Source organism: Cebidichthys violaceus, unplaced genomic scaffold, assembly GCF_023349555.1.
Source record: "Cebidichthys violaceus isolate CVI_PGR_0920_01 unplaced genomic scaffold, fCebVio1.0.p SCAF_24, whole genome shotgun sequence".
NCBI lineage: Eukaryota > Metazoa > Chordata > Actinopteri > Perciformes > Stichaeidae > Cebidichthys > Cebidichthys violaceus.
The window spans coordinates 2,708,573-2,779,178 of record NW_027176417.1 but is presented as its reverse complement, the minus strand read 5'-3'; the positions used below and the strand labels follow the sequence as shown (position 1 = coordinate 2,779,178).

Genomic DNA, 70,606 nt, shown 5'->3' with positions numbered 1-70,606 from the left:
GTGAGTTGAACCCAAACCCGCAACATTTTAAATAAATTCTTCTTCTCTTGTCTTAGTCCACTTCAGGATCCTCCGGGGTCTTTACCCCACGCGGAGGAATGAGCCCCGATCGCCGCCAAAATCTGCTCGGCTTCCTCGGCCTCCTGAATGTCCCAGCATGCCTTTCCAGCGCTGTTTTTTTTTTTTTTTTACTGAATAAGATCTGTTGTGTGCTCGCTCTGTCCCAAAAAAGGGAAGTCTGGCTGCACTCTACTTCCTCTCACACTGTATCAGTTATTACTGTGCTTGCTGCTTTTGGTAGCAAAGTGTCAAAATTAGTTTGTGTGACTACAGAAGAGTTCCTCCTGCATTTTAAATGTCACAGGATGTATAATCTTCAAGTAGAGCGCATCCTGCTCAAGAATGATTTCTCAGGGCTGATAAGCAGGAAGTTGCATGTGCCAAAAAGTTTATATATAACACACTTCTTTGGTGCAACTTGTGCTGTCCGTTGTAAAATATGCAGAAAATATGTTTTCTAATTCTGTTCATCAACGAATGACATTTTCAACACATTCAGAAGATGCCGTGTTAATACGTGGTCTATAAGATGTCTCCATGGCAACAGACATGCATCCTCACCATGGATACGTGGCTAAAAAAAATCGATGAATGCATCTCACGTAATGCGTCCCTCCGGAGAGGGTTGATGCTCCCTCAGTGGGGGCCGTGTGTCAAAAGGGAAACTAATGTGGAAACTTGACCCGCAGCAGCAACGAGATGCTGAGCAAGAGATGACTAACTGATATCGGCAACAATCACCAATGATTGAAAGGAAAACAAACTTCCCAGACTGTGACTCACTGATAGTGTGTCAGCTATTTAGGTCAACACCCAATCAATAAAGATAACGAGAGCTGATTAACAGTACACACAGTAATCTCAATTATAAAAGTAGCCAGAGACCATTATCACGGCTGTTAATCTGCGGAGATTAAAAAGGCTTTTGTGCGTATGTGAGCCAGCAGATTATTGTGGATATGCTTTAATATTTGCAGCACTAGAATAAATCATAACAGCCGTTTCTAATTTTGGAAGTGTTTTGTGTTAAGAAACCAGCTCTCAAGGCCTCTGCAGGTTCTCTCCTCCAAAATAAGACTCGCTGATGGACTCATTTTTTCTGTTTTGGCCGCACGAGGAAGTCAAGGAGCTGATTGCTCTTCCTGTTTTTGGGTGCAAGTCTTTGGCTCTGCTGCGCTCCATTCTGCCAAATTTTCTCCATCGGAGTATCAAAGGTCAAGCCGCGTTGTTCTGAGGTCTGGATGAATGAGTGATGGAGGTTTTTGCGGGGCAGGCCGTTTGTTTATAGCGGTAGATAATTCCCATGAAAACAAGCCAAAGGGACAAAATGTGACGAGGCTACACACGACGGAAGGAGAAGGACCAATGAGAGAGGAGTAATGAGGATCCACATGTTTGCACACTGAGAACAACAACACATGCTAATGCTGCTTGTACTGTTAATCAGCTAAACGGACTTCCAGCAAGCTGCTGTAATTCCCCCAAAATGCTCGGTTTAAAGATTTGAGCCGTTGCTGGGTGAATAGAATCCCAGATGCCTGAGTGCCTCGCCGTCTTTGCAGGGGGAGACAGCCGGTCCCTGTGTCTTTTTGTCCGTTGAGGCCCCCTCCTGAAATAAAGGCTTTAGTCAGACGTGTGCCTACATTCCCTCGTCCCCGTCCCCCCCCCCCCTCCCACCTCCACCACCGTCCCAATCCAAGTTCGACTGGACTCCTGCCCAGATGAGCACCGACTCACCCTCTTTGTCTGCAGATCTGGCACATGACTTGCTCTGGCAACTGGCGCCTTGGGCCGAGCTCCAAAACGCCACCCACGCCCCTATTGTTCCCCGTGCCCCGTTCTTGGCCCCTGAAAAACTGCCAGCGCCCCAGCGTAGGCACGGCGCCAAGACGGGCACATCAACAATAATGCCGTCAGTGCTCATGTGTTGATTTGAATAGTCACCACGTCTTTATTAGCTTTGATTTTTTTTTGGTGCTAAAACAAGGTATATGGCGTGTTTTTAAAAGCTTTAAGATCTACAGTTAGGTGAATAACCAGGTGTGCAGGATTTTGAAATCTCTGTGAATTGTCTGAAATGGTGCAATGCCATGGCGACTGCGGCTCTTCTCGCCTCTCCAGAAACAGCTGATTTGTGTCAATAGAGGCAGTGTGCAGTTCAAAAAAAAATCAGAGAAGATGTGAAAAACCCAGGTACAAACCTCATCTTCTGACGCGGCTCTCGTGAGAATGCATATGTTTAGATTGGCACGGGGGAAACTGAGGTTTCATCCCATCTGGTACACAATAGATTAGCATTCCCATGTAGTTCGGACCTCGCTGGATGTAGGCGGGAATAACTGATGTGGGAGAGGAGGGAATGTGAGCAGTGGTTGGATGATATTTCCCCTCATGGCTGTTTAATACCTTCAAAAACAGAAATTCTCCAGTTTTAAATCATTCCTTTAATAAAGATTTTGCTCTAACAGAAGCAGCTGAATTAAGCCTGTGAGCATGTGTAATATGAAACTCCTGCAGCCAAAATATTCAGCAGCGAGAGCCAGCTGAGTGAATCCCTCCTCAATCTGCCCTGTTGTTTTCATTTGATTAAAAGGGAGCGTTTCTCCAGGCCCAGGCCCTCAGCTAAGCTGAGAAATTTGAGACGAAACAGCAGAGGATTAACAGGAGAAACAGAGAGGGAAAGGTTGGGAGGAGGCGTAGAGAAAGAGGGCCGCCACAATCCCAAAGAATCCTCTTCTCCTCCTCCATCCACCCCCCCTCCATCCCCCAGCTTCTCCTCCTCAGAAGGTCAGAGTGGGGTAACTTCCCAGAAACAGGCCCACCCTCGATCTCTCTCTCTCTTTCCATAACAAATCTTCCCAAACACAAGAGTAGCCCGAGGAGCGGGGAAACTCATGGCAGCTCCAGTGTTTTGCCGCCGTATTTGGGGAGTGATATGTGTCGTCTAACGGCTGCGGTGCTGCGTAGTCTGCGTGAGGTCCCGTCGTCCTTCAGTCATCATAACAACACTGAAAAGAACTCACCGAAAAAAAAAAAAAAAAAAGCACAGAAAGCATCTCGTGTGGCGCCAACGAGCTTTTGTGATTTACCGCGACTCCCTGCAGAGGTAGTGAGCTCCTTAGAGAGCTAAAGCTGCAATATTGCATTTTCACATACAGCTCCTACGGGTAATGTCTTGATGAGTTCAGGGTTCCTGTGTGAAAGAGACATGTGCATCTTTGGGAAGGAACTCCTAACTTGCTCTACCTGACCGGTTGCAGCCTGCAGGCCTGCACTGGTTGTTACACAAAGTGTTTTTTATCAGTTAGTTAATGACACGGAAAACACAGACTTGGTGAATCCAGAGTGTACACGGCTTTTATAGTCATGTGCTTCTTGTTAAAGGAGCAGTGATAAACAGTCCGGTGAGTGTGTTGACATTGTGATATGGAAACATTAGGCTAATGTTAGCGACCGGCAGCCTCTCTCACATTCCTGCCTCCAGCAGACGGATCGGCCCGCCGACGACCTGAAGCCACTAGAAGCCACTCAATTCGCACAGTGACGGGAACGGCGCCACAAGATGGATTCTGTCTTTTGCACATCTATGTCACATCAGGGCTCGGCAGCGGGAGCGCCCGGTTGCCAGAGGGGTGAAATGCTTTAGTCGGATTGCAAGGCCGAAATAGGACAAATGGTGCTTCTAGCTACAGAAAGGCTGCATGTCGGGACACTCGGCTTACTTTTTTTTTTTACTATTACTCTCAATAGAAAGGACAGACTGATGCATGTTCCTGACAGCAGCGAAGGCTTAGGATGCTTTTACGGTTAAGAAGATTTATTAATGGCAGCTTAGGAGCATAATGTTTGAAGTTTTCATGCAAATTGACTCATTGGCAGCTAAACCTGGCCTCAAAGCTAAAGATTAAGTCTCATTGCGATGCAGAATTTGTTGTATTTTAATAATAAACTGGTTTTGCGTTGGCTGAGCTGAGTTTTGTCAGGAGGCACCTGGCGCTGGTGCTACTGAACCTCATCAAGAACAGGCATGTGTCTTCATTGGCAGTGGTTTCCCCGGCACCCACCAGACTGTCGCAGAGAAAACACACTGATCCACCCGGACAAGATGCTGCGCAGATAGACGAGAGTGTTGCCAGACACTTCGGATAGACGTGCAGGTCCTGTCAAACTCAAGCAGCGCGTTTGAGTGTGTGAGTCCTCAGGCTGGATGTTATATAACTGGTGACAGACAGACTGAGAGATAGACGGGCACAAAGACGGCGTTTCAGGTTCCTCGGGGCGACGCGACGAAGCCGAGGTTGACATAATTTACCTACATTTTAAGCATTTATCTGACATTGTCACCCGCTGAGATGTATGCCGAGTTAGCAGGCAGGGGTCCCTGCAAGGACACAAAGAAAAAATGTCCAACTCTACTGCAATTTTACTGAAGTAGAAGTACATTTACCAGAGTTGTATACCTCTCTCACCTACGATAACGGTCTCCTGCCTGAAGCTCCATAATAAGTAAATTAGAATGAAATAAGTAAAACCAAAAACGATTTGAAGTACACAGACAAAACATATATGAGCTGGTTTAAAGAAATTAAACCTGGCTGTAGCTTCATATTTATGACACAGCTAATTAAATATAATGAAATATAAAATGCCTAATGTTATAATATATAACCCCTCAAAACTACAAGTAGACACACATATTATCTAAAGTTTTACACCATTTAAAACCCTGCCACAAAGCTTATTTTCCATCTCAACACAAAGCACACGGTACGGTACGCTCTGCATTGTGATGGATAGTTAACACCTCTCATCACATCTCATTGAGCAGGTTGCAGGCCCGTCGGGTTTGACTGGAAACAGAGCAGCTTATACGTGAGTGGGAGTGGACGAAGGGCCCGAGGAATTGAGAACTCGTGGTTAAAATGCAAGAAATAAAAAGGTCACAAGAAAGAGGATCTCCTCGCAGACAAAAGGCGAGCAACTTGTTCTCATGGGAACCGGAGCAGCTGTGTTTAGTTTGCTGCAAAAACCCCACTGAGTAAACTTCTTCTTAATCTTAAATGATTCTGGGATCTGGTTTAAACAGAAACACACTAAGTTGTTTTTTTTAAATCATATTTTGGTGAGTTTCATGCCTCCTTTAAAACCTAATAAAAAAAAAGCTTTTGTTTTGATTCTTAAAAGAATAACAGCGAGGTCCCCTCTGTTATGAAAACGTTGATCCAGGATTACAGCTCATATCAGCGGCCACTCATTTTAATAGACGTACACAGGAGGCAGCGGAGAATACACCTCATAACACGAACAGATTGCACACTTAAATAAAACTCTCCTCCATTTATCAACACTGCGTTGTCATGGAAACGCTGGCCGGGGCCAAATGGGAGCAGATGGCTCGAGAAATCGATGGCGGCGACTCAAACTAGCTGATCCGCTGATTTGCTTCGTATTTCAGCTTGTGTGTGTGTGTGTGTGTGTGTGTGTGTGTGTGTGTGTGTTTGAGATGTGGTTTCAGTCGTGGTAGAAATCAGTGTGTGCAGAACCAGGAAGGCAACTTCACGACACAAAGGGCCTCACCTGTGGAGCCAGGCTGCTGATGTTACAGGACCGCTGCTGTCGAGTCTTCACAGTAGCTGCACCCCCTCCGCAAAGAGATTGATACCATTTTGTTATATATATATATATATATATATATATATATATATATATATATATAGCTGGCAGAGTATGTGTCACAGTCCTCCTTTCATCCAGCAGCCTTATGCAATCGTATGTAATCTGCTCTCAGCTCCGTCAATCGCTCATATTTCCCCTGAAACGCTGTGGGACTGCTGCACAAACACAGATTAATCTCATTGTTTTTCTCTTTGTTTATTGTATTAATATAAAAAAAAGTGCTGACAGACAGACAGACGGACGGACGGACAGACAGTCTGCCCTTAATGCAACGTCCCCGATTTTACCCATAATCCACCGGATGCATCTGTGCGGACCAGTCCCTCTGTCATGCTTAGAAGCAGCCACTCAGACGTGGTTTCATGTAATCCCTGCATCCATCTAGCAGCACATTGAAGGCCGACAAATTGTGGAGGAATGGTTTGCGTGTGGGAGCACACACACACAAACACACACACACACACACACACACACACACACAGTCCACCCAGACCAGCCATAATTGCCAACATTCCTCCTCCCCGAGCCAACGTGTCCTGTTGTGCATTCCTCAGACATTAGGCCGAGCCGCTGCAGCAGATGGGAATTACTGTACCCGCTTCTGTTCCATTTATGTTATTAAATGAAGAGGGACGTCTGAATCTCTGGATGTTTGGGATGCTACGAATGACGACTGTGTTTTGTGGACCCTGTGAGGCACTTCGCGCAGTTGCCCAGAATTTATATATATGTGGAAAGTAACACCTTTGTTTATTACACAGCCGAGGCATTACGGCAGTAAATTGTTTAATGGATTCTTCTGGTCATTTTGAATGTGAAGCCCATTTTCCAGCATGCAGCTCTAAATCTCTGAATGCTTTTAGCAGAGTGACTGGGATGATAACGTGGCTTATTTTCCAACCTTTGAATGCCATTTGCCTACATTAAAATACAGTTTTGTGAAGCGGTATTTTTAGGTTGGTCCTCGAGAGAAAGTTTCATCTTGTGGCAGCTGAAGTGACTCACCCCTCCAAACCCGCTGTTCTTTTTCCTCTCACTGTACGGTATTAACACACCCGTGGCGGGGAAGAGCCAGGCCTGCCATTGTCTGATTACGGGGGCGCCGTTAGTTGCGAACAACAGCCGACCAATAAGAGGGAGCTCCCCCCCCCCCCCCCCCCCCCCCCCCCGCAGCGGCTGCTGTCGTGCTGTTTCACTGATCTGTGGGCATTCCTGCTCATTAGCAGCCTTTGTTGTGTGTGCACATGCACGGCTGATGAATCGACTGTGGCAGGTAAAGTAAGAGGGAGAAAATGAATATCCATGAGGCTTCCTGGACTGACAGGAAAATATGCGTGAAAGCATCTTTGTGACTGGAATAAAAAGATGCCTTTTTGTGCTCAGCAGGTGCACCGAGCGTAGACTGTGCAAAGTTTGAACTGTCACTGCTTTGGGACTCCACCTGGGCTCAGGGGTCCGTTCGCTTGTTTTCACAGCGTGGGCGTCCAAAAACAAGCTTTTTTCTCCTCCTGGGACGTCGGCATGGAACACACACACAGCCTCAAATCTGTCGCTCTTACCTCATTTTCAGCTTCTTGCCAAGTGCCAGCATGCAACCATATTTGGACACAAATGAGCATACTCCCATTTTATGTGCAGGCATTTCCCAATCTGGCCCCTTATCTCTGCTAATCGAAGCTGTGATAACAGTAATGGCGTCTTTCAGGGGAAGAGAAAGAGGACGAAAGTGAGAAATTTCTTCTTCACTCCAAGCAATGTTAAATATGTGTTTATCTTACTCCCTGTTTGCAGAAAAGTGGAACTGCTCATGCATTTTTTTTCTTCACACACATTCAAAATATGAAATTGTGGGTGAGGAAAGAAAATGTGGAGCAATAATTCGAGAAAGTATGTGTTGCAACACATAATCCATCTGAGTCTCAGCTGGTTTTTGGATTCACATCCCCTCTTTTTGTTTTTTGGGGCAGGTATAATGGTTTCCAAGCATGAGGTCAACGCTAAAGAATGTGGGCCGGCCCTTCCTCTGTTTCACTGAAACCAGTCAGATAACCTTCCCATTACACGGACAATATGTGACCACATCAAGTGGTGTTTTTTTGTTTTTTTTTGATCCATCACACGTCCCTGAGCTGAAGAGCCACTGTTTTTGGTACAGAGAGCAGCCATTGTTGCAGGAATGTGGGAGGAATGGTGTGTTTATTAAGGCGACGACAGCGGTCACCCAGCAGTATCCAACCTCTTTTCTCCATTTATATTTTATCAGCATTTAACCGTATTTCTTCCAAGTGATCACTGGATACATTACTATTTGTTATAGATCATAAAACAGAAATAAAAGGGAAAGGTGTCATTTCAATGCTTCTGTGTTTTGAAGACATAAAGAGGGTTTGATAAATGACAAAAAGAGACACTGAGAAGGTAAAATCCTGTGCACCACTTTGGGTACTTTGCGTCTGTGTTATTGTTTTATTCTGTGGAGTTCAGTGCATCATGGGAGTTAGTACATGTGTTGTAGTTTTTCAGTGCGCCGAGTTTCTTCAACCAGGCTCATCTTCTCTTCTCTTCTGCTGCACTTCGTTTTGACTTCCTGTTTCACAGCACTCAAAAGACAGCAGTCTGCACTGCATTGCAAGTATTGTACCGTTGCTCTGCAGATGTTTTGTTAGTTTATGATTTGACAACTCTGTGTGTGACCCACGATACAAAATGTGTGTGACTTTTTTTAAACTCTTCACAAAAGAAGAACAAACTAGATTATTTGATCTATCTGTGTGTGTGTTTGTGAACACTGATAACAGGGACGAAGAGGTTCAGATAGAGAACTGAGAGCGACCGTCCTCCGAACCAAACCATCTCCACTTCTGCATTTGCTCTCGCCAAGGAGGAAGTGGGAGCGCTGACTTCCTGCTGCCAGCAAAGGTGGGCGGAGAAAGCAGAGGGGCGGGTTGAGGCCTCCTGTACCTCCAGTCCTTTCCCAGAATCCCTTGCGCAAATTCGAGCACCAGAAAGACAGGAAGTGTGACCCAGGCTTGATAACGGAGGGGGCGACTATTTCTGAAAACGGCGAGTAGAGAACAGACAAGGAGGTGTCTGTTCTGTTTCCTGTTGGTTGTTTTGTCAGATGTGAGCGGCTGAATGTGTCTTTATGTGTCAAAATGAACTGTTTGTGCTCTGAGGTCGCCACACCGAACCTTTGTTTGTATGTTTTTTTGCTCCGAATCGTTCCTTGCATCGAGCTATCAGAGGTTCAGAAGCGTGTCTTTGTTTACCTAAAGTAGAGACTTCAGGCCTCAAAATGGCTGACCTGATAGCCTCCAGATATTGTTAAAAGCGCTTTCGTAGCAGACAAGCGGCAGCTGACTCCACATCAGTCTTGGTTTGATAAAAACCTCATGTGGAATTTTGGCTTCCTCGCCTCCTTCCTTCCTTTTTTTCTTTCCTAGGATGCCAAATAAGGCCAGATTGCTGGAGATCTGCTGAAATTGAAGGTGCGCGTCGCAGCTGTCGCTCATTGTTTCGGCATCTGACCGAAAAGAATGAGAGAAAGGGAAAAGAAAAAAAGTGTGACGTAAGTGTGCTCTATGAAATGCATGACATCATCTATGTCCCTCCTCCCCTTCTCTCTCTCTCTCTCTCTCTCTCTCTCTCCCTCTCTCTCTCCCCTCTATCTTTCCCCTCTTTATTTTCTGCCTCCTGCCCTTTTTTTCACTTTCGCTGTCATGTGGCCACGTTGAGGTAGCCAGGGCGAGATTGTGAACCGCTACCCCAGCGTGGAGTAAAACATTTCCCCTCTTCCACCCCTGGCCACAGCTGCTGCGTTTCACCGACTGTCAGCATCAGAGCACACACAATTAACCCAAGATTCTTCTTTTGGTGTGTTTAGACCAAGAAACAAAAAAGGCCTAAAATGGTCATCTACTACTTCTCAACTGCTGATGTAACTGCTGGCAAATACAGTCAATCCGTCTGTGCTTTGACTGTTAGAAAGAAGTTGGGTGCATGAGAAATAACTGATGCAAATCACAATTTTCTGCACATTTGATGAAATTATATCACTTGTTGTCAACGCAAATCAATTTCATTTCAAGATAAAGTCAAGATAAAAAGTCCCAAAACAAACATTTGTTCGTAGCAACTGTTTCCACCTGAGTGTAAGTTAAACAAGCTACCGAGCATCGATGCTAGACAACACGACGGCTCACCAGCTTCCTGTTAAGTGTTGACTTCCTCTAAGCTGTGTACCAGCACATTGTCTGTGTGTGTTTTTCTTACTTTAAAGTTCCCCTTTTGGACTGAGACAAAGTCCTACATGCTGGCCGAAAGCGAGGAAGTGAGATGCAGCGTTGTGGTTTACCTCAGATCAACCGAGTAACAAAGGACTATAGTTCAAAGCCAAGGGGAATGAAAAGAGCATGACCTGCACTGAGTCTTCAGATGTGTTTCATCCCTCCAAACCTAATAGTGAGAGCAGCTTTCATCCTCTCAGTGGAGTTTGAGCTGCAGAAAGGGATGAAGTTCAGTGGCCGCCACCTCTGTCTGTCTCAGATTCCACACGATGAGCAGTTCAGAGGTTAACTATTTGCAGCAGCTCTCAGACAGCCCGTCATCAAATGTGTGTGATGTCCAGTTGTGTGTGTTCATACCGAGCGTGTTTGGAGAGGTTTGCTTGACCTCTGCACTGCAGCCTTTACTCCTTTAATTAAAGGGAAAGACGCAGTTATTCCGTCTCTCAACGTGACATAGTCTCGCTTTAAACCCTGCTTTGCTTATATGTCGCCATTTAAAAAGCTGATGGAATTATTCAGTGTTTTTATTTTAAGAAGTGTAGGTGTAATCGCACCTTTTTTTGACACCCCAGTCTGTTCGCAGCTTTCTCATCTCGGTGCTCAAACCAAACAGTGTGTGTTTTGTGTACAGCGTTTGTCTCTATTGATTACTTTAGAGTGAAAAAGAGAGAGCGAGGGGGTGACTCCTGCTCTCAGCTGGCTGCTAACGTCTCCGCCACATGACCAGGCAGGAATTTGTGTGAGCGAGCGCACAAACACATGCATGCAGCAAATGCGCGTGTGTGCATTTCCACCGCTCGTGTCTGAAAACACGCTTCATCCCACGCTCTTTCTCACTTTTCATACACTATTTTCGGTCCTCCCGAGGCATCCATCAGACGGCTGAAAGCAGAGGACAGGCGCCGGGAGGAGAAATGGAGGATGACGGAGGAATGTAAATCTGCAGGGCGGTAAGAGGAGCAGAGGAGAGAGCGAGAGAGAGAGGAGAGGAAAGTGAAGAGCAGGAAATGAAGGAGAGAGAGAGAGATGATAGAAAAGAAAGCATGAAGGTAAAGAAGTGTCCCGTCCACACACACTGCAGGCCCATGAATCTTAACTGTGGGATATCTGGAATTTAGACTCAATCATCCGACGGAAATGACCAGAGAAGCGAGGGGGAGAGGAGGGAGAGAGGAGGGGGAGATTGCAGGCTATAAATGTAAAAAGGACAGTACGTGCCGTCTCTGTCCTTTCTGTTTTAGAAAAAAAGGCATTATCGACGTGGAAGTTTGATCGTTGTATTGCCCAGAGATGTTCTCAATCCCTCCAAAACTCTTTCTCATGTTTAGCAGCAACAGAATCATCTCAGAGAAATGTAGACAATGATATGATATCTGTCTTCTGCTTCATATCTGACAGAAGATATGGTCACAATAGACAAAAGCCTTCTGTTGCAGTGGTCGTTCACACACAAGGCGCCGCGCCCCGTGAGACAAAAGCACTTTGAGCTCTTATCTATGAGGTACTTGAACACACCTTCATCATACGGATAGATGTTTAACTGTGCAGTTACAGCTCTTTATGATGAGGCGTGAACTTCTGTTTCAATCTATTTCAGCCCCACGTTTAGTGGATACGAATGCAGTGATAATTAACAATAATAAGAATAAATGGTAAACAAATGAAAACCTTAATTCATAAGCATCAAAACTCAACTGAATAGCTGCAGGGTTTTTATTTTTTCACAGCCTTGCTTGGTCTGGTATGACCAGTAGTTTATGGATGATGCGTGGCTATTTTTACCCATAAATCCTTGCGTTACGGGGATCACATTGAACTAACTTTCACCTTGGAAGGACTCTTGTTTGGAGTTCTGGTGCCGCTCCATCGCCGTCGCCCTCACAGCTGAACCAAGCTCACACCTGTGCACAGTTTACTTGTGGAGCCTCGCCCCTCCACCGTGATCACGTTACGAATGTTAGAAGCTGCACAACTGTGAGCGGCGTGGGAGGATTTGGTCATTTGTAACCCGGGGTGGCGGATTTCCCATAAGGCCGAGCATGCGTGTGTGTGTGTGTGTGTGTGTGTGTGTGTGTGTGTGTGTGTGTGTGAAGGAGAGGGGGTTTCACGGGAAAACAAATCAATGTGGATAACAGTTTACTCATCGGAGGGAACATAAGGCTGTAACCACTGAGGATTGGTACGCCACCGTCCTTCAGAGCAAAATCACGAGAGCATTAAAATCAATACTCATATTTTCTTTTTAGAATCCAGGTCACTGCTTTCGGTGTAATGCGTTCACAGAGCTGGTCACAAGAACATGCCAGGAGCAGCATCAACGTTTGTGTGACTGTACTTTGTGATTCTGCATTTGAGGCCACTGCAGCGAAAACCACAAACTCGCTGATATCACTTCCTTATTGTTTCTGGCTTTGACGAGAGTTTCACCAGAAAGAAAGGACGATATTATGATGAACTTAGAAGAGACATAACAGTCGCTAGTGTTTGTGGTTGCATGTTTGGGGAGTGTCATTTCCTGCCTGAGGCGGCGCGAGACCGTTAATAAGCACAAGATAGAGACCGTGATAGTTTATAACCCCGAAAATAGAAACGCAGAAAGCTTTCAGAGCGTCAGGCAAAGCAGAGTGAACCCCGTGGCGAAACAAAGAGAAAGGAAACACAAAGAGAGAAAAAAAAAAGGTTCACTTCAGTCATCTGTCATCACCCTCAAGGTCGTGATGGGTGTGTGTGATGGGTGAGGAGTAGTCCCCCCCCCCATCCTGTCACACACACACTCTCGCGCACACACCACCTGTCAAGAACATTAAGCTCAGATGCAAAATAGAAGTTGATTTTCATCTCACAGCATGAAAACCGCAACCTTTAACTGTCTCTCTATCTAGAGTAGAAACACACCGACTAGCTGCTACAAAGCTCACTAGGTGCCATGTTATGTTTAGGGTTTCTTCACCTGTGTGATTACAACACAATACATTTTATTACTAAAACTCTTTCCACCATTAATACTTAAAAAAAGGCAAAATAAGATGATGGCGTGAGCTGATTCAAACAGAAGTAGAATACGAGTGTCGACTATTAGCAGACAGAACAAAGGACAACTTTAGCTTGAACTGTTTGTTCTGATGCCGAAGTGAAAGAGGAAATGAAGACATAACGGTCAGTGTGATGGGAAAGTTTTCTTCTCTCCCAAAAAAGACTACCCTCCCCTCAGCAAAACGAGAGAAAAAAATACACAACCCTCCCCCTTTTCTACCCCCCCCTGATAGTCTGTGTACAGCTCTTCAATATTGATATTAAATATGATTGAGAATGAGAGACACAAACGCTTCACATGGGGGCAGCTAGTGATTTCACCATCTTTGTGACCACCTTTTATTCTCTTGTTTTGCTTGATGCGCACACACACACACACACACACACACACACACACACACACACACACACACACACACACACACACACACACACTTGTGCTGTATAATTGTGTGCGTTGGGGGTGTTTTCATGTTGTAGGGGGGTCTCTGGGACTTACCATGTTGTCATGAATGTCTGCCCATGAAGAAACTGATCACTTTAACAAGAGAGGCCGCTCTCCTCCTCAGGGTTTCTCAAGGGGTAGTGTGTGTGTATGTGTGTGTGTGTATGTGTGTGTGCGCTCATGCGAACACGCCATCAAGTGTGGCGTGGTCTGCACAAGAGGCGGAGACAACAAAAGCAGGATGTGATACAGCAGGACTCCACTTCTCCAGTGAAATCAGCACAGCGCAGAGAGCGCCACCCGTTGACGAGTGGACGCCACAGCCGGGGCCTGCTGGTAAAATTCCACTCCCACAGACCAGGAAGGAGCGTGCAAAAGTACACAACAAATGGCTTGATAAGATCCAAGGAGCCTTGTGTGTGTCCTTTTGGGTATTCCAGTCGTGTGTGCTTGGAGAAACAAAAGGCAAGTGGGCCTGCAGTGTGTCGACTGCCGAAAGAGGTTTCTGTTTTTGTCTCTTCACTGGAGACCCAGCTGGACCCCACCCATCTCTACACACACACACACACACACACACACACACACACACACACACACACACACACACATAGAAGCAACACACACTTTGAGCTAGGGGACCCTCAGTCCACCAAAAAAGACGACAACATAAGACAAAAAATGTCACATCCAACATTACACATTACCGGATACACCGGCAGAAAACCCCTAAAGTCAGCACACTTGCGTTCAGAACCAAAAATTAAACATTAATGCAGCTAAAAGCCTACTGGAAGCTCCCACTTCCCATTTGTTTTTTTTTTTAAAAGCTGCAGTTTGAAGACTTGAGAGCCTGAAGCTGTCACGGGGAGAGACGCCGCATCAACCTTCCTTCGGGGGCCTCCACCGCTATCGGCCCCTGCTGCATCAATCTTGAGAGCACATTTTAAATATGAGATTGAGGTGAGGGTGATGTCATGGAGCTATTTTTGTCTGAATAATAAAATATAATGTGACGGGGGTGCACTTTGATTTATGGTGCTGCTATTAAATGTGAATTAATGATATAAAAACGCAGATTCATGGACACAGAGGCAGCCAGTGGAGCCATGCCATAGGACTGAAATCCATCAAATACGTCACAACAGATGTGAAGAGTTTTTCTATATTTTCACTCACACACGTCACTCTCGACTGTGTGATTATATCGAACTGGCTCCGAGGACATTTTAACAACTACCCACTAACTAGTCTCTCCTCTGTAGTGTTTTTGACGCACTGAAACGTTTCTTGTCTAAGCTCCACAACCATGAATTATCCTACACACTCATTCATCTTCTCTCTTCATAACATATAATTGCACAACAGCTGAGGAGGCTTGCCTCATCTTGTTATGCGACACGTCCGCTCTTTTTCAGAATTCTCGTCTGCAGACTGGCCGTTGGTATGTGAGGACTGCAGGTTTCTACACGCAGCACAACATGCAATTATGTAGCTCCTGCAAATCCTCTAACAGCATCACAACCATCCAGAAAAACCAATAGTCATAATCATACAGATTAATAGGAATACTTACCCTCGCTTCTCCCAATGCTTTGACACAGATGTTAATCCAGCTTTGTTGTTATTGTCAGTGTATTGAAAAGGGTTGTGAAAATCTAGCCTGGTTTCTGAAAAGGCAATAACCTGAAAAGCCAAATGCACACAAATACATCCTCACATAAAGAGCTAATCCTACTGCACATTTTAGACTAACCACAGCACAACTGCTAGGCCCCATTATTGTGACACAATAATAGATTTAACACGCCACAAAGTACTACAAGGATTACAGGATTCACTCCCCTCACTCAGGCTCACAATTGACAAAACTCTGCATCCTTTAGAAAAATGATGTCTTGTTCAAAATTATTTAAATAAACATAATAAAAATAGGTGTCATAAAAGCTCAGATCGTTTATTTTCTTCATTAGAAACTTATAGCAAACTAGCCCAACTCCTCATGAGTGTGTACGTCTGTGAGGTTACAGCACCATCTAGAGGTGAGTTCAGACAACTTCCTGTTTTCAAGACTGATCCAACATGGCTGCTCCCTTGTAGAGACGTTTTCAGACTTCCTGGTTGTGTGGCGTGGCTGCAAACCTTGAGGGATTGCAGGTAAACTAACACAGAAAGCAATATTTCTAAATGTTGAATGGTGCAAACTGTAAAGGCTTGTGTTTATTGTAAGAGATCTTTATTGTTTAGGTCTCATTTTTACTGTTTTTTAGGTGTCTTATCTCCACCATGGATGCAAAAGAAATAGTCCAGTGTGCTGTGCAGATGGAGAGATCCAACGCAGACAGAAGCTATGGGGACATCTTGACCCTCCTCGGTGACCTCGACAAGTCTTGCATCACGGCCGAGCAGCTGGAAGCGACAGGCGTTGTTAAACGTCTCCACGGGCTCCTGAAAAGCTGCTCCGATGATGGCGTGAAGAGGAAAGCCAAGAGCTTGTTGTCCAAGTGGAAGAGACAGTACAGCAAGGACACCCGAGGTGCGAAAAGCACAGAGGATCCTGAGCTCTCTCCGAGGGTGTCTCTGCCAGACGAGGCCGAGGATGGAGGAGTCTCCGAGCAGGGGGACTCCCGCGCTGAGTCAGCACGGACATGTGACAGCAAAGTGAAGTGTGCACAACAAGAAGCGTCATCCCTAGTGGAAAAAGATGTCTCCGCAGAGAGCCCCTCTGCATCCTGTAGTTTCTCATCTGTAAGATCCAAATGTGTTCAGCTCCTTCTTGCCGCCCTCTGCCCCGACCTTCCCGAAGGGGACAAGGCCGCAGAGCTGGCCGCAGACATCGAGCGGCACATCCACGAGCTCCACGAATCCATCAAATACAAAGCCTGCGTGAGGAGCAAGGTGGCCAACTTGAGGAATCCCAAAAACCGGCATCTACGTCGGGGCCTCCTGAGCGGCTCACTGTCGCCCGAGGCCTTCGCCCGGATGTCTGCAGAGGAGATGGCCAGCGCAGAGCTCCGGCGGCTCAGGGAGGAGTACTCGTCCCGGGGCGTGAGCGAGAGGCAGCTTCCTCAGGGGACGGAAGGGACGCGGACGCAGAAGATCCGCTGCAAAAGATGCGGGGGGTCAGACTGTAGGGTGACGCAGGTGTCCAGGGGTGCCCTGTTCTTGCCCGCGTGGGTGAGGCAGAGCGGCCCTGACGAGGACGCTATGACGTTCGTGACCTGCAGCGGGTGTGGGCAGCAGTGGTACCACAGCGGCTGGGTCTGCCTCTAGATACGAGTATCAGATCCATCATTCAGGAGAAAAATAGGTCTTTTAATCAATTAGTCGATCACAGTGAAGTTATCAGCAACAACTTTGATAATGAATGAATTATTTTTCAAGCAGGAATAACAAAACTTAGGTCGGTTGAATGAAACAAGATATTTGAAGACACCAAATAGTCTTCTGGAAATTTCAATACTTTCTGAGATTTGAATAAATAATGCTAATTATCAACATATTAATCAATCATTCAAATACTTAGGCCCTAGAGGACACTCCGTCTTCTTTTGGGAGAGCAGAGGAGGGTCTTTTATATTTGTTTGCGCAAGAGTTATTGTAAAAAGAAGAGACAAATTAAATTCATTAATCAAATGACTTGTTTTGTTAGACCAACACTATCAGACGTTTACTTTTTAGGAGATGAAACCAAAAGGTTTTTAGTTTTTTTTGTACTTATTAACATGACAACTGCTGTTGTTGTCGATTTCATCATATCAGTTCTGCTGTTGTGTGTCATTGCGAATGTGTTTTTCACCTCAGTTGAAAAGTGTCAGTTTCCTGTATGGATTGAGAAACTTCTACAACTTTTCAAAACAAGTTGGAGTTAAAAACATTGTTCTCGAGGCTTTGTGGTTCCTATTCTTGTCTCTTGAATACGTGGAAGATTTGGAGCCAAAAGTGCTGATATGTGTTTTTAATACCAAATGCGTAGACAATTTTCTGCAGCATCTTAAATGCGTCAAGTATTTTCTGTAACACTGAAACAGGAGGAATGAGGAGGGGAAACAAGGGATGGAGGATTCTTGCGGGATGGAGCGAGGAGAAGAAAACATGTGCCTAGCTTCCCTACAATATCCCATTCATGTGGAGAACATGTGACCTGAGAAAACGGTGGGCATGTGAGTCAGTAATCTGCCTCTGGGGTGGATATCCCATGGTGCTTCACTCAGTCGACGTGGCACGATGACGGGCCTTTATTGTACAGGCTGAGAGTTTCACTATCTTTCCATTTTTGAGCTGATAGTGAGTGAGACTTTTCTGTTCTTTGCAGCAGACTCAGTCAGTTTTAAAAGGATAATTCAGGGATGTCCAAAGATTTCAAAAATCCCCCATCTTGTGGTTGTGAGGTCTGGAGCTGCAATATCTTATCAGGCAGATACAGTAGGAGTGTTGCTGTTTGGTATCTCAGCACTGTGGCTCTTCTCTGTGTCTCCCTGTCTTTAGAGTGTCGTGTTGGGTGACAGATCCCACCCTTTCAGTCTGGTTTGACCTGTCAAATCAGCGCTCTGTCGCCATTTATCTCTTCTCCCCCTCGCACAAGAAATCTGCAGACAGAGATGCAATGTTTCGGGCTGGTTTACCAACATTAAGGGGCTTTAAACCTGCAGAAAGGCATTGCTTTTGATCATATTTGCTCGTTTATGCAGTGCAATAGCATTGGCAATGCACAATTTCAGTCGGTTCATGTTGCTATAAAACTATAGCAGGAGGTTTGAGGTTTTTTTTTTTTGAGGTTTGAGGTTTTCCTGGAGTTTGCAGGAGGCTGCCGGGTCCTTTAACCAAGTGGTTCACATCATTTTTGTCCTGCTTGTGACCCCTAAAAACAAAGTGAAGTGGTGGAAGTATCCTGTTAATTTAGTGTCACAATAGTATGTTTTTCTTTCTTATAGCTTTAGTCATCTGATCTTGTGCCCCCTGATATTAAGGAACTCTTTTGGGGGTCTTAACCCCCATGTTAGGAACCACTTCTTTGGTTAAAATATTTTCCATGTATAAAAATGAACATGTTTCAGAAATTTAGTCTCACACATGTAAAAACTAAGAACAGACAAGGCCAATAAAACGTGGATGTGGTGACATCCAGCAGAGCGCATGATGAGGCGGAGGCGTGACACTCCACGGGTCATGTGAGCCTCATCAGCGGCTCTAAAGGCCAGAGAGCAGCGGGAGCACCGGAGCGCCATGTCACCGGCCCACAGCAGCACCATGCCGCAATGAAGGTGGAGGATTTAAACGCACACCGCCACACCGACAGGTACAGTTACAGAAATGGAAAAAAACATTTTAATTTCAGTGGCTAAAATGGTCACTTTCTAATGTCTTAATGGGTCAGTAAAGTCGCGAGCGTCGCAGCGGTTAGCGCTTCCATTATCGGACAGCTAAGCTAACGGGAGCGGTGTATAGTGGTGCGTCCATTATCGGACACACCTTATTTTGCTTCGCTTTTCTCCATCATTCTCTCTAAATATTGATGGTGACTAAACATAAGTAAGCGGTTTTCAATATTCAACCATGTTAAATAAACGTGTATGCTAGTTTCTGAGCGATAACCCCCTCTTGTTTAAGTTAGTTTCATGCTAGCAAACTGCTGTTATAACAGCTGTTGTTCCCATGTTGTAAGCGTCATACATCGTGTTTATTGATAGTAATTAAGTACATTTTACACGCTGTAGGTTTGAATTAAATCATGTGATTGGTTTGTTTGGAGGAAATAGTCATGGGAGCAGCCTTCTATAGCAGTCTGCTGAATGAAGCACATGACTTGTGTGTGTGTGTGTGTGTGTGTGTGTGTGTGTGTGTGTGTGTGTGTGTGTGTGTGTGTGAGAGAGAGTGAGAGACTGTGTCCATTCATTCCTGCTTCTCTTGCATTGTCACGTTTTTAGTATTTCTCCAGAAGAGAATGACAGTGAGCAGCGGTGCAGACTGAGTTTTAAAGGTCTCATTTACCCAATTGTGTTCCTTGGGCTGAACATGCTGCCAGTTCATGTCTTCACTCATGTAGCTAAACTCTGCAAAGAAGTCCTCACTTCTCCTAACAAGCAGTGGATTCTTTCCAATGTTGTCCTAATTGGCCGCAGACTGAACCTACACTCCTGTTGGATGTTGGGACAGTAGTAGTAGATATTGTTTTTGTATTATACACGTTATACGACAGTTATATTAGGAGATGAAATGACTTTCATCTGACAGATTTCCTCTGCTATGTGGGTGGAATGATTGCCGTTTAGCTTAAACTGGTATGTTAAGCGTGCAAACGTGTGGCGGCTGATTAAATGTGTGCTTAAACCCCCGTAAGTCACTTCTCTTTGCAGCTCAGCCTGTGAGTGGGTGAACTTGATCAGTAAAGTTAAATCCTCTCTCTTTCTTTTTTTTTTGACAGATTGCTGACAAAATGATACGTGTGCTGATATAACAGTGAGTTACTCATTTTTCTTTCTGTTGTTGATTCACTTGTGGACGACTCACTGGTCCTGTGATCGGTGTCCATGTGATGTATCATTTCATATACAACACTGTAGGAAGTTGATTCACGGCGTAGTGTCGTGAGTTGGTTGTTTTAATAGGATTAGCTTTAATCCTAGATTTAATCGGTGTAAGGGAATATGTGAGCAGCAGTCCAAAGAGGCGGTGTGTTATCAGGTGAGCAGATTGTTCTTATCTCAAGCACAACTTCATCTGTGTGGCCAAAGGTAGAAAAACCTTTCCTGAAGTTATACCTACACACTGAACGTTGTTTTGCTCTTTGCTTTCTGAGTAATGGGGACGTCTCTGTGCTCCTCAGGTGGAACTACTTTCTCTATTTGTGGTGTCTATTGTCCTCCTGACCCGACCCGCTGGCGCCATGACGTCAAAGTCGACCCTCCTGAAGGTGATCCTCCTGGGTGACGGCGGCGTCGGCAAATCCTCGCTCATGAACCGCTACGTCACCAACAAGTTTGACTCGCACCTCTTCCACACCATCGGCGTGGAGTTCCTCAACAAGGAGCTGGAGGTGGACGGCCACCACGTCACCCTGCAGATCTGGGACACGGCGGGCCAGGAGCGCTTCCGCAGCCTCCGCACGCCTTTCTACCGCGGCTCCGACTGCTGCCTGCTCACCTTCAGCGTGGACGACGGACAGAGCTTCAGCAACCTGTCCAACTGGAAGAAGGAGTTCACTTATTACGCCGACGTGAAGGACCCGGACAGCTTCCCCTTCGTGGTGCTGGGCAACAAACTGGATGTGCCGGAGCGGCAGGTGTCCGGGGAGGACGCTCGGCAGTGGTGCCGCGAGAACGGCGGCCACCCGTACTTTGAGACGAGCGCCAAGGATGCTACGAATGTGGCGTCGGCCTTCGAGGAGGCGGTACGTCGCATTCTGGCGCTGGACGACAGAGCCGATCACCTCATTCACACCAACACAGTGGACCTGCAGAGGAAGAGTCACCCCGACTCCACCTGCTGCTGAGCGGAGAGCTCGGCGCGACGCTTCTGCAACTGTGGTCTGTGTCTCTGCAGAAAGAGGAACTGGTGAAGAGAAACGTGTGGACAGGATCGGAATATCTTTTTTAAGACCAAAACTGACACTATTTTTGTGCCGATATTCAGCATTTCCACCACACAAGGGCACACAGAACTCTCCACCTATCATTTCCCAACTCTGACGGTCCTTTTTAGGAATATTAATTTATACCTAACATTAATGGACAGCTCATAGAATGATATTTCTGTCACGGTTTATAGATTGTTGTGTCAGAAGTGGACATAACTGGATACCTAAGGGTTAAAGGCCTGTCGTGAGTGATTGTGCCGGGTGTCTGTGATAAGTACTTTAAGAGGCAACCTGCCAAAGGCCAAAAAAAGTGTTTTGACGTCACTAGTTACAAGTTTCAGCCCACAAAAGGAGAAGTAAGAGGAGCAGAAACAACCACGGCTCCAGCTAGAATATTGTGATTTGGTTCTGATTGTAACCCTCAAAATGATTTCCAAGTCTTAAACAAACTACCGTGAGAATGTTCTCAATGTTTGAATTGCTGTTGATGTTTTTTTCTGCATCATCATGAAGGTACCTAAAATGTATGCGTTTAATCAATTTACAGATAACAAAGTAGATTAATGAGATTCACTACTTTAGGTTTAGAGAGACTAAACAGTCACATGATCAACTAGATTTATAGTTTTTGAATCTTTGTATGTGTTTTGTTTTTTTTACACTGGAAATTAAACGGCATCCAACAATGAAACTGGAGAAAAAAATCAGTCTTTTGTGTTATTCTTTTTTTATTTATTTATTTGACATACAGTGCCCTCTTTGTCCACTAGGTGGCGGCCTCGTACCAGAAGTGTGTGGCTTCACAGTCACATTGGCGAGCCGTTCATCTCAAAGGTAACAGACACAGTGATAGTGACGTCAGTGACACACAGGTGTTTTCACTTATTGGTCGGCTCTTAATGAGATGTCAATCAAATGCAGCTGGTTTGCTCACAGGCTTCTGAGCAGACCGCTAATCAGGCAACAAGTGAAATCACCTGTGTGGATGAACTGCGCGCGTTGCTCCATTGTGTTGACGCAGGAGGCAATTAAGTCAATCAGCTCCACCTGTTGCACGAGTTGCTTCTTGATTACGTCACACAAACCAACCTTAGAAATGTTGGATTTTTAATGTACAATTAATTTGTCAACTGCTTTATGTTGAAATAAAATGAGTAGCATAAACAAATTATTTATGAGAATTGATTAGTAGATTATGTAAACTTTCCTCTTGCATGTGAGGAATTCTTGTCCTTCCCTGTCTGATATGATAGGCCACTGAATATCTTTGAGTTTTTTTCCATTGCAATTGTCAGTAGTTCCAGCTCTACAGCAATGCCTTAAATATGTGTTGGTTACCATAAACAGGAAGTACAAAAAAACTCAAATTAATTCCACTTCAGAGACCCAAACACAAGAACGAGACAGGAGACAACGGTGTCACGATAATAAAAAATATCGGTTTTACTAGAGAAGGTTACAAAAATCATCACTATATAGGAGTCATAGAACTATTTCCAACTTAAAAAATAAAACCATAATGAAACACCTACAGGGACTACAATGCCATCAAAGTACAATGAAGTTTTCTTTAGAAAAGGGCGGGTGGAAAGGGAGAGGGGGGGGGCAAACACCGCCTACCATAGTTGTCAGTACGATTGACTACACATCACCTGAAAAACTGCAAAGACACAGTCATGTCTCCTTCATGCAAATAACGAGGAAACAACAACACCCTGACACGCATCGTCTTATAGGAAATTGAAGTTTTGCCTTTACATCAACCTGGTGGCAAAGCACGTATATTTATCAAACATAACACACATGGCAATATAGTCCTTTTTTATACAGAATAGACAGCTGCACACATGGACAATACTGACATGCTTCATCTCATCAAAGTTCAAATATTTGTCTTCAGTGTTTTTTTTTTGTTTTTTTTTATTGATTTATTTTTTTTAGGGTAAACTAACCAGTGATGATCAATACAGAATATAGTTCATGATTATTAAACAATATCTGATTATAAAATCAATGTATGAAAATTCCTGACTTGTTTTATTCAGAGTGTAAACATCCAAAACAGTCTCTGTGGCTCATATGAGAGGCATGACGTCAAAAAAAATAAATAAAAGAAAAAAGTGACTTTTTCTCTCAACTCACATGTTGATGAGTCAGTCATTTGGCCGGCCACCGAAAAAAATAAGCACAAACGAGTTCCATAAAATCATAATTACTGAATCACAAGAAGAACTCAGCTGCCTAAAACTGATAAAACATTAAAAATCCATTTTTTTTAAATCACATTTTTAAATGTATACGTCACAAGCACCTCAACCCATCGTATCATATCATAACTGCACTGTATCCCTCTCACGACATATCATTTAAGATGTTACATTACAATTATTATATCAAATGCAGAACTAGTATTTGAGTGCTAAACACATATCTCAAAAGGGTACATTTACATATATCTGTGGAAAAAAAGAAAGAAAGAACAGAAGAGCGCGTGGCGGAGCACTGATCGTGCTCTCCACCTGTTTTTGAGAGGAGGTGTGAATCGAGATCTTTTAAGGGTGGTTCAGATATTTACAGGTGAACTTCATTCACAAAAAGGAGGAAGTTTAGAAAACGATAGAACCGGCTTTTTACTGTAGAATTCACGCGGGACAGCGTATCAAATCCGGTGAGGGTTCGTGTTTTTAGACGGTTGAAGCTTTGGAAAAGAACACAACTGGCTAAAATCAGATTTGGTTTGATACCTGAGGTGTGTGTTAAAAGACCCGGATAGATTTATCTTTAGTTTTCTGCTGCCGCTGGTGATGAGTGTAGCAAAACCCATAAAGGTCTGAACACACTTAGTCACTTTCTTGCCAAGAGTTACATCATACAGCTTTCTGTTGGGAGATTGGTTTCAATCGCCTCCTCTGACCCTTGACAAGAAAGCATAAAAGCATATTTCCCAAAAACATCCCTTTAATAAAAGTTTGCTACACCTCTGGTCTCAAATAAACGGTTCATAGCTTGGCAGGTAAACTCTGATCATGTAAATGCACATACTCCTTGAGATACCACATGATTTGAGTCTTTTATATGTTTCTATGAGAAGGGGGGCTTTGTGTGTTTGAGGGATTCTCCCTTATTCTTTTGTTTGGTAATAGTGCAATAACGTATCGAGTGTTAGCAATAAAAAGTCCAAAATGGAGAATTAAGTAAAGGAGGAAAATAAAAACCAATGAGCGCAAAAACATAAAGAAGATCGTAATAGTACCTGGCATACTTTTCAGAGAGTATTAAAAAAACAACAACATTCGTACACATTCGCACAATATATTCATATTCATATATATATGCATATAAAACACCAAAAAAAAAAAAAACGGAGGAAGTTGGTCGCTGCCTGGTTTCCCCTGTGGCTGAAGCAGACAGTGAACAATGTTTTTTTTCTTTTTCTTTTTTTTGTTAGGAGCTGTTGTGTTGTGAGGCTGTGCTGGCTCAGGGCGCGAGGCCATCACAGCCGGGCCACGTTCACTAGCCGCCCCGCCCCAAAATAAAGCACGCGGGAGGAGACGCTTCTGAACCGGTGCACCGCAAACCCGAGCTCCAACCCGGCGGGGCGAGCTCTCCCGCTCTGAAGCATCTGCCTCCGTCCGGGCCTGCCGCGTCTCCCGATCCTCTATTCTCTTCCCTTCTGGCGTGAGCCCACGACTCCTCATGGAAGGGAAGAGGATGGAGGATCAGGAGGTTGGGGGGGGGACTATCAAACATGACCGAGGTGGTTTGTTTTTCAACGGAGGGAAAGGGGGAGGTGGGGCGCTGGGTGTTGCAGGGTGAAGGGGGAAGGTGGGGGGTTGAGGTGTGGCGGCGGGAGAGGAGCGCTTGTCCTTATGAGTAGGAGGACGAGTTCTGGCCCTCCTTGGAGCGCGCCTCGGCCTCCAGATCCTGGTCGTCCTTGGTCTTGATGTCCTGGTACTCGTGCGTGGAGACGGCGCTCTTCAGGTAGGCCCAGTTGGCCCCCAAAATCATCAGGTAGTGGATCTGAAGAGAAACCGACATTTACAGGAAATAATGTGCAGAGGAGGACGGGTGCCGAGACCCAACTCCATGAGGCACAAAACAGTAGGAATACTGACTTTTTCTGTTTGTGCCATTGATGGACACTGCTTACCCACAATGCAATGCACACAAGAAATGGTGGAGCAGCTGGAATTAATTGGATGATTGTGAAACAGCTCCAGAAATACTTCACAAACAAAACTATATCGTTTTTTGAAAATGTTTCAAAGCTGTTTCACCGCTATCCACAACTTATTTTAAAGTTTTGCAGCTGCGAGCTCCATTTCCTTTGTGCAATGCATTGTGGGACAATCGTGTCTACAAATCAAGAGGGTAAGTATCCCTGATTCAGCCACTTGTGAACAGACTGAGGTGTTGAGAGCTAAAGAGTGAGGAGGTTTTCCCTCACTGATTCCAGGAAAAACCGCGTAGAAAATTGTCTCACTGAGCGTTCAGGTTTTAATTAGTTAATAAAATCAATCACAAACTAAATATTTAAATACACATTTAAAGGTATTTTTTTAAATACTATTCTGTATCTCCTCCCACCTGCTAGATAGGTTAGCTGTGAAGCATCATAGTACAGAGAGGGCTTTCAGATCATCCAACGCAACATCTGCTTATTGCTTTTTTTAGCATCTCCTGTTTCGCTGGACATAAAACAGAGCAGTCCGCCTCCACAGCGGAGTAAAACGCTGACCCCGTCTACTCAGCAGAGGCAGGCCGCGGGGCTGGATTTCAACCCGTAGGACGGCACACTGACGAGCGTGTGAGAGGCGGGGTTGCCACAGCAACGGAACAAAGCAGCGCCATGGCAACGTGCATATTTTTCCGAGAGGGTGCAAGATATATCGGCGGGATCACGAGAGGCTTACCAGTGCGATGACGGTGGCGCCGGCGCCGGCGAACGCGACGATGTAGAGGTGGTAGGACAGGTAGAACTGAGGAGGCAAGGAGACAATCAGAGAGGGAAGGGAAGGACGGATAGAGTAGAAAAAAGGAAAGGTCACGTCAGCGGCCTCTCACCTCGCTGGTGTTGCAGATGTCTCCCAGTGTGGCTCCACAAGCTTTTCCCGGAGTGGCGTTCCAGGGAATAATACCTGCAGGATCAGAGGGATGAAAAGTCAGAGGAGTGCCGCGAGACAAAAAGGTTTTTTCCTCCCCCGAGACCGTGTGATTGAAGGCATTATGAATCAGCCTCGGATAAAGATTAAAGGAAGCGGGGCTGCTGAGCCTCTCCTACAGGAAAAATATGGGTCATTATTTCCATTTTTCGTCTTCACTACTGGCTCGTTATAATCCTTCACTTTTCCTTCTCTGCATTACTATTATCACTATAAATAACATAAAACCAGGAAGTTATCACTCCGATAACAATTTGATGAGTGCCAGTAATTGGGGTGAATATTTCATGCAGTGTCGTACAGTCCGACTGCCAGGGAAGCATATGTGATCCTCGTCCTACTTTGTGAGCCAGCTGTCCTTCAAATGTGGGTCACATACTGTACATTAGGCCATCAAACTGATATGCAATCATAGCAGAAACACTGGTTTCATCAATCCGGCTCTCAATAATCTCAGTGTTTTTTACGACCTCTTCCTATATGGAAAATTACCATTAAAGCAGACCGGGCCTGCAGATGAACGTGCGATGTTTATGGTGTATGGAGGAGAGCAGAGTGCAGCTTTTTGGAATTTGTTTGGAAAATGTTTTCAATATTTTGAATATTTTTTCCATAAACCTTGTTACAGGCATACAGTTGGTATCTCCTAATTTATGAGAACAAGTAGGAACAGGTGATTTGTTTTCCAGTAAATCTGTGGTTTTATAAGCCCGGTTTTCAAGTTTACAAGTTCTGTACACCTGATCCAATTCAGCTGCAATGAAATTGTGTCACCCTTAATTAGATCAGGTGTGCAGAATCAGAGGCGGAGCAGAAGTATAAAGGACAGGCTCGACTCAGGGACTCGAGGAAGAGCTGAGAAACAGCCAGTCTTCATAACTGTTGTTTGTGGTTCTTTATTAGATTTAAATAATAAACACTTAAAGGTACTGAGGGGGAAAAAAATCCACCCTTTAATACGGCATCATTGTTTCAGACACATGCTCAAACTGCTTGAGATACTCCCGATTCAATGGAAGGTGGCAGCAGGAGACATTTATGAACCTTAATGATCGTCGTCAGCTTTTTAAATCAGAAAAAAACAACACTTAGAAGCAGACAGATGAAATCACATCAGCCACAACTGATGTGTCAATGCTTCTCGTCATGTTTTTGTCAAAAGCTTCCCTTGGAAATCACTAACTCAGGTAGATGAGACAGGTTCAATATGGTGAAACTGCTGAAAACTGACTAAATGGGAGTTTCTATGATCGGGATGAATATATTTATTTATCCTCACACGAGTGACTTCAAAAAGCCGCCTCTCTCGATGTCATGTAGAGAAGCAAGACAGGAAATATGTACACACAATGTTCTTTTAGGGGGTGACATTATGATTTATGATTAATTAAGATTGTTCTAAAAAAGGATGCTCACAAAAGAAAAAAACGTGTCCAATCTGTGATGCAATGAAAATATTAGCTTGTTAACTAAATGTAAGAGAAAGTCCTTCCCAGCCCAGTGGGCGGGAGAAAATGTTTGCATCGTACGTTTCTACGAACGGACGGACACGTCGAATGTCGACGTTTTTGCATCAGATCAGAGCATCGTTATTGCATTTCGTTATTACGTTCTTATTTGAACCCAAATCATGATTTTTTTTTCTCTAACCATAACCAAGTAGTTTTGTTGTCTAAACACAACCAATCGTTTCACGTTAACTACGTGGCATTGTGAACGTATTTCGCGTATTTCTGAAACACAATCGTGCTTAGATGGCGGAACGACCCACCGTACTGCCTGACGTCCACACAGATGGAGTCCGGCGAGGTGATGTTGGCGTCAGGAGACTTCATGGCAGCGCAGGTATTCCACATGTTGAAGAAGAGGAAAACGGGTATCGCCGTGAAGCCGAAGATGGCGAGGAAGGCCAGAGCGAGGATGTAGGTCAGGATCATGAACTGAAGGGGGAAGAAAGGACAGATTTATATTTTGCCAGTGTAAAGGCCAACCTGGCTTGTCCAGCATTAAGATTGACTGTTTTTTGTTCATTTTTTTTTAAAAGCCTATAAACATTATTTCAAGCAAGAGCATTATAAAATACACAGCAAAGTAATTCAATCTCATTTAGAGGGCTTTCATTTGGAGTGTATCTGGGTCAGTGGCTGTGGTGATCTGCAGCAGCTGTTTGTGTGTGTGTGTGTGTGTGTGTGTGTGTGTGTGTGTGTTGACGTACGAAGGCGGTGATGCAGCGTCCACAGACGGTGGTCTTGAAGTCGCTCTGCAGCTCCTTCTTGATGGCGCTGGTGGTGTAAAAGCCCTCAGCCAGCAGGATGATGGCGTAGACGAAGAAGAAGGAGGCGATGCCGTAGATGATGTACTGAAAGATCTGGATCCTGAAACACACGCAGACAGAAGAGAAAGCATTATGATAAGAATCAATAACATAGAGCAAACTATTTAAAAAAATGTGTAGGGAGGGTGCTTTTATTCTTTATTCAAATTACATTCTGTCATGTAATCCGCATTCTCCGTTTGGTTATTTAGAATTAGGCCTTATTCCAGATGTAGCTTTTCTTAAAACTCGTGAGATATGCAAATTTTATTCAGATTTCATGAGCATTTTTTGGACATTGTTATACAATTAAAACGGGATTGTTTGATCATTGACTTTTATGAAAAAGGACAAAAAAACGACATTGTGCATGTAAATCTAGGCAATATATACTTTTTGGAATCTTTTTGACATTTTCTTTTTTCAGAATATCTGTTCTGTAACTCACATGAGTTCAGAGACATTTACTAGTTGTATTGTGTTGTGAGTCAGGGCAGATAATGTGGGTGGCTCTCCTCGACAGATTTAATAACTGCAGTAGTACCGGTGTGTTCACTGCTGTTTCAAGGCTTTCTCCTGAAACTATTAATGGTGCTCATAAAATGATTCATTGTGCTCCTCAAGTCTTTAAGAAAACTTAGTGTGAAGCATGATTTCAGCCGCGCTGAGGACTTACACCATGGCGAGGGTGGCGTGGTCCGTGGTGACCCTGGAGAAGTGGTTCTCCAGCATGGTCAGGGTGCCGGTCAGCGCCACGTGGCCGCAGCCGCAGAACAGAGCCACGCCTGAGAAGCAGAGGATGGTGGCCACCAGCGAGGCGTAGGGCACCCCGCCCAGACACTTGATGCAGCACTCGAAGCATCCTGCAGAGGGAGACAGAGAGAGCAGGGGGTTAATTCACTAGCGAAGATTTCCTGTTGACGTCAGCTGTAGAAAAACTGCTTTTATGAGGAGAAAAAAAAAATGCTTTAATCTGTCAGTTTTAAAAGCAGGAGCAAACAGCGTCTCCACGGCCTTTTGCCAACTGCCGTTAAGACAGTAAAACCGGCGTGGATGTTCACACTGTTGGGACTGAATCAAGCGTGCGTGTGCTGCGAGAGCGCCGCAAGAGAAGAACAACACTTCTCCCTGTCAGGCACTCAGAGCGGCTAATCATGGCATCTTTCACAGTTGGTGTGAGCTCACTTTGAGCTCAGCTGGGAGCGCTGAATATTGCATGCATGCTGCGCTACATGCTCACATCCCGCACTGCTCAAGAAACTGCAAAGTCTCCCTTTTGTCTTTAAAGAAACATCTCAAATGTTTTTTTTTCTTCTCTTTCTCAGGCATGAATAAGTCATGACCTCAATAAATTATTTCAAAATAAAAGCCATTTCCCAGGGCATCTGAGAGGTGATATTTAAGTAAAGCACTTGTTTTGAGTCGTGGCTCTAAAACACTGAAGGTGTCTTCGCTGTTAGATGGTGTTACTCTTGCAGATGAAAGTGAGAATAAGACAGATGTTTTCATTGACTTTTGGTTTCAGTGCATTTAAAAAAAGAAATGCAAACGACGGAGATGCCGTGAGAAGCTGAAAGAGGCTCCGATTGGAGCAAAATGATGACGATGCGCAATCACCCCTATGCGCTCGAGCTGTTTCGACAGAACGATGGTGGTGATAAATTAGTAAATTAGTTTTCCATTAGCGGTGGCGGCGCGTTGGAGCTCGTGGCTCACTGGGGGGTTCAGGTACGGGTGCTTTCTGCTCCCACCACAGTCGAGAGGATGAAGGAGAGATAACACGTTGTATTGAGCGCAAGATCTTATATAATACCCGTTAAAAATAGCTCCTCCAGCAAAGCAGGAAGTTACTCTGGGAAAAAGAGAAAAAGACAAAATGAACTGTCTTGTGTGTGCCACTTTGCTGTTTCCATGACAACCTGCTCCAATTGGCAGCTCTGAAGCGTCATTAACTCATGTTCAGAAATGTGTTGAATCTGAGTATTTCTGTTTGTAAAGCCTAGAATACACGATTGACCATGTTACATTTCTGTCAGACCTTGTACTAAACCTGCTGCACTTCCTTCAGGCGACGTAGTGCGACACGTTGTTATCGGGGAGTTTAAAGAGTGAATATTGGTCAAACATTCATGGTTTCCAGCGGATGAGTCCTACTGACTTTGCTGATCCCCCGACTTTTCATCTAGCCATCATCAGGTCAAAAGTTCACCAAACCCCGCTGCAGTAAAATGAGAGGTTTTGATTGATTTTGGTAAAAGATTGAGAAGAAGTATTTGTAGAACCAGTCACCGGATTTTACGATTCACCGTCTTATGACTGTGAATTTACATACACTTTCACATGAATTTATAAAGCTTATCTATGGTATCTTTTTATCAGTCATAACCCAGTTATAGCTGTTTTGTTCTGTTCTCCTCTCTGTTGAGGTTTCTGACCTCAGAGTGAGGACATGTGCTGGCACATAAAAAACCCTCCACTTCATGTCTGAGTGAATGAAAACCCAAGACATAAATCAGAGATGCAACTGCCCTCCTGCTGCTGCCGGTGCTGAAGACCGCGCGTTGCGTAACGAAGCGGAGGCTCGTTGCATAATAGATCCAAATCCTATTAATGTTAATGAAGGAAGCGGGCTGATGGAGAGGTGGAGCTGATAAGGCTGGATGGCTCTAAAATCTGAGCCGAGAAACAGGCCAGGCCTCCGGGGGGGAGGGGGGGGCAATGGGCTCGCTGGTCGATACCATGAGGACCGGGAGGCTGTTTAAAAGCCGCTCTGCACTGACACTCCATCCTGCTATAGAAGGTCAATATCCCCAGGTAATTTAGGATGTTAGTCTTCCTGTCGCTCTTATTTAGAGGAGAGAATAAAACCTGCCAGAGTGATGTGGTAATCCTGCTTTTTCAAATGCAAATCAAGAATTTCCAGGTGATGTAATCTTGATATTCATGAGCTTTGACTATAGCTCCTTTCAAGGTGCCGAAAGTAGCCCATTCGCTCATTTGTTTTACAAAAAAAAACAACTTTTGAGTTTGAGAGTACTGGTATTTTAAAGCTCGTATGATTCCTGCTGTTAACTCTCTCTTCTCCCCGGGCCCCATGCAGCTTCATGGATGAATTCACAGGTTTCATTTAAACACAGAGCGGGGCTCCTCATCCGGTCCGCCTGTGGCTACGACTGTTTGTCAGCCTCAGTTTTAAAGTGCACTAATGGGGAACAGACAGGCCGGAGTGGTCAGCTCCAGCCGGCCCTAATGGAAATCAATGGACTATTCATTAGACTAGAATTTAGGTGACACACCGAGGCCGGCCCATCGCTCTCGTTTTATACCTCGCTACCTCTCGTCCCTGCCTTCGCCCCGCTTGTCTTCTCTGCTCTCTCGATGAAATATGGCTGCATGCCCACGCTGTACTTACAGTGAACCAGCTGGAGTTAATCGCTGAGACATTATGTTACGCTCCTGTTACGATGCTGTACCATACATCATCTCAACCGCCTCACACCAAGGACGATGCATCGCTTCGTGGGAACACTTCACGGGCTGCCCGTGAAGGCGCCCGAACGGCAGATTTGGGAATTTCTGAACGACATTTTAGGATTAACATCCCCTGCTGTTAAAGCTCATGTTCTTCCACTGCTGTGGCCTGCAGGACAAAACACGAAAACGTCCCCCGGCTTAAGCTCGGATTTCAATTTGTAGCTGAGAGTGACAGTTGGGTAGATAGACGCTTGCTCTTTGTTTGTATTTTACAAAGACAAAAGGAAGGGATGTGAGAAGGAGATTAAGAAGAAGGGAGAAGGAATGAGGATGAGAGGAAAGCAGAGGTGAATGGAGAGGAAGACCGAAGAGGAAGAGATCGATAGAGAGCGAGCAACAAAGGGAAGAGGTAAAAAGAGAGAAGGAGCTGAGGAAAGACGCAGAGCGAGCCAGGAAGAACAGAGAAAAGAACGGAGAGAGAGAGAGAGAGAGAGAGAGAGAGAGAGAGAGAGAGAGAAAGTATAAAGCGAAAAAGCAGCTCTTGGCCCCGGGGCCGGCAAATAGCAGTTGCCATAGCAACGTGTTACCCACGACCCAGTTCAGCGGTAGCGTAGTCCTTCACACACACACACACACACACACACATGCACCGACGTAGAGTGATGTAACCTCAATAAACAACTAAAGATCGGCGTTAAGTGCCGACAAAGGTGTGGCGTTTGAACCAAAAGCAACAAACAGGATGTGAAAGGTGACGACGAGAAATATGGAAAGAGGGAGATGCAAAGTTATCCTTAATCTGCTTTTCAGGTTTTAAGAAGTGGGTCAGACAGATATTATATTGTTTGAAATGAAAGAGAGATAGACGGAGGAGAGAAAAAGATTATTTCATTTGATCAGCTCCTCGGGGACTTAAAGAATTCATATTACGATGCAGTGATTTGCTGTGGTAAACCACGGACTGTATGTAAAAAGTGGGCGAATCGTCACTGGGAGCGATGGTTTGTGGTTTACCATTTTAAAGCCTTGAGTTCTGCATTTTGGCCGTCGCCATCTTGTTTTGTGACAAACAAAGAGGGTGGAGCTAAGTACAAACTGAACGCTGAATGACACATTTTTCGGCGACCAAAATGTCACAATAACTTTCATAAACTGAAAACACAGTGTGAAATAGTTCTCACAACTTTCAGATGAAAACACGGACAACACCGTGGTGGAGACCTGTCAGTCACCGTGTAGCCCCGCCCTAAAGCATACTCCGCTTTATGGTCTGTTTGACTCTAAATGGACCATAGTTTACTAAATGAACATCATGCTGTATTGAAGAAGACTTGAAACTAGAGATTGAGACCATAAACTCATGTTTACAATGTTTACTGAGGGAATAAATCAAGAGAGAAGTAGAGTCATTTTAGACTAGACTTCTATTCAATCGCACTTCTTTTTGCACCCAGAGGAGTCGCGGGGTTGGAGTTGTGTTTCTGTGCAACCGATGAACGATAATCCAATATTCAGCTTTGCGTTTAGCTCTGTGTTTGCTCTCCACCAGCTCCTGAGGGAAATATCTGGCTCTTTAGCAGCTAAATGCTCCACTACGCTCACCAGCCAGTCGCATGCTTTGCCTGTCTTCTGTTTGGTGCTGAGCAGGTCGGGTACCGTGCGTTTTTTAAAACAGCCGCCTGCTGCTGATGAGTGAGGTGGGAGTGAAACAAAACAGTAAAGTTGAAGGCAGTACGACCAAAACAATGAGCTGAAAGACGCTAAAAATCTCAGCTAAACTGGGAACTGCAGAGTCTGGAGATAATGGTGGATTCACATTAGTCGTCCACTGTTAATATATAAATACAGTTTATAGACACACTTTTTGTTTAAGTCTTCTTCTCTATTTGACACATTTCCTAAATGGATGCGCTGTAGTTCTCTGGCACCATTGATATCCTTGCTGCCATGCCGCTAAAGCAGATTTAAATATAAAAGAGAAGATTGCATCGACAGTCCTAATAATTTGCTATAAACTGTACAACCCAGTGGCGCCGCATGATTATCGCCAACTGTTAGTGCGCACAGTGCATCTGCCAGGAGTAACATCGGCGTTAACAAAGCTTTGTGAATATTTCAGCGGCCGGTCTGGTCCCTGCCTGCGGCTGTATTCCAAGTGCTGTATTCATTATGGGGCAATTTCCTCACGGTGCATTATGGGTACATTCCCACAATAGTTGAGGAGGACCTCGGAGAGAGAGAGAGGGAGAGAGAGAGAGAGAGAGAGAGAGAATAAAGGTGTAAAGCAGAAAGAAATGGGAGGAGGATGGAAAGCTGCGTCTCCTCTGGTTGAGATGAAAAAGAAGCCCCATCTGTTTGATGGCAGCAGACTTCAGCTACAACAACACACACACACACACACACACACACACACACACACACACACACACACACACACACACACACACTCGTAACCTCATAACTTCAGCTTGGGAGATTTCCGTCTTTCCACTTGAGTTGAAAGATGAAATGTTTCTCTGATCTTTTATGAAACACATCGTCATGGAGTTCAAAAACAAAGCTGTGTTTCAACTTGGGTCTTGTTTTTTGTATATTTTGTCATTATTTCTATTAGTTATGTACGGTGGTCGACCCTAAAAACAAGATTTAGTCAATTGTTTTGTCCATAAAATATCAGAAAACATTGAACTTTGCCCAAACTAAGTTTTCAAATAGCTTGTTTTGTCCAACTAACACTGTCTACACAGGAAGTATAGTGAACGCAGCACATTGGCAGAGCGTGATGCATTCAGGTACCTTACTGAGTAAACATCATTCATACACAAACTTCAATACACAATAGTTACACACATAACACAGAAGGTTTGTTGGCACAAGCAGACGCTAAGTACAGAGCGTATTCATGCAAAAGAAATTAATTTCCTGTTTAAAAAAAATAAGAATCCCCTCACATTCACCTGATCACCGACACATTATCAACTCCAATGTTTTCAGTAATCGGCTCGTTTGCGGCGTTGATCAAGAGGACACAATATGCTCCGATCCAGGTAAGAGGATGAAGCCGGCTGCCTTCCATCACCAACCATTTCTCTTTTATTTATTTTTTTCCCACGGTACATAACTGACCCTAATCTCCTGTTAGTGAGAAACCCTTGGCTGGTTATAACCAGCATTATGGATGCCACAAGGTCAGCATCTGGCCGGGCGAAATTGAGCATGATGGACCTTCAAATCCCGTTCTCCTCGCTCCGCTGCGTGAAAATCAATACTTTCATCCCGCTGATCTGCTGGATGTTGCTTCCCTCCGTTTCTCTCTTTCTGTGGCCAAACTGGGCTAAACCGGTGACAGCTGGGTGAAAGACTCAACTGTCAAGACCCGCAACAAACACAGTGAATATACCAAAAAAATACAGTCAGCTTGTTTGAAGAACCATGTTGAGCACTGACACTTTTAACCCCCCTGAATGGGTTTGCAGGCCTTGATAAGAACTGTTTCAGTGTTTTTTACTGTGACTGTGAGATTTCTTTCTTACGTGGATCAAACGTGTTTTTCTTTTACTGTTTTTATATGGCAACAAGAGGCAAGACCCGCACCGTGTGGTAAAAGATGGGAAACAAACAGAAAGCACCAGAATGACCAAAGTGAAAACCCTGCTCAGTTATATGAAAAAGAATATGAAGATGAAAAACGTAGTCATATTCAAATAAAAATCCTTTTTCTTTGTTTGAGATGACTAAAAATATATCTTAATTTCTTTATTTTTCATCTCTTCTTTCTGGTGCAAATTAGCAAATTATTATAAGTTATTTTTAAAGTTAAGGGATCCTGGTTTATCTCCAGGCTATCTCATAATTTGGACTTTATTATCACACAATATGATGCAAGAAAGCTGTTTTTGTGTCCTTTGGGGCTACTTTGTATAATGAGGCAAGTACAATTAACAGCACATCATTAAAAGAGTTTATTTAAAAGTGGCCGGCTGCAGCGTGCAGCGACAGCAGACCCTAAACAGAGATCATAACAGAATCAAAACTATAACAGCGCCGCTCTCGTCTCTAACCCTCTGACGAGCAGAAGCAGGATCACCTGTCCCGAGATGCCGTGTGCCGGCTCAGCAGAGCGGAGTGAGCGCCGTGAGTTCCGGTCTTGTTCCACCAAAAATGTAAAATGGCCCCTCTGGCCAGAAGTGCCGTGCCACTGGACTGAATGGCTCAGCGGTTACGCAACCGACTTGGCCAAAGTCACTTTCCCAGAGATGTCAAAGAAGTCGGTGGCCCTCCGCTGCCCCCCCCCCCCCCCCCCCCCCCGATGTGATTATGGAGATACACTTTGCAGCAGCCTCAGGGGCTACGCCAACACTATGTGTGCGTGTGTGGTTCTGTAACACAGATACTCTTTCTGTGAAGGCCGTCCTCACGTCGGCCTTTATTGTGAATATTCCTCATATATCAAGGAAGAAAGAGACTCAAAGATGAATGTGTGCAACTCAGCACTTATAGCAGGACGGAGGGCCGCGCTGCCTGAGTGACCTACGCGTCATACAGGCCCAGTCACTCATCGATGTCAGCCTCGGCTAACGATGACGAGTGCTTAATCGGCATCGGGCGTGTAATGGGCTATGGATGAGAGGAGCAGATTGGGCATCAGTGGGTGATGGAGGGAGGCCAGAGGAGGTTGGCATCACTCAGGAACAAGGCACGCTGCGCCAACCTGCCACTTGCTGCTATTCATATACCCACTGCAGACTGGGGTTCAAACATAGATGCAGTGTTGGACGGCGATGCACTGTGGGAGCTTGTGGGTTTGTTTCCAAATTTTTGTAATCTGTTGCTTCACGGGGCTTCGTGGTTATTTCAGTATCAATTCATCTTTTGTTTCATTTTTTTTTTAATCATTTGCTCTTTAAAACATCATATTATAGTAAAAGAAAACGCATATAATAATTCCCTGAAGACCAAAGTGACATCTTCAAGTGTCTCGTTTTGACATACCAAACTCAAAGCTGAAACTATTGAGTCATTTATGCTTGATGAATAACTTAAAGTGAAACTATAAATTAACACATTCATCCATAAGTGTGCTAATGCTTTGGTATCTATTATTCTTCAGCAAAAGTTACATAGACTCACTTAAAATGATGGATGACTAAAATCGTGGAGAATTAACCTTCTTGTTTCAGCTCTCTCATTTTAAAATCAAAATGTTATGACTTATTGCTTGATATGCAATAAATATGCAGTTGTGCAGTCGGTATTAGTGCAGAAAAGGAACAGCGACAAGACACATCCGTACTAAATGCTGTTTGCTTGATGAACATGCGAGTGGAGAACTTCAGTTGAACATGAATGTGACCACAGTGTGGGGAGTCAGAGCGCTAGATGTGAACACTGCGGCGTACCGCACGGTCCACATACGTGCACACTAAAATAGAACATTTCCTTTGGTGCAAGCAAAGCACCGACGCAGACATTCCCCTAAACCACTCCTGGTCACTGACACGTAAACAAATACACACACACACACACACACACACACACACACACACACACACACACACACACACACACATCCAGATGGAGGCTGACAGCAGGCTTTGGGCAAATGGCTTCAAATGAGGAACACATGAGCCTCTCCCTGTGTGACGGCTTTCACATGCTCTTGCAACCTCACACACCTCCGGGGCGAGAGGAGAATATGCGAAGGGTGTGTGCATGAATGTGTGTGTGTGTGTGTGTGTGTGTGTGTGTGTGGGAGACAGATGAGCTCGGGAATCAGGACAAGACAGGGAGGAGCAGAGGAGAAAAGATGAGAGGAAACAAAAAGGAGTATTGTGGCGGTTTATGAGCAGCAAATCAATCAAAAAGTGAGATTTGCAGGCCGGGGCAGATTTAAAAGCGTTTTCAGAGCATGCGAGGACAGAATGGTGAGTGTAATCAACGTTTTAAGAGGAGCAATCTTTCAGTTATGCTGGTTTGGATTCCTCGCATGCAAACCCAAACTAAAAGCACAGCAAAAGTCATTGGATTTGAACTGGAGTTGTCACATGTTAGACCCAGGATATAACCCCAAAAAGGATTTGTTTAGTCTGGGACTAAAGAAAGATGTGACCACAACAGCCAGAAAAATGTTAAAACCCTCAAAAGGACTTTGTAGTTTATACGTGGACCTCTTCTCGATGAAGACGCCATGTTGGAAACGTTGTAGTTGTACATCCGTCTGTTGTGTGGGAGCCTTTTTTTCTCTTCTTGATACTGTCGTTGAAAAACTGCCACGAAGAGATAAAAACTGGAGAGAGCCTAAGTGAGAGGTGGTTATGTGTAACAAAGACAAGTAGGAGACGGACGCCAATAACGGCAAGTGTACGCATTAGAGTGTGTGTGGGTGTGTGTGAGAGAGAAGCAGCAGCACAAGGGTGGTTTGTCCTCATATCACAGTCAGCTTTCCCACCGGTGGTAAAATGTATTGGCGCTGGATTGACATTGAAATTGGCAAATAGTGACCAGGTAAACAACGTGGTGTGTGAGGTGAACATTTAAGTCGCCGAACATATGGCGAATGAAAAGCCACGTGGTTTAAAAAGTCACAAAAGAGCATCAATATATCTACTTTAATTGAATGTTGTGTGTGTGTGTGTGTGTGTGTGTGTGTGTGTGTGTGTTCCAGGAACGTTGTTACACACCAGAGCTGAAGAATGAGTGACGCTCACTCCGTAAAGGCTGCGGAGAAGAAGCTTCTTAGGATTTGTGTGTGTGCGGCAGCAGTAAAGTGGATTACGAGGCATAATAAAGCTGAACGTGGGCAACAGGTTCAGAGCAGAAGTCACCTTGTTGTCATATTTACTGTACACTTTGTTAGAATATTGTATAAATAGCTGTAGGTAATTTACAGCGCATCCTTTGGGTTCAACCAGGACTACTTCGTTGGAATCTGACTATTTATCACAACAGCAGCAATGATCCATAAAGGGTTGAAATGTTAACAGAAAACAAGTTCTGCTTGTAAGGTCAAGAAGGCATGGAAGGGAACCTGTTTAATATTTATTAGTAACACAGACTAAATGTCAGCACCAGCATGTAGGACAGTCCAGCTCCTCGTCCCGACTCCCGATCATCAAACAGAGGTTGACCTTCAGATCCAAGGCCTCAACTTGAACTCTGTATTACTATCTTTTTTTTTTCTAAGGAGACCCTTGTATCTTCCTGGGTCGAGCCAACCTGGTTCATTTCCTGTTACATCGTTGTCTCTCATTGGAGGTTTAGGTCTGGTGAGTTTTATGTCGGGTTAAATGTCAGGAAGTGGTGAAACATTATCGTCACGATTTCCAGAGGAAGAACCAGAGGTGAAATATTCAGTTTGCTCATTTTTACCGACCACAGTCCAAAACCAATATACTGTCTTATAACACTAAGAAACACATATTCACATTTGAGGAGCTGGAACCGGAGAATTGTTTTCTGTCAATCGACTTATTCAGTGGCTCCCAACCGTTTTGGCTTATTCTCTTATGGATTGTTTGATTTGAAGGATTTTCAGAGGCCCAAAGATTTGTCTAATTTTTTGTGACAAAAAAAGTGTTTTATTTTATTGCTTGCATCACATTTGGAGGTTGGGTACCAGTGGACCAATCCATTAATCAACGAATTGTTTCTGCTCTATGTGAGTAAATAAAATAACGAATGAAGCAGACATTTACTTTTAGCAGTAAACCGTCCTCTCAACCAATCACTGCAGAAAAGTAAATGTGATACAAAGCATTGCAATTCAATGCTATTTTAAAGGCATAATACTGCTTAAAAATGGGAAGTCGTAGGTGAAACAGTTTGATGTGATGCAGTTCAAGGTATAGTTCTACATTTTGTGACTTTTGCTTTCTTTCTGAGCGTGTGTCTGTTTGTGAAGCTATAACTGGTTAGCTTAGCTTAGCATAAAGACTGGAAGCGGGGGGAAACAGCTAGCATGGCCCAGTCCAATTAACACAGGATATAACGTCAATTTGTTATTTCTAGGGCTGGTTGCTAAGCAACTGGTACCGATCTTCTCATCTAATTCCTGGCAAGACAGCAACATTTTGCGTATTTCCCAAACTACTCCTTTAAGGACTGCTTTAAATCCTTTACTTGATTTTTAAATCAGCCGGAAGACATTTTGCACTACCTCTCTAGCACAGAATCTTAATATCCTCCTCTGCTCACGTCAAACATCACAGATTTTACCAGAAGAAGAAAGACCTTGAAAGGCCGATTAAGAGGAACCGTCTTTGTGCTTCAGAGGCTGCAGCAAAGCTCTGCCCTTCCAACGCAGGAGATTCAACAAAAAACCTGCACCCCTCCAGACGATGATGTAATCTCTTACGCTTCTGATCTGAACATCATAAGCAAAGGCAGCGACGCGTTACGCAAGAGCGGGTACACACACACACACACACACACACACACACACACACACACACACAGGAAGGGAGCAAGGTGTGTGTGAACAGGCCTTTCATTTGCAACAAAGGGGAGGACGGCAGATGAAGAGGAACTTGAAATGCACTCAGGACCACTTTGAAAGCCGATTTAATGGCCACATTAAAGTTAAAAATAAAAAGGTCACATGGGAGGTGCTTTCTCTAATCAAACTGTTGCATACTAATGAAATCAGATATAATCGTACCTCAGAGAGCGTATAGCTGATGTCTCGTTATCCGAGTCCTGAGCACAGTGTACCTCCACAGACTAACAGATTAGAGATTATAGGACGCAATCAAGCAAAAAGATCAATCCATACCAACAGACACCACCGCGGATTATGAACCCTGCCGATGTTCTGCGCTCACTTTCCAGTTTGTAATTACTCTCAGCTCCATATCATGCGGAGACACACAATAGTAGTGCAATCAGGAACATAGTCTGTTTACCATAATTACAGCTAATCAACATGCTCTTTACAACTGTGAGCGTCGTACCTCATGCTAATGGGGGATGTGAAGATACTCTAAAATAAGTCGGATGAAGAAGCACTTGTGTAGATAAAAGGGACTCTGTTTCTATTTCTTTATAATATTCAAAAGATTTTAGAAGAAAGATTTTGCTAATAATTGTGGTTTAAACAAACAACCTGAAAGCTAGTTGTGTCCAGTTTTTTATGCTAAGCTACGATAGCTGTCTCTTGGTTTTACCTTCATAGAAACCAAAAAAGGGTCAAACTATCCCTTTAATGTAGCATACATATTATATAATAATAATAATAATAATAATAATAATAATACAAAATGGTGGTCAAATTGTGTAATGAAGACAGGGTTTCTAAAGGAACGCAAAGATATTTCAGCCATTTTTCAACTGAAATATCTTCATTCAATCGTTTATTGGCCCATATATATTGATGGGGGGACTTGTGCAATTTATAATAGTCAATAAAATGGGGACAGACCATTTATCAGTGCTCTAAAATACAATCTTTGTCATTTTAGCCTCAATACCTTATAAAACAGCTTTGAGGTCGGGACTCAAGATACAGTTTTGTTCCAGATATAAAAAACGGAAATGAACATTTTGTATGAAGCTAATACATCTGGCTTGACTTGATTTTACACCTTTAAACACTCAAGCCAAGAAGGAGCTCAGATGTTGCAGGAGACCCAAGAGGAGATCATTTCACATCAAACCGTTGTTTGTTCTGGGGGAGTTTTGTAAAAATGTGAGCATTTATTCCAAAACTTCTGCCGTCCGAATCAGAAACATGTTGAACGTCAGCAGACGTTGAACCGCTGGCGCACATCAACTCAAGCTCCTTACATGACAGCTCTCGCCTTCTTGCCCCCACTGTAAATCTTCAGCCTCTTAACGGATGCTATAAGCTTATGGTCACATTCCAGATGTCAAAGGCACACACAAATGATTACACCGACAAATAGGCCATCCTCCAATCCAGTCTATTTTGGTTGGTTTGGGGGGGGCTCGGTTGCACAACATCACACCTGGAGCTGTCCAGGCTGAAGAGGTTGAGCCGGGTGATAATTTCACTGCTTCAACTTAAAATGCTGATTCAGGAATTCAAAAGGGTTAATTACTAACTATAAATATGGCCGCCCTCCTGCTCAACTATCCTCAGGGAATTTGAACAGACTCGCCCACGCCATCAATTAAAGCTGCATGATAAAAGCTCTCATTGGACACTGGCCTGTGTGTAGCAGCGTGCCTCCGGAGAGGATGATATAATGTTTTTTTAAAACAGCACTGTTGAGGGACACCCCACTCTTCTGCACCGTACACGTCATAGACTGTGACCCAGCAATGTTACCGTGGCAGGACCCAAGAAGTGCTGCAGAAACTACAAATTACCTTTTTGAAAAAATTGTAATACTGGAGCTAAAAATTTTAATATTTGCTCCCAAAATTTTTACTTTTTGTAAAGGTGGAGCTAAAAATGTGATTATTTGCTTTGAAAATAGTACAATTTTCAATACTGGAGCCAATATATGAATATTTGCCCCCAAAATAGTAATATGTTGTAATACTCAAGCCAATATATAAATATATTTGCCCCTAAAAATAGTCAAATTTCTTAGTTGCTTCCAAAATAATAACATTTTGTAACCTGATGCTAAAAATCTGAATGTCTCTGCCCTAAATATGAACATTTCTTTTACATTTGTTTCCAAAAAAGTTACATTTTGTAACGTTGAAGCTAGAAATCTGAATATTTTATACCATTTTATATAAGCTGATGCAAAATCACTTAAGAAAATGTGACTTTTCAAACAGAAACCCTCACTTTTAACAAAGCTGCCCACATGAAAGTGGAGAAAAACTGCATTACAAGAAGGAATAAATCAGGGGAAACACTGGGTGTTGCTGTGAGGTGGGTGTGTGTAAAGCCCCCCCAGGCCCATGCGCTCTGATATCAACTATCCTGCTCTATCCAGCCAACAGGGGAAAAAAGGCATCATGCCAGATGAGCTGCAACACGGACTGAGACTCTGCGCTGGTCTGTAATAAAAAAAAGAAGCTGGGTGAACATCATCAGTCATCTTCTGTATTATGCATCAGACAAAGCTGTGGGTAATGTGTGCATTCATACTCAAGATGACAGTGATAAACAGTCTGTCGTCAGTGTGACTTCACAAACAACACCAAACTGAAGGATGAGATTTTAGGACCAAGCCACAACGAAAACAAATCAGTCACATCCACTCTGTCCTCCAGCGCACAGCGACACCCCACACTGTTCAGCAACAGTTTGGTTGGACAAAATCGACTAATTTATGGCTTGTCTTTGGTGTGCACGAAAAACACAATTTACTACTATTTACATCTTAATTTATTTTGCATGCACGTTGCAAAGACTTTTAAAAAAAGCATTTTTGTGCCCTCAAAATCTAGTCAGGAGCTTGTTGCAGAGTCACACAGAGCATTGCATGTGTGCACCTTACAGAGGCTCCATTAACATGTCTGAGCGGTGAGCTTGTAACTGATGGACACGTCCATCATTGGTGCGCCAAGAGCGCCGCTGCTCGTTTCTTTTGCAGCCTCCTGCACCGCCACTACAGCGCGCGTCCAAAACCACAGGCTTCATATGTTGCAGCGCCGTCGACCAACCGCGCCGCTGACAGATCGGACACCGAGCCTCTGTGTTGGGGGGTGTCGCTGATATTGATCGACGTGGCTGCGGCGGGAGCATCGTGGAGCTGCCGTTGCTCCACACCTGAAGATAAAACGAGGCGGCCATGCACAGAGCGCAGCGCCTCCACCGCCGCGTAATCAGCCGCTCATTAGGCGGACATATGCACATGATGGTGCAGCAATGTAAAAGCAAATTGGCTTTAACGTATGCACCATAAAACCAGAGCGCATCAACCCGCCCTCCCCTGTTATTCTCCCCCACCAGCCTCCAAATCCCCTTTGAGGGCGCCAAATAACACAGAAAACGTCAAATTGCGCTCGGGATTGTGGGAATAATCTCGGCCATCCGCAGCAGAGAGACCGTTTAAAGCTTTCCAAATCGCCCTGGAATAGGTGAGAGGCCAGAGGGGGGGTGGGGGGTAGGGGGGGGGGGAGAGCATCGCTATTGTCTCGCGCACAAGCGAGAAGCCATTGCAAGTAGGTTAAACCGCTCAGGCTGGCGCAGACGCAAATGTCTCCAAAGAAAACACAGGAAAACGCGCAAATGTCAGCGGCTGATTGAGCGTACCTTTGCTCTCTTGTCCCTCGTCCTGAGTCTCCTCCGCGTTGGGCTCCATGGCCGGCTTTGTCCCATCCATTATTTTAGAGGAATATAGTCTCCTTGTGGCACTTGTACCTCACAGTCTGTGGATGGTGGAGCCTATCCTGGTGACTCGATGCTCTCTCTCTCTCTCTCTCTCTCTCTCTCTCTCTCCTCGTACACACCCTCCCTCTCTCTCCTCCTCCCCGTTGAAGCTTAGCTCTGTCTCTCTATGTATATTAACAATCCAGTCTCATGATGCAAAGGCGCTGTCAGATTGGATTTATTTCGCACATGCGGATTAGCAGCCCCAAATGATGCCAGATAACGCGTTTTGGCCCCTAAACCCTCTCCTGACTGTGGAGAAAATGACGCTCATTCACTTCATTCCTGTCATTTTGTGTCATCAACGGCTTCCTCTGTCTTCTGGTCTGCAGGTGAAAATGACTGATCTTGATTCATATTCTTTGCTTCGGTGAAGCAGAGGAGGATATAAGGACATCATGTACAGGATATGTAAATATGCAAACTCATGGGTAACCATGCATGCATGAATTAACACACAAACACACACACACACACACACACACACACACACACACACACACACACACACAACCACACACTCACCGCCCCCTCTCCATCTGGTGAGCTGCGAGAGTCAGGGAGGGAAGGGAAGGAGGCGAAGAGAGGGAAATAAAAAGATGATCTAGCGTGCTTCAAGAGAAGATAAAAGGGAGAGGAGTCATTGTGGTTTTTAGTTTTCTGTCTCACATCGAAATAGCCTGTGCAGCACCCATCAGCACATTTAGATGTATTTTTTACAGCGGTGATGAGGTTTAACTCAAAACAAGCCACTTGCAACATTCGTTTCCGAAGCTGTCGAGATATTATTCCCATTAGAATAAACACACTCAGAGGAGGATGCTCTGTTTCCTGCTTCAGCATATGATCCTATTCATTGTCATTACAGCCCTATTGCTACTTCAATACACTTTCCTTGGTTTCCCATTGAAGAAAAAACAGCTTCACTTAAATTGATTTGACTTTGATTGGATCACCTTTGACCAATCGGAGCTTCTTATATGCTAAACAGCCATGTGTCTGGCTTTATTTGTGAGGGCGCCCTTTGTTTGCCCCCGAGGATGCTGATTGGCTGAGTGCAAAATGCCACAATCCAATGAGAAATCAAGCAAGGTGAGTCCAAAGTGGGTGGGGTGTGTTTATGTAGAGAAGAGGGGGGGGTGCTGTTTCCATCATTCACCCCATTTTCTAATAACGTCCTGAAACAATGGGACACCATCTGTCCTGAATCCTCTTAAACAAGGTTTTAATTCAGGCCCACGTGGCCCTGTTTCAGACAAAGCTCAGCCCACACAGCAGTCCAGGAACCCCCACCCTCTCTCTCACACACACACACACACACACACACACACTGCAGACAAAGGTGACCCCACCGGCCCCTAATGTTTTCATCCGAAGACACCAGAACAGTTTTCTGGACACGTATGACATTTAGTGGATCCATTCACCCCGAGGGCTGAAATAAACACCCAGTCTGCACCATATGCATGGTCACCCAATCACGCTGACTTTCTGACATTTGAATGGCTCTCTGATATTGAGCCACGGGGAAACCTGATCAGCTGCATAAATGAATCAAAGTCTGTCTCTATGAAACACCACTGAGAACAAGTTGAGTGCAGTTGTGGGGAGCCAGGGAAGCCAAAAGCCGACTCACAGACGAGACAAACGAAGGCAGTTTAAGAATTATGACTTCTTGTAAATACAGCGAACTTTGGGAACGGAGCCACACGGTTAACTCAAGCCACTACTATGATGGAAGTTAAAAGAGTAGCTTTAAGAACACAGTTTTGCAACATGTCATATTTTGTGCACGTAAACGTAGTCAACGAGACTCGTGGATAAAGAAGAATAAGACAGGGGAAGCCTCTCTTACAGTTGAAATAATCTGGAGAAAGAAAAATCGCTTCCTTTGTAGTAAGAATGAATCACACACAAACAAACAAACTGTCAGTTATTAGGATTTAAGGGTTAATTTAAAGTCCCATTTTTCTCCCAGAACCCCCATAATCCCTTGCTGGGTCACACAGATTAAGGACTTGTCCAGGAGATGAGATACAGTGCTCCCTGGCACTCTTCACCATCACCCTGTCTCACACACACACACACACACACACACACACACACACACACACACACACACACACTGATATTATCTGTGTGTGGTCCTCAGAATACGTCAATCATTTTGCGACTGTTTGACAGACAAATTATGTTCATGCAGCATTACCAAAGCACAAAACACTTGGATGGAGGATAATAAATCTGCACTTTTCTTCTATACATATATACAAACACACACCTGTCTGTCTCTTTCTTCCTCTATTTTCACCCCATCTCCTTGAATCGTCGTATGTATCTTCTCTTTTCTATCTCTTTCCTCCTTTAAGACGGACCTTGATCCGGTAATCACTCACACTGTCATCCTGCATTGTGTCATAGTCAATGTATGGATAGAGCGATTTGTGCAGCTCCTCATATCAATTGTGTGAGTGCATTTCGAGGGGGGGGGGAGTCCAGATTCACATATGGGCCCATCAGCCGTAGTTTCTACCTTGAACAGTGTGTTTGTGTGCGTCTGTGCTCAGCGTTGACTTTGCTGAATGGCTTCAGAAGGAGCTCCTGCTCAGCCGCACAGACGTTCTTCATCAGCCTCCACAACTCTTGGCGTCCATTAAAGGGAAAGCCAGGAGTGCCTGCCGAATGCCTGTCTTCCCTCATTACAGCGAGACAGAGGAGAGAGTCGTCCCTGAGTAATGAGGACGTCGCAGCGAAGGAGAAGAAGAAGGAGAAAAGGAGGACACAGCAGTCTCTGGACACCTCTGTAAAGAGCGGCTTCAAATTGATTTCAAACTTCAGTTTCAAAGGTTTCCACAACAAGCTCTTGTGACGGTCACATCCTCAGCATCAGAGCGCTCTGATCTCAAAGTGATACCGGCTCTGCTGTTGCCATGGAGACGTCTAACACCGCCGATAGGCTGCACTAATTCAGATCTTTCAGCGATGCTATCAGTTCCGAGAAAAAAAACTTCTCGCGTGTCCTTCGTAACAGCTTGAAACCGCCGAGAGGCAGAAGCCAAGAAACAAATTTTCTGAGATAGCCATGAAGAGCGACTGACTGAAATAAATATCTGTAGCATCAGTGAAATGATTTCTACGCCTACGACCGGCTCAGCTGAAGGCGAGAGTCCTTGACATGCAGCCAAAGTGTTTAAAGCGTCCTGCATAGCTGCATGGAAGCTTGAGCAGGGGGGAATCATCTTGTGGACGGATAAAATGGAGTGTAAATATATGTAAGAAAGTTGTCTCCAGGGAAAAGGAGCAATCTCTGTCTCCCGTGGGATGCTCGGCGTCACTACAGGCATCGCATTGACCTTTTAACCGTCTTCCTGACATGCTTATTGACACCATTACGCATCTCTTTTGTCGGGGCGCTGACACTGGCTGTCAGGCTTTGAGCTCTGATCCCAGAGGTTGACCTCACCGTGACCAGGATCCGTTGTCCCGCGCCTCGGGGAAACCACTGCCTGTCTGCTGAGAGACGCTTGTGTCTGTGGGGGACACGACACTGCTTCAGAGTCATGGGCTGATCGTTTTCTGCTTTATGCTTGTCGGTTATTTTTTAGTTGAGAACAGTTGCTGCTTGCGTTTGCTCATCTTTTCTGTGTCCATTTTGTCACATATTCTGCTTCATGCAACAGTTTAGACGTCTGATCTCAGCCGTCCTCAGCTTCCTGTTCTGACCCCGTATGTTTCTATCCGTCTCGGTGTTGCTGGAAACAGGGCATCACTTGGGCAAACGTAAACATACACACACACACACACACACACACACACACACACACACACACACAGAAACAGTGTCTCAGCCACGGCTTTATGAGTCTCCCGCTGTCGCTTTAGTCTAATCCTTGATATTTTAATGGGCTTCTGGCTTCCTCTAAAAGGGAAACCTTTGGCGGCCGGCCAGATTGAAGCACCTAGTAGTGTCTCGTCTCTCACCTGGAGAAGTTCCTCCAAATTCTCTGCAGAGATTGTGTGTTTGTATAAGTGTCTGTGTGTGTGTGTGTGTGTGTGTGTGTGTGTGTGTGTGTGTGTGTTCTGTGGTGAACATGAGTGTGTTCAGATCCGGGCCCCTTAATCTGTGGTGGTGACGATGACCCAGTTTCGCACCCACTCCTCCCACCCCCTCAGCCGTCGGTCGCCAAGGAGACGCTTCCCTCTCATCCCTGAACAGAACCGTCGCACGCTGACAAAGGTTAGTCCGTCTCCAACACGCAATCTAAATATATCAGCATAAAAAGGATAATTTTGGATTGGAGTTTTAACAGGAACGTTCCAAACATCTGCAGAGTTCCTTCCCCTCTTTCTATCTCTCATCAGTTGAAACCGAAAGCAGGCACATGAGCAACTTTAATGCAAATTCATGCAAATTAATCCCATCCTGCTCCGTCATCATCTGTGCTGCCTGAGACACCTGCGCCTCTGTGTGCGCTGAATTTGCATGCGATAGCAAAGTTTTGCTTTAATGTGAGACGTCATGAGTGAATCATGAGCAGACGCAAACCGAACGCCCAGCTTCTACTGGAACCACCTACGGAAATAAGCGCAGGAGCATCTCTGATATATCTGGCCCTATTTACAATATGTGACTCCTGTCGGTACGGATGGATTAACCTATACTCACCTCTACACACACACACACACACACACACACACACACACACACACACACACACACACGCGCGCCCATCCCCCCCCATCGCCCCCTCGTCCAGCAATTTATCCGACGAGCCGCTAATCCCGCTGGCCCAGATTTGGTCCACAGTCTGCTCCACATGATGTTGTGTTGTCATCGTCATCCCAAACAACTGCACACACACACACACACACACCACTCCCCAAGGCCACACACACACACACACACACACACACACACACACACACACACACACACACACACCGTACTCCACGGCTGCCTGCCTGCATCATGTTTGTGGAGTCATGTGACTCAGGAACTGTTGCACCTGTGACCTACTGTACTGAAGCGCAGCGCGCGCCAGCACCGATGTGGGTTAAGAGCCGTGTGTGCAGGCACACCGTGAGTCACTGTGTGGAGGAAAAGCAAAGCAGGGTGGGTTTCATCATCACCACCATCATCTTCATCTTCATCATCATCACTCCAGGGGTGGCAGAGCGGCAGAGGGAGGTGAGGGAGAATGTGTGTATGTATATTCATATATTGTTGCCCGTGTGGGCTCGTGCGATCGGATGTATGACTGTTCGAGTCGAGATGACGCTCGCCTCGGAGCCTTGTGCGTCGCCGCGTCGCCATGGCAACAGGTCCTCTCGACGACGACCGACTCTGACACATCAGAGTCGGCCGTCGGGCTGAGAATACAACGCTGAGGCCAAGGAAGACTAGCAGGCTAAATATGAAAGCAAATATTGGGGTTGGGAGGTGGGTGGGTGTGTGACAGGGAGGCATGTTTGGTATATTGAAAAAGAAGTCTCTTCTGCAGCCTCTTGTCAGCCCGAATCAACGGCACAACACAAATACGTGGTACTAAAACTAAAAAAGACCTTTCAAAATAAAATAAAAAAGAGCAAAGGACATAAAATCAATAGCAAAATCAAGAAGACGTACAGGCCAGAAAGACAAAAACAAATAGTTTGAGAGTAAGACAGAACTGTCTGGACATCAGGTTGTAGGTTTCTCTGATCTAATCTGACACTGGATCCTAAAAGTGATCAATAAAAACCACAAAATCAATTCTGAGACAGGAACAGGAAGATGAAGTAGAGATGCTGGAGATGAGGAGAACAAAGAAACAGTTCAGTCATAACTTTCCTGTCACTGCAGAGTCATCTACTTCCTCCCTGTCCTGCAGGCGTCCTCAGCATTTCCCGCCTCTCATCCTCCCCTGAGCTTCTCTTTCTCAGGCGTTCAGTCAGAATCATGAAACACTCAGGGCAGCCGATTCCAAATTTGCCAATTGTCGGTCTTAATTTGACTCTCAGGGTGTAAAATCAGCGCTGACATTAGTCCACGACCATCAGAGTTAATTTAACACTTTCAGATAGTTTTGAAAAGCTGCCCCAGAGACACATCAGCTGTGTGAGTGAACAAAAACTCAACTCTGGATAATTAATAGTGAAATAGTGAGCTTGAAGGTTTTTGCTACGTAATTAGTTTGTTTCATTTCGTGGGCTAGTTTCATTTATTCTATGATAGGTATACGTCATTATATAACAACACACACTCTTTATAGTTTTTTAACCATTAGAAGCAAAATGTGTGATTCATCGAAGTAATGTTCGTACAAAATTTGGGTTTCGGACAAAAAATATCAGCTTTCAGCAACTTGTAACCTCAATAAGATAGAAAACACAATAATTATACTTTGTATTCAGCTATCCCAAGACATTGTGACACCATTGCTGCAGTTTAAGTGTTGGCATGCTGTTATTCTAATCAGGTCAGTGAATCGTTCCACTTTCTGCTTTCTTTTCCAGCTGAGTGATCATTTATTCCTTCAGAATAAAACAATCCTCTAATATCTGCAGCCTTTTGAGGTCTGCCTGCTTGACGGCCGTTTCACTCAGCATCCATCCTGCAGATCAGCGCATAGCGATGCAAGAGGATGCAAGGCGATACGAGTTTTCACATACCCACCGAGACGAAACTGCAGCGAGCACAAAGAGCGAATTCACCGAGGAGGGGGAGGAGAGGAAAGAAAGCAGGGGAGGGAGGGAGGGGAAATGGAAAGAAGAGTGATGAAGACAATGAGAGGAGCAGATGCAGATGAAAGACGGGGTGATGATGCTGACGATGATGAGACTAAAGTAGCAGTTTGGGGGGAAAAACAGTTGAAACAAGGGGAGCCGAAAGAGGAGAAGTTTACGATGGCTTCCCGCGGAAAAACTAAAGTAAATCATGTCACTTGACTACATCCTGTCTGTCCTCAACTTCTCACTGGCCTGAAGGCGATAAACAGCCCTACTGCCTTATTGGAAACAGATGTTGTGAATGGTAGAGAGAGAGAGAGAGAGAGAGAGAGAGAGAGAGAGAGAGAGAGAGAGACAAAGAGAAGTGCTTTGAAAAGTTGCTTGTGTTGGCTCAGAGGCCTAATGAGCGCTACTGGTTTCAGCGCTGAACGTCTGCCAGTACATTGCGGTCTGATCACTCCTTCCACAGCAAATTGGAAACCAGCGGCGATCACGTCTACTGTCTGCCTTCCATGACCTCAACCGAAAGTTTGATACGCGCTTTTTAGTTTCACCTTCTCGGCTGTTTGGTTTGTTCTGCTCCGCTTTTCGAGCACGAGGAACTGGTGTTTTCGATGTCAACATGGATCTGTTTTTAATACTGTTGACTACACGTACATGTCAGAGTGTGACCTTTGGTTTTTATGTCCCTTGCTGCTCTGGTTTGATCTTTCACTATGTATATTTTTGGAGGAGAACTTTTCTAGATGTTAATCCTGTGCTACGAAAAACTGAGCTTGTATAAAAATCAAGATATGTGCAACTTCCTGCAGCACGTGTCCACGTCTACTGTACGGTACGGACGTTGTCATCCGTGTTTCAACCTTGTCCGGCCTGTTTAATCCACAGTGAGGGAGCCGATCACTCCCTCTTAATCCAATCAACATCCAGTCTCACATGAGGAGTTGACGTGGGAAGGATACAGTCAGCCAAGCTCTCATTGTACCTCCAGAGAAACACTAAAGGACGGATTCTTTGTTCATATGTAGGTCAAACTCACATTTTAAAAAGTCAATAATAGTCTGGGAAATGTATGCAATTAAAAGTACAGTGGCATGAGACACACTCTCTCTCTCTCACACACACACACACACACACACACACACAAATAAATCCAACACACACTGCACAGGACTACATGCATTTTTCTTTTCCATCCACAGGAACAAAGGGGATTTTCTGCTGCTGGCACAGTTTGACATTCATCAGAGTTGAAGGAGCCAACTACACACAGAGGTACTCACTCTCACACTCACACGTAAAGTTACAGCTACAGATACCCGTGCACGAGCGCGCAATGGCGCAAACGTGAAAACTGACCCATGATGTCCAAAACTAACAGTTTGGAGATGAGCTCCTTCAAAGTGTAAAAAAAAAAAAAAAAAAAAAAAGCCTGCAAGAAAATCAGAGTGAAGCGAAAGTGAACACTTTAAACTGATTAGCAGACATGCAAATTGGAACGAAACACGCGCTGCATCACGCGCTGCGCACGCAAGCAGAAAAAGTCCGCACAGCTACTGCAAGAAGACAAACAACAACAACAACAACAACAAAATAAGCGAAGTCCCTTCCTCTTCTGTTGGGACTAAAGTCATCAAAACAGAAAAGTAGAAACCAGTTCGCATACCCATGTTTCAGCCGGTCCAGATGGAGTCCACAGGTTGCTTGGAGGGGGGCTGCATACAAACAACTGGACGTCCCGTTACGGGATCACGGAAGAGGGCGGGGGTGGAGGGTGAGGGCTGACGTCACCGCTTGGTCTAGAAATGGACCAGGCTTCATTAATCCTCCAAGTGTCCGTATTGGTGCTTCAAACGTTATGGAACACAGCGGAGGGGAGTAATGAGCAAAAAAAAAAACGTCATGTTGTTATTTAGAGGCTTGTTAACCAAACTACAGTAAGATGGTGTTATTTATTTAATGCCCCTATGATATTCACGTGGTGTCTTATCAATACATTTTAGAAGACCTATTACTCCTTACATGCAGAGGTAGAGAGTAATTGTACACTTACTCAAGTACAATGTTGAGGTACTTGTACGTTACCTTTGTGTTTCCTGCTGTCTTTTAAACTCTAAACTTTAAATATCGTACTTTTTACTCCACCTCATTAATTGGCAGCAAGCTATATCTTATATTAAAACACATTGTAATGCATAGTAAAGGATTAACACCTGTACTTTCATTTTCAAGTAGATTTTGAATGGAGGACTTTGACATAGTTGTTTCATTGGTACTTTTACTTAAGTAAAATATCTGAGTAGTTCTTCCTCTACCTAATTTGATAACATTTTAATAACAATACTTTGGATGTAGAAATGCACAGCCTAAAAGCTTTAGGCAGTATTATTAATCAAGAGCCAGACTCCCATTACAAAGAGAGGTAAATAAGAAATCACCACTGACAAAGCAGGTTTAATCCAAACAGAAAACACTTTATTATAAACAGAATTTATATTAAAATATACATCCTTCAGTCTAAAAAAAGGGGGGCTGGGTGGTGAAGAACAAGATAAAAGAGAATAGTCAACGTCCCTCCAGAGAAAAACGGCTTTGAAGCCGATGAAATGTCAGAATCAGAGAGGCGCAGTTTAGAGGCAACAACAACAAATCACTCTCCATGTTTGTTGAAAAGTGGAATATCAGACGCAGCCATGCGGGAACGCTTCTCCACTTGAACAGAGGAAGGGGGCTGAACATGTTTCTGTGGTTAAACTAAGTCGACAGGCATAAGAGGACCTACTGCAGCATGTAACATCACCAAGCTGGAGGGGAAACAGAAACAGATTAGGAGGAAGCACACATGTTTGAGTATATTTACATCACCGACAGGAACCGTACCTCTCAACCTCAGCCGCCACTCATTGTTATTCTTTGAATTTTCTGAAATGTAGCACAGAACAAAGCTGGGAGGACGACGTAGTGTCTTGGATAAATGATAGCGCTGCATGCTTGATCCTGAGTTTAAAATACTTTTCTGTAAAAGTGTGATTCCACAAAAAAAAAAAAAAATCCAACATTATGTGAAGCATCAAAATCACAAGTTTTCATGTAGAGCAGCAGCTGACAGGTCAGTGACACTCACGCCTGGCTAAGCAGAAGCTTCAGCTAATTTATGCAACTTTATTTGTGCTTAAAATAACTTGTAACCCTCAGCTAACCCACACCATTAGTTCCACATCAGCGACAATCCATTACACGGCAAAGCCGCTGTCACGCCGAGAGATCAGAGAAGGGATTTCCTCCAAATCAAACAGTTCACAGCCGTCACAGTTTCAGTGGGATAACAGGCCAGTACTTGGGCTGTTTGAGGTCGCAGTTCCTGTCGAAATTGAGCTGCATTGCTGCCTCCATGGCCAGCATCTTGGCGGCGTCCTTGCCATAGAGCTTCTTCATCTCCGCCCCGCGTCTCTCGCCGGGTCGGTCCGAGGGAGGAGCCGCGCTGCTTCGCCAGGAGACGCCGCGGAGGTCCTGGTCGGCCGGCACGTAGCTGTCGTGCTGCTCGGCCTCCATCTGCTGCTGCTTCTCTGCAAGGACAAGAAAACGGATTATTCTCAGGCACAAAGCATGCAGTCCAAGTCGGCATCCCCAAGCAAAGCTCATTTCCTGATACAACGATGGAGACGGAGGACGTTTGGAGACTCCAGTTGAACAATAATGTCACAATCTTGAACTATTCCTCAACCCCCTCCCCCTGTTCTCTTACTCAGCTCCTCTTTGTGTTTCTCTGTCTGGGCGAAGTACAGCCGAAGCTCCTCGCTGATCTCCATGTTGCTGATGTCACACTCAATCTCACTGTCCGAGCTGCTCTCCTCGTCCCCGTCCTCCCCGTCGTCCCCGTCCTCGTCGTCCTCCCCTGCATTCCAGTCCGCGTAGCGCTGCCGCTGGCTGCCGGGACTCCGCCCCTGGCTGTACGTGTGGCCGTAGGCGGCCTCCAAGGCCTTTCGGTAGGCTCGCCTGTGTCTCTGGTGCCAGGCCATGGCCTGCTGGTAGTGCTGCCAGTAGCGGCTGTACACGGGGCTGGAGAACCAGGACATCACGGTGCTAATGTCCTCCTGCAGAAGATCAGTACCGTTTTTAGGCTTATTGTCAGATTATTCACAGTGGTTTCATCAGCAATCTGCCGGTTGAATTTAAAAAAGGTAAACTGGGCACTTTTGCACACTGAATTTGTAGTTATGACTCATTTATTGTGCTGTCACTTCACTGCACATACAAGAGGGGAAATATGTCACTTCCTGTGGACATAACATGAGTTTCCTGTGGGATTAGACTCCTTAACTTTGCCGAGAACACCTTTATTAATGAGCTAAAAGCGGTAAGATTGTACCTTCTCGGCTGCCTTACCATGATTGACGATGCCTGCAGTTGTGTGAACCTTCCTGTTAGCTTTGCTGACGTTATTCCACCCGCAAACCTTCCAATTCTGAAAGATAAAGAATAACTACTAACAACACACAGCTAACGAACAGTCAAATGTAACAACATCTGCTTCTATTTACACGCTGAACGCCTCTATTTAGCGAACATTTACCCGCTTGACGTCAACTTGTTTATCCGCTCACGTTGCTTCCTGTTACAAAAATTTCCCAGCAGCCTTTGAGCCACAGCAAAATGAAAGAATCCGGCGAAGTGGCGCCACCTAGTGGACACTTTGCGAACATGCAGGATATTCACATACTGGACACCTGGAGTGAAACCTGCGTCATTATACAGCTGGAATAAATAGCAGATGCAGTTCAATACCTTGTCTTTCAGTTATTGTCCTTTCTTTAATGTAAGTGTATTTTAATTGAGACATTTTAGAATGCAATCTCTTTATCCTAATCTCTAAATGCGTCTACATTTAGTTCCTTTTTTTTAACTTCACTTGTACAATATTGTTTTAAGAGTACAGTTCAGATTTAAAAAGGCTTTTTTCATTTTTCTATTTTTTGCACCTTGCCTGAAATTCCAGCAGGCCAGACATCTTGGTTCTGGAGCTAAACATTTGCAAAAGCAACAGATATATATTTATATGTCTGGTTTTATCTTTTGAATTAAATACAACATTATGGGAGCAAGGCCACTGTGATATTTGAGGAAGGGGTGGGGGTGGGGTGGGGGTGGGGGTGTGTGTGGGGGGGGTGTAAGACAGAGTGTTTGAGTGCTGTGAGACATGTTTGACTGTATATCTAGGTCATACTTCGGCTTGAGGCTTCAAAGCTTTCAGAGGAAATGCAAAAAGACGGATGTGCCTTTTCAGAACACATTTCCTCCTATGATGTTTGAATGGATGAGTTCCCACGGTAGAACTAAGTATTTTCTCTTTTCCAGAACATGGATTATCTGAAGTATATCATGCATTACTTCCTTGAACACTACCTTAGATTGCTGTGTACCTAGTTCAGTGCTTTGTGGTGAATGCGTGCTATATTTATCAACGCGTATCATGTATTTCATTTTTGTCAAGGTAAACTACCTTATTATATGAAGATGGTTATACTTTCTTCTTTAATTAAAAGATACATATTTACATAAAATATACCCAGTGTGTCTCTGGGTGTGTATGGATGCATTGATACTGCTGAGGCATATATTCTCTTTTTGGGAACAATAAAGCCGAATCTATCTTTCTTGTTCATAAGTTCTGAACCCGGTCTGGCCTCATATCCAAGTAATTCAATTGTGATCAGTGTCAAACCGCGTTAAACCAATTTTAAATTATTGTACGTCCTCAAACCAGTTCTTGAGTGCTTCGACTTGACATCCAATTTTCTTCTTCCTGCTTCAAGAAAAAGTCCTCATAATCGGTGACTTTGGCTTCTCATTCCTTCTCTATAATGTTATTGTTGGTTTTATACGTGCAGTAAAAACGCAGTTTATTTCTTCAGCAATTCTTATTAAACAGAAACTAGTTTTTATATTGGATGAATAAATCTAGTATCTATATTTTAATAGAGGGTAGTATTTTATTTATTATTATTTCCAGACACAATACAAGCTCAGGAGCATCTGTGTCGCTGGTCTCTGAACCCCCACTTCATCTTCTTTTGTATCTTTAAACGTATAAAGAAGCTATTTTAATGTGTGCATTGACTTATAAGCGCAATCATTTCCATTTAGCCGAGGCCTTTTCATTTCATTTGAAAGGTCACATGCAGACAGGAAACGATGAGCGGGAGAGACACCAAACAAATACTCATGGCCGGAATCAAATGTAGTGTTTGCAGCATATGATGCTGTGTGTGTCTAAACCGCGAGGCCACCACACCGCCTCTGAGCTGGTGCTAAGGCGAGAGTGTTGTATCGACTTTGCAACAGTAGAAGAAGCCTTTTGTAAATTACAGATCATTTACAGCAGTCCTGTGACCATCTATTGAAATAACAGATCTTGTGCTTCAGTAAAAGTACTAATACCACACTGTAAAAATACTCGATTACAAGTAAAAGTCCTACATTTAAAGGTTAAAAGTGTGACTGTTATATTATTCTATATTCTATCATTACATTTTTATTTCTAATGCTTTCATGTAAAAACAGGAATTTGCTTTATCATCTGTCAGATTGCAACTAATGGTGATTTTCATTATGTATTAATCGGCTGGTTATTTTCCCTCCATTAATCAATGAACTGGTTGGTTTGTAAAATAATCATAAAATTGTGACACTTTCACAATTAAACATAAAAAAATAAAATAATAGAAACATGAAATCATTGAAATATTTGCCAAATCTTTTATAAATCAAAGAATCAACTAATTGTTTCAGCTCTTACGGTACAGTAGTTTAGTTTATAAGAAAGCATATTTTAGAAGCTTGTTATGCAAAATTGTTAATCCGACTAAAGATGTCAAATATTAAATATTTCCTCCTGAATTGTAATGGAGTAGAAGTGAAAAGAAAACACTCAAGTTAAGTACAATACCTCAAATGGGTACTGAAGTACAATACTTGAGTACATGAGTACATTCCACTCCTGCAGATATGAAGAGGTACCCTAAGAGAAAATACACTTGTTGAGTACAAGACAGCACTTATTTGTAATTCCAGAATAGGATTATGATAATTAATACACAATGTGTGTTTTGCTGAGCTCTGGTTGAAGCCTGTTGTAAGAGTTTAAGGGGACGTTAAGACATAAATTCTCCTAGTTATTCAATGTATCATTGTTTGGAATTATGACTTATTGGAATTTAGAAATAAAGATTATTCTGTAAAATGCACACAAGCTAAATATTTATGCTTGTGTAAAATTCCTTTATTCAGGAACATAAGGTATTTAAAGTGGTGGAAGCTCTGCTAGGATCTGTGTGCTCTGAATTCTGTGGAAATCACTGAGATAAAGGTTTGCTTTTACCAAAAGAAACCCCAAAAAACTTAGCATCAGTTCCTTCTGTGCGCTATGATGCTACGTTTCAGAAGTGGCCGTGTCTTACACTTCCTTCCTAGGACCCTTATGCCGTCCGCTCACGTGCTGTTAAGATATTTTAGTTTGAGGTCATTGTTTGCAGAAGCTTACAGACGGCAACCCTGTTCAGAGCTCTCACCATCATGGATCGGCTGACACAGATGTGTTATGTTCTTCTTCTGCCGCTGTGCTTGTGTTTTGACTCTGAAGGTACTGAACTTCTTTACATGACGTTTATGCAAGTCAGTCAGTTTTGCAGTTTGCCTTTAATGAGTTTCCCAATTTTTGATTGTTTGCAGTGACTCTTGTGAAAACCATTGGGAGAGAACCAGATGTCACTCCGATATGCACCAACGCAACAGAGCATATGATCGTTCTCATAGTGTGTACGATCAGAACAGAGAGGAGAGAAGAGTGTCGTCTGCTGTATCAATACGAAGAAGACTTTATGTTTGAATGTGACCCCAGGTTCACACTTATGATGGAGAACCAGACTGTGTTTCTCCACCTGACCAGTTTAACACCAGTGGACAGTGGGAACTACACCTGTGAGTGTTCACATCCTGGTGGGACATATATTCTCCATCTGAATATCACTGTGGAAGGTAAACACATTTCATTCATTTTGCTTTAAGGTTTCCTTAAACGGAGCAAATACCTGTCATGTTTCTGACAAAGATGTTTTTCTTTACACTGTTTCAGAGGAGGAAGACACCGACATGACAACATACATGCAGCTTCAAAATGTGTTGATCGGCGCAACGGTAGTCATCACTATAACTGCAGCTATAGTTATAGTCATCACTATAACTGCAGTTATATGGTTGATCTACAGAGGAATACGTCATAGGTGAGAGTAATACTGAGTAATACTTCTCCTTCTGAATATCACTGTGGAAGGTAAATGTTTGATTCATTTTCCTGCTTTTGTGTTTCAAACGTCATGCATTTCTTACTTGATAATATGATAATATCATGATAATATCATGCATGCACTTATTATGACTATAACGTTGTTTTTTGATGTCTGTCGAAGTGAAATGCAGATTCCACAGTGTAGTGCAGATAGAAAATATGTGATTATAGAAATTTAGTTTTGAATAAATTGTAATGTATTCGATTTTGCAGATGATATAAGTTACAAAATATTAGAATCATAATGTTTCTTTACAAACTGAGTAAAGAACGTAAAATGTAAAAACATGTCTGTCTTTACAATATTTTAGAAGAACAAGAAAACGTCATGGGTGAGAGACCAATATAAATGTGTGTGTGTGTGTGTGTGTGTGTGTGTGTGTGTGTGTGTGTGTGTATTTGGTGATGCACTAACTGATAACTCTTCTAATTTAAAGCGATCGTTCAAGGCCAGCCACATCTGGATTATCTGTACGTGAAACTCCCGTCTCTTGTGTAAGTAATGTAGCCTATATATGACGTCTGTACCTTTAAGCTCTCACATATAACCACACGCTGTCGTTTCTGTAAATATAGTAACTCAGGTAAGAGTGTCTTTTCTTATAGGATGAAGATGACCCAGAGGACCCTTATACAAGCCTCCAGCAAGCAGCCGGTGATCTCTACCAAACTATCTCAAGAAGTAACACCGAAAATAACTGCTTTAATAACCAGGAAGTAGATGGAAGCGAGTCTGATCAAAGTTGCGAGGACCTTTATGAAAGTATTTAAACTAAAGAGTCAAGATTACACTGTACCAGGACTGTGACATGTGTTTGCACTTGTGTACTGATTTCTTAAAATAAGATGTGATATAAAAATAAAAAAAAAGATCTTGGGATGATCTGGGAAAACTCTTTTTGAGGATTAGGAAGTGTAAACTTTGTCATTACATGAAAAATTGAAGATGCATTCTCTAAAAACAAGTTTCTATATCTCACTGAAATGTTACTTGTAAGTGACTGTGTCCAATATTAAGTGTTATGAGATATTTTAACTAGTAATTAAACAAATATATTTGGTAAAATCTTACATTTTTGCATCGGTATTTTCCCTGTAACAATAACATTTCGCCTTTTAAGTACTTTCTTCATAAATGCTCTGTATCAGTCAAATGCAATAAAGTGTGTAACATATCATTTCTCTTATCGTGGAGTGAATATCCTAAAAGCTTGTCCTCCTTACCGTCACATGAACTAGTCAAGTTCTGTATGAAGACGACACACTGGTTTCGTTGTGAGACTTAAATACCACGAGCTTTAAGAAACAAGTCTGCTTCATGCACACCTCATGCTTTATGATTAGACATCTTATTGTAGATACGTAGGCGGCACACATGAGCAGTTTTCGGTGATGAGCGTCTCAGAGCGTGTTGGTGTAAAAGTAGAAGCTCCTGTAACAGCACTTCCTTTTTCGTACCTCTGTGAGAGTTTGAGGTTAAGGTGTCCACCTCCCTTCAGCACAAGTACAACTACTTCAGTTGCTGCTTTACCAGTATGGCGGAATGGAAACTGTGCCTCGTTCTGCTTTTGCCGCTAACACTGTGTTTTGACAGCGAAGGTAAATCACACATTGTACATTTTAGTTGTTTTTCTCTGTGTTTTTCTGATATTCACAAAATGCAGAAAGTATTGCAATCCCTAACTGACCATTGTTTGCAGTGACTGAAATGAAAACCATTGGGAGAGAACCAGATGTCACTCCGATATGCACCAATGCAACAGAGCATATCATCGCTCTCATAGTGTGTAGGATCAGAACAGAGAGGAGAGAAGAGTGTCGTCTGCTGTATCAATACGGAGAAGACTTTGTGTTTGAATGTGACCCCAGGTTCACACTTATGATGGAGAACCAGACTGTGTTTCTCCACCTGACCAGTTTAACACCAGTGGACAGTGGGAACTACACCTGTGAGTGTTCACATCCTGGTGGGACATATATTCTCCATCTGAATATCACTGTGGAAGGTAAACACATTTCATTCATTTTGCTTTAAGGTTTCCTTAAACGGAGCAAATACCTGTCATGTTTCTGACAAAGATGTTTTTCTTTACACTGTTTCAGAGGAGGAAGACACCGACATGACAATATACATGCAGATTCCAAATGTGTTGATCGGCGCAACGGTAGTCATCACTATAACTGCAGCTATAGTTATAGTCATCACTATAACTGCAGTTATATGGTTGATCTACAGAGGAATACGTCATAGGTGAGAGTAATACTGCAATATTCACAACTATTGTTAGGAATTACTTAACAGCATTGGATGTCTATAACAGTATAAATACCCATCGTGGTGAACAAGTATTAGTTGATTTACCATTTGTTAAGTTAAAGTAGATGTTTAAAATGTCATAAATATGCAGATCTTGACTGTTATTTTCAAAAGAAGTACGGAAGGAAGACACTGCCTTTCCTTTGTTCCTGCTCTATAAGAATAGTTAAGATTGTTACTAAAGCATTGTTGTCTGACCCAGCAGAAGACAATCAGAACCACTGAGCAGTCTTCCAAACACGGTACTGACATTTTTTTTCATCTTTTTATTTTTACATGAATGTGGTTCATCTGGCTTTAGTTCTTTTACTGAATACATGCGTCTGTCTTCCTGCAGGAGCCAGAAGACATCGAGCCGTACAGCACCTACATCCAGAGAGAGAGCGGCCTTTATTCAACTGTCAGACTGCACAACTGTAACAATAATAGTAACCACTCACACATGTCCACCACAGAGGACACACATTCAGAGACTCCATCTGTGTCCCTTCTATTCCAAGTGAAATGAGACCTGTTGTCCACGAGGTGGCACTCTTTAACTCTTTTCATATTGTTGGCAAAGAAAGATATTTATGATCATTACGGGTAATTCCTTATTATAGTGAAACCAAACATTTGCTTTAAAGAACACATTTTAGCTAATTTACAATATATAAATACAATAAATGATATCAAGCATGTTTATAAGCCTCTAACATCTGTTATTTAAAGCATTGTTTGTATTTAAACTCTACATGATTTGGGATTGAAGCACAAATGTCTAAATTTGTACACACCGATTAAAGGAAAACATATTTCTCTTCGAAATTATAGGAGGTTGTGTCTGTAAAACATTTATTTCTTTACAATGAATAGAATGTTTTTTAATGTTCAGTCTGCAAACACTTTAATCCCCTGTTGTTGTTGTTGTTGTTGTTGTTGTTGTTGTTCTCTCTGGTGTTTCCCTGCTAGCATTCCTCTTTATTAACAGAGGAAGTACGACTGGGTCACAAGCATTTGGTTTGGGTTGCAGACACAGTTACAATAGATCTTATCATGAAGGACCAGGAGAATAGATTCCCTTAGAACCAGTGAGGGAGATTTGAGGGAAATGACTCAGCTGTCCTGATATTAACAGCAAATTCAGCATCTATATGTGGCAGAGCTGGAAAAAAGAGGTGAGGCCTGGACGAGCTCCTCTGAGGCATTGTGGGTTAAATTCAGTCCATTTAGCATTTTCTCAGACACAGCTTGAGTTCTACATCATGCAGTCCACTCAATCAGCTAAACAACAAAAAAGATTTTGATGCACAAGTTTGAGGTACTTGTACTTTACTTGAGCATGTACACATTTTATACTTTATATGTCTATTGTAGTCTCCTACATTTCAGACAAGATGAGGATGATTGTTTGCTTTGTTGTTTCTCGGGCCTCCGGGTTGTAGCAACATGCTAGTTTTTGCCAAATTTGCCAAAATCTGTTTTGAGGCGTTCCCCAAGGTTCAGTCCTTAAACTACAAAACAAAACCAAGAAAACTGATGTGGTCTTGCGACTGACTTGCAGGCTGTGACTATCGACCGCTGCACTGAGATAACTTTGAAGAAGTGGAACTTGTGACTAGAATAATAATAACAGACGCTCCCTGGTCTAATATAGATCATGGGGCTTTAAATTGGCACGTGCTGCTGGTTGGTAAATCGTCAGCTTTACCAACTTAAATATGCTTTTGCGTGGCGTCCTGGTTTAATATTACAGGTGTCAGCACAGCTGTCTGGTAGAGCAGGTACTTTCCAGGTGCAATTCATGTTTTGGAATAGATTGTTTTAAATTTCCAAAACACAATCGGCTGCTATAGGACTCCTCAATACCAAGGGCTGCATCACTATTACACAATGTAGTCCATCTGTTACACACTTTTATGCAAAATGTACAATCAAACCTGCAACTTTGCCACTTTGCAGTTGTCTAATCTTAATTTCGCCCCCAGGGTTTTATAGCATGAATAAATGTTATAATGAAAATGAAAATGGTTGATGGTTGAGGAGGTTATCTATCTTATAATTATTTATCTTCAGGCTGTGGTTGACATGCAACTCTTCCAGACAGAGCAGTTAGGTTCTTTCCAAACAGGGATATAAAAACACTTAAGAAGAATTATATACAGTGACTTCCCCTTTGCGCTATTTAGTAAACAGGATTTCACAAGAAATATAATGATAAGATACCAACAAACCCGGGGCGTACGTCAACAAACACCCTCTTCCTTTGCTGTGAAGAGACGTATCCTGCTCCTATAACTAGAATATATCCAGGATTATAGCAACAATGTGCAAAAGACAGATTTCCTGAAGAACAGTTTCACAATTACAAAGAATTCCTTGTGTATACGTGGCCATCGGAATGCATGATGAGGATTACTGAACATGACATCATTCAGTTAAAGGGGACACTTCCTGCTCATGTTCTGCTTCAAACTTGTATTTTGGGTTTGGCCTCGAACAGGTTAATGCTTTAATGTTCAAAATATACAAACAAACGTTAGAGTCGATTGTTTCTGCCTGGTAGAAATCCCACACTAAAATACAATGCGAAATCATTATGGGACACGTTCAAGACGTGACTGGGATACGCGTTTGTAGTATTATTTTCTCTGTTTTATAAATGTGTTTCTACGAAATCGTTGGCCCCTTGTTACACAGAAGTACAGTGCTGTCCCCTCATCGAGGTGGACTTTTTCAAATCATTTCAAGTTTGCTGGAGTGACAAATGTCAAGCATCAGTTGTTATCACAAGTACACTTGTGAGAATTTGATTGTGATTACGTACTTTGTAGGGAAATTGCGTTAAACCTCATAACACCACGAGGCCATAAGACCACTATAGGGACTTTTGCTTCTGCTCTGGGTTTTTTTTTTTGACCACTTACTGGATTACTGGCGCAAATACAGGACTACAATACTAAATACATTAAGTACACGATTTACTGGACTTCACTGTAATATTAACCATTCAGAGAAAAGCAGAGTGAGTTTCAAATGAAACACTCACAATTTACTTACACTGTTACCGTGTGTAGTCTAATAGATTTCCTCAATAAAATATCGTATGAATAGTAATAATAAGGATATGTTTTACCTTGATAGCAGCTTCAGGAATGCAGTGCGTTTTCAGATCATGTATATTCTTATAATGAGACTTTTCTCTGTTGAAGATACATTTGCTTTAAAGCATTCATTCATTCACCAAAGTCCCAGATTATCTATTCATTGTGGTTTACATATTCCATTTTTTATTTATTTTTGTGTAGCCAAAGATCACAAATTTGCTTCAGAGAGCTACATATAAGAAGCTAATGAAAGAAATCCCCCATCTAATCATAATGCATTCTCTCTCTCTCTCTCTCTCTCTCTCTCTCTCTCTCTCTCTCTCTCTCTCTCTCTCTCTCTCTCTGTATATATATATAGATATCTCTTTCTCTCTCGCTCTCTTTCTTTCAGTTTCACTCTATGGTTTTAAAGGCAGCTCAGAGGCTGAACTGAAAGAGAGCTGTGTATTCCAGTGGAAGAAGATGTTGTTGATCCTGATACTCACTGCTTTACTGTTTAAAGGTAAGTTCACTGATAAGAAAGGGTGTGTCCTTCTATATTCACTGTAGTTTGTTATATTCAAGAATACAATCCAGCCTTTTTTATATGTATGTTTTAGTTATAGTCAAAGCTTTTTCATTTAAATGGATATTTGTTCTTCAAGTCTGCATTTACTGAAACCCAGCTGTTACTATTATCAGCCTCCACATCACAGATCACTGGTTATGGAAATAAAACAGCTGACTATGGCGGAGAAGCGCACTATTCATGCGCAGTAGCCAACCCCACAGGTGAGATATTCAGATCCTTAAATACTTAAATACTACTGTAAAAATACTCTGTTACAAGTCCTACATTGCAAATGTTACTTAACTGAAAGTATGTGAGTATAATCAGCAAAATGTACTTTAAGTATTAAAATAAATTGGTTGAGGTGGAACTCATTTGTAAGTGTATTTTACAGGACAGCTAATTCAATTAAAATAATTAAAATAATTCAGGTTAAAAGCAGCAAATCCTCTCATTTGAGAATCTGGAACCATGAAATGTTTTTGCATTTCTACAAAAATTTAAAATATACTTGAATATGCTGTTGAGCGTTACATTTTATAAGCTCTTCATATGTTTTGCATGAAAAAAATAATCATTTGTAAAGCTGTTTGAAAGAAATGTAAAATAAAAAGTTTTTTTTTAGCCTCTTGTGGCCAAACTGGGTATTACAAGAACACAAAAGAGCACAAAAGAGTAAATGTTTTAATTGGAGGATTACCATTCCTAACAGGTGTGCTCCAGGTCACATGGCAGAGGCTTATCAATGAAGAGGTCATTGAGAATCTGGCAACCTACAGCGAGCGGTTTGGACAGCAAGTAAATGATCCTGACAGAGTGATCTTCACCGAGGCCTCTCTGGGCTCGACATCCATCACTCTGAGGAACGTAACATGGGGGGACGAAGCCTGTTATATTTGTTCTTTCAACGTGTACCCTGATGGGTCCAAAAGAAAACAGACCTGCCTCACCGTGCAAGGTAAATTGTAACAAATTCACATATGAATTCTGAAGGAAAATGAGGTGGAATTATCGTCTTATTCTGGGAATACAAGAGAATAAAGAAAGAAAGAAAGATTAGAATTATACCAGTATTGTTTTTGCTGGTTGAAGCTGAAAATGAAGACTTTTTTCTAATAGAGTTCTGTTCATTTTGTAACTTTTTATATGGTCTTATTTGTGTCAGAATGGCTTCAGCCCTCATAATGACAAATTCTAATTATCTATGAAGGGATATCCAAGGTGAGAACGAAAGTGCAACGTCCTAGCAGTGACCGTGAGGACGAGGACGTGAAGGTTGTGTTCAGCTGCTCTGCTACAGGTAAACCAGCTCCAACCATTCACTGGGACTTCCCGCCGGGTGCCACCAGCACAAAGCGACCGCTGACCTCGACGGAAACAAACGGTGACCACACATTTACCAGCAGCAGGAACGTCACCCTGCAAGTCCCTGCAGGCTGGACGGGACACGTGGACTGTCTGCTGAACAGGGGAGCGGCGGGACAAAGGCGGGAGAGGATTCCTTTTTCTTTACCTGCCAGGAAGAAGGAAGAGGAGGGTATGCATGTCAATCATTTTGTATAGACCAGTATGCTCTTTTATCCCCATCAGTCTCATTCCCATCTCGTGGTGAAATGTATCCTCAAACAACGGTTTTGTATGATATCCAATGGAAAATGACTCATAATTCTTCACCTGAAGAAAGACAAAGCGTTGGTATTTGACGCCCTGGGAATGAGAATGGACTGGCTCTTTGGAAACCTATCTAGGGAACTCCCACTGTCAATCGTGTTCTAGTGTACTGGAAGATCAGCTGACTAGAAACTCCCCAGATATTTGCTAAATATTCCGAATGACTCGTAGCAATGTCATTTGATTTTGGTGTGCCACTAATTATGACTAATTATTACCATTAGTAATTTTCTGACACTGTTAAAAGGAAATCTTTATTATGAGAGGCTTGCTTGTGTCCCAGTTCCGGAACACTTCCGTAGTCCCGTTGTTCAGGAACTCAACAAAGCTCCTGACTTGAGGAAGTCAGGGAGTTGCAGTAAATGACCTGCGTGACTAAGAGCAAACAGTAAACAGAGTCAGCTGTGTTGTAATCCTTTCAGTTTCACTTCCTTCAAGCTTTCATGATCAAGTAAAACCAGTCACAGTAGAGTGAGTCGGGACTTCAGCTCTCTGGAAGAGGTCATGTGGCAGATCTAGGAAGTTCATACTCATCATTTAGGAGCAATAACTTTACCTTCCTGATCTAGGGAGATGTCATTGACCTTTTCCCCATGCTGACTCTCCCTGTGCTGTTTGTCTCCAGGGAAAGGACTGTCTTCGTCAGAGATTGGACTTGTAATCACTGCTGTGGTGTTCATTTCATTGATCCTTGTTGCTGCTGTAGCAACACGAAAAAGGTGAGATATTTGACAACGACATCTGTGAATGTACATTAGTACATGTAGTATAATTCTCCTTATAATTCTTTCCTTTTTTCTTCCTGGCAGGTTAAAGGGTTCCAGAAGAAATGAAAATGTTTAATGAGCCTTTCACTCCAGCATAATAAAAATCTGCATTATATTGCATCTAAACTTTAGAGGTGGAACGGTGAGTTAAGCTATTTTAGATCCTTTTTCCACAAGTGTTTTTTTAAATCTACCTTTTCTTTTTAATTTCAAAACTCAGCACTTTAACAAATTTATGGAGCTACAAGCAAAGCACTTGATCAGACTTTGTAGAATGTGAAGGTTTAGTATTAGAACAATATTAGAACAATATGTGGTTTACAAAGATCATAATTAACTTTTAGGCAGTTAACTTTGCTCTTATTCACATTTACTGTGATTGCAACAGTAAAAGTTTGCTTGAAACTAACCAACAGGCTGATTATCAGCACAACAAGCTGATGAGTTTTGGTGAAAACAAACAAATGTGCCGTGGAGCTATAACGCCATCTAGTGAACTTTGTGGGGAGGAAGAAGACAAGCCCAAGTTCTCACCAAATAATTCTGTAGATTTCTGTATTATGTTATTATTTTGCACAGCAAATTGGAACTGTTTATCTGATTAAGTGATCTTTAAAGCTGACCTGTGAATGTGATTATTGTATTGCACAGTTATCATATTTAAATCTAGCTACATGTATATTGTTAGATTATGCATAATATAGTACACAATAGACATGATATATAAAGAATAGTGTTGCACTTTAATGTTTGATGTTCGTGTACTAACGTCATTTATTGCTCAATGGACTCTGATACACGGTGACTGTGAGGTTGTAATTGTGTCATAATGTATTTAAGTAATAGTATTGTTTTGACTCATCACTGTCAAAATGTTCAAGGAGTTTCAAATGATCTTTTACTTTTGTTTTAATAATTTATTCTCTGGCACATTACATATGAATATGTATTTTTGTTTGGTTAGTAAAGAATGTATGTTTTAAATGATTTCACTTATGTTCATGACATGTTTTCTGTTGACCTGGGTTATATCTATAAAAAAAATAAGCAGCAGAACAACAGAGTGAGACCGGATTCATTGTCATTCATTCTATTCATATATATGACAGTGAGGGGTTGTTTCTTAATGATCTGGTAATAAACATCATGGGACCAAGATGCCCAGCTTCCCACCAAAGCGCATGTGAAAACATGCAAGTACAGAAACCTCTTATCTTCCTCATCACTGCACCAAACCGTCACAAAGGACCTTAGAAGTGATGGAGGAATAAAATAATGGAGCCACAAACCCTTCAATTTAAATGTCTTTTGTTATAATTCTATAATAATGCCCTTATCTATTTCAGAAGAATTAGTTCATGATTATATATATATATATTAATACAGCACACATTGCTGTGACAGAGGAAGCCAACACAGGATACTCACCAATGCTGTTTATTGCTCAATGCACATCCACCCTGACATAATACATGTTTGGGTTTAATTCTGGTGAAGTTAGTAATGGTGTTTTTCATCCAGGTGCTAATTAATCTCTGTCAAACACTGGAAGTAAATGAATCAAATGTAAACTCTTTTAAAATGTTGGCTGACTATTTATTGTTATTATTCATTCCATTCATTTGTATGGAAATGAGTAGTTTGTCCAGTTATGTGTGTGTCCCTTTAATTGTGTGGATATACATCATGAGTCACAGGGACAAAGTTCACAAACGGGAGGATAGAGCGGCGCGGTGACGTGGATCGGTGTGCGACGAGACCAGAGAAGCAGAATCTTGCGGTTGAGCAACAACTGTACCGTGAATGCAGATATCATGGGTGATAGTTCGGATGGCGAAAGTGAGAACATGCCATGGCAAGAAGCTAACAGAAAGAGGAGAAACAGGAGCGATAGTTCAGGCTGCGTCGGAATTGATTTTGGCGAGGAGAGTAAAAAAGTGAAGGCCAATAGAGCAAGTGTGAGGAAGGAGGATGACACAACTGAATGGAAAGTTGTGATTGCGTTTAAGAAGGAAGGGGCCCATTATCATCCGTTAAAACTGACAAAGGCAATAGAGAAGGAAATAGGAAAGATCAAGTTTGCTAAGTTTTTAAGCAACAGGCGACTTTTGATCTTTGCTACGGATCAAAGGCAAAGAGAGAAGATCCTCAGAGCTGAAACTTTGAATGGAGAAAGCATCAGCAGTCATATTCCAGGGAGCGTTTCAAAGCTGAGAGGTGTTATACAGGATGTGCCATTATCAGTGTCCATAGATGAGATAATCCAGGAAGTGAAAGGAGGAAAGGTAGTGAAAGCTTCCAGACTTCAAATAAATCGAAATGGAATGAAAACTGATAGCCTATCAGTGCTGCTTGAATTTGAAAAGGTTTTTGCTAAGAAAATAAGAATAGGATACATGAGCTATGAGGTAAAAGAGTTTATTCCAGCTCCTTTAAGATGCTTCAAGTGTCAAAGAACGGGGCACACTGCAGCTCAATGTAAGGGGAAACAGAGATGTGCAAGATGTGGAGGCGAGCATGAGTACGGAAAATGTGGTGATAATGTAAAAATTAAATGTTGTAATTGTGGCGGGGAACATAGCACTGCTTTTGGAGGATGCCCAGTACAAATGCAAGCAAAGGAAGTGCAGAAATATAAAATACTTAACCAAGTGTCTTATGCGGAAGCAGTTAAAAAAGTGAAGGAAAATGATAAAGAAACATCCAGGGAAACTCACATTAATGATGAAAGAGAAGCTGAGAGTAGACAACCTCCTGTGGACCTTCACCCCGTCCTAAATCAGAGTCAAACAGAGTTAAATCCATGCGTAAAAGAGATAAATGAGGACACACTAATTGTAGATAAAAT

At 43.2% G+C, this 70,606-nt stretch overlaps 6 protein-coding genes across 7 annotated transcripts; 4 read left to right on the top strand and 2 right to left on the bottom strand.

The window, feature by feature from the left end:
- The first annotated feature begins 15,578 nt into the window (after positions 1–15,578).
- LOC137879232 (transcription elongation factor A N-terminal and central domain-containing protein) lies at positions 15,579–17,385 on the top strand. Its single transcript, XM_068719914.1, has 2 exons — positions 15,579–15,654; positions 15,768–17,385. The coding sequence occupies exon 2, from the start codon at positions 15,784–15,786 to the stop codon at positions 16,768–16,770; it is 987 nt and encodes a 328-aa protein (XP_068576015.1). The 5' UTR covers positions 15,579–15,654; positions 15,768–15,783; the 3' UTR covers positions 16,771–17,385.
- A 738-nt stretch (positions 17,386–18,123) lies between these two features.
- LOC137879235 (ras-related protein Rab-9A-like) lies at positions 18,124–21,803 on the top strand. Its single transcript, XM_068719916.1, has 3 exons — positions 18,124–18,796; positions 19,922–19,956; positions 20,324–21,803. Exon 3 carries the CDS (start codon positions 20,384–20,386, stop codon positions 20,987–20,989), a length of 606 nt encoding a protein of 201 aa, XP_068576017.1. The 5' UTR covers positions 18,124–18,796; positions 19,922–19,956; positions 20,324–20,383; the 3' UTR covers positions 20,990–21,803.
- Positions 21,804–22,492: 689 nt separating this feature from the next.
- On the bottom strand, positions 22,493–44,671 carry LOC137879234 (neuronal membrane glycoprotein M6-b-like). The gene is made up of 7 exons (XM_068719915.1): positions 44,199–44,671; positions 29,226–29,412; positions 28,451–28,610; positions 28,007–28,175; positions 26,138–26,211; positions 25,987–26,052; positions 22,493–25,093 (listed from the first exon to the last, which is right to left on the bottom strand). Exons 1-7 carry the CDS (start codon positions 44,266–44,268, stop codon positions 24,941–24,943), a joined length of 879 nt encoding a protein of 292 aa, XP_068576016.1. The 5' UTR covers positions 44,269–44,671; the 3' UTR covers positions 22,493–24,940.
- Positions 44,672–52,078: 7,407 nt separating this feature from the next.
- On the top strand, positions 52,079–60,475 carry LOC137879076 (uncharacterized). Of its 2 annotated transcripts, none has more exons than XR_011103701.1 (5): positions 52,079–52,298; positions 58,752–59,057; positions 59,155–59,302; positions 59,805–59,862; positions 59,974–60,475. XR_011103701.1 is itself a non-coding variant. In XM_068719650.1 (5 exons), exons 1-5 carry the CDS (start codon positions 58,596–58,598, stop codon positions 60,136–60,138), a joined length of 744 nt encoding a protein of 247 aa, XP_068575751.1. In that variant the 5' UTR covers positions 58,449–58,595; the 3' UTR covers positions 60,139–60,475. The 2 variants fall into 2 exon arrangements, 1 of the variants encoding a protein (XP_068575751.1); XM_068719650.1 differs by lacking the exon at positions 52,079–52,298 and adding an exon at positions 58,449–58,662.
- On the bottom strand, positions 53,477–55,671 carry gemin8 (gem (nuclear organelle) associated protein 8). Its single transcript, XM_068719849.1, has 4 exons — positions 55,597–55,671; positions 55,410–55,488; positions 54,769–55,117; positions 53,477–54,589 (listed from the first exon to the last, which is right to left on the bottom strand). The coding sequence occupies exons 2-4, from the start codon at positions 55,410–55,412 to the stop codon at positions 54,330–54,332; spliced, it is 612 nt and encodes a 203-aa protein (XP_068575950.1). The 5' UTR covers positions 55,413–55,488; positions 55,597–55,671; the 3' UTR covers positions 53,477–54,329.
- Positions 60,476–60,842: 367 nt separating the features above from the next.
- Positions 60,843–68,825, top strand: LOC137878983 (uncharacterized). Its single transcript, XM_068719532.1, has 11 exons — positions 60,843–60,966; positions 61,068–61,373; positions 61,471–61,618; positions 61,890–61,926; positions 62,022–62,112; positions 65,129–65,272; positions 65,452–65,541; positions 66,033–66,278; positions 66,531–66,857; positions 67,617–67,710; positions 67,801–68,825. Exons 1-11 carry the CDS (start codon positions 60,903–60,905, stop codon positions 67,832–67,834), a joined length of 1,581 nt encoding a protein of 526 aa, XP_068575633.1. The 5' UTR covers positions 60,843–60,902; the 3' UTR covers positions 67,835–68,825.
- The last annotated feature ends 1,781 nt before the right edge of the window (positions 68,826–70,606 follow it).

Bases quoted from the DNA above. Each gene is read 5' to 3' on its own strand.
- LOC137879232 (XM_068719914.1), top strand. From the start codon at position 15,784: ATGGATGCAAAAGAAATAGTCCAGTGTGCTGTGCAGATGGAGAGATCC.
- LOC137879235 (XM_068719916.1), top strand. From the start codon at position 20,384: ATGACGTCAAAGTCGACCCTCCTGAAGGTGATCCTCCTGGGTGACGGC.
- LOC137879234 (XM_068719915.1), bottom strand. From the start codon at position 44,268: ATGGATGGGACAAAGCCGGCCATGGAGCCCAACGCGGAGGAGACTCAG. The intron at 26,212-28,006 runs GTGGGTCGTTCC...CTGATCCTGCAG, and splicing joins TGTGGACGTCAGGCAGTACG to GTATTATTCCCTGGAACGCC. The intron at 26,053-26,137 runs GTGAGAGGCCGC...TTGCCTCCTCAG, and splicing joins ACATCTGCAACACCAGCGAG to TTCTACCTGTCCTACCACCT.
- gemin8 (XM_068719849.1), bottom strand. The intron at 54,590-54,768 runs GTAAGAGAACAG...TTGTCCTTGCAG, and splicing joins GAAACACAAAGAGGAGCTGA to AGAAGCAGCAGCAGATGGAG.
- LOC137879076 (XM_068719650.1), top strand. From the start codon at position 58,596: ATGGATCGGCTGACACAGATGTGTTATGTTCTTCTTCTGCCGCTGTGC. The intron at 59,058-59,154 runs GTAAACACATTT...ACACTGTTTCAG, and splicing joins TCTGAATATCACTGTGGAAG to AGGAGGAAGACACCGACATG. The intron at 59,863-59,973 runs GTAAGTAATGTA...CTTTTCTTATAG, and splicing joins GTGAAACTCCCGTCTCTTGT to GATGAAGATGACCCAGAGGA.
- LOC137878983 (XM_068719532.1), top strand. From the start codon at position 60,903: ATGGCGGAATGGAAACTGTGCCTCGTTCTGCTTTTGCCGCTAACACTG. The intron at 60,967-61,067 runs GTAAATCACACA...CATTGTTTGCAG, and splicing joins ACTGTGTTTTGACAGCGAAG to TGACTGAAATGAAAACCATT. The intron at 67,711-67,800 runs GTGAGATATTTG...TCTTCCTGGCAG, and splicing joins GCTGTAGCAACACGAAAAAG to GTTAAAGGGTTCCAGAAGAA.